This window comes from Quercus suber, unplaced genomic scaffold, assembly GCF_002906115.3.
Source record: "Quercus suber isolate HL8 unplaced genomic scaffold, Cork oak 2.0 scaffold_388, whole genome shotgun sequence".
Taxonomy (NCBI): Eukaryota; Viridiplantae; Streptophyta; class Magnoliopsida; order Fagales; family Fagaceae; genus Quercus; species Quercus suber.
The window spans coordinates 376,646-448,734 of record NW_027069840.1 but is presented as its reverse complement, the minus strand read 5'-3'; the positions used below and the strand labels follow the sequence as shown (position 1 = coordinate 448,734).

Sequence of the window (72,089 nt, the reverse complement as noted above, 5' to 3'; positions counted from 1 at the left end):
CTTAGGGTTATCAACATCTTGATAATAATTCAGGTGCAGATTCAAGAACTTAAAGATACACAAGCGGGGGTGCTTGTACTTGATTGAAGAGTCCAAGAAAGAAGGAGTCCATGGATTCGGAGCTTGCACGTGGTCGTGTCAGTAAGTTCTACTGGTGGATAGCATTAGGAAGTCAAGCGGGGAGCTTGTAGTCCTTCTGTATGAACTTCGATTCTTTCGCATAGTGGATTCAGGTTTACCTTGAGAATAGTTAGGTCAAATCCTCCCCAGGTTTTTACCGTGTGGTTTCCTGGGTCATCATATCTTGTGTTCATTTATTTTCTACTGCTTTATATCTTGATATGATTATTTGATTGCTTTAACCTAGAATTGCATAATTTGACTAAGTAACAACTTGGCTAATTAATCTAGACTAACCAATCTGGTTGTGTTTTAATGGGTCTAAATTTCCTACAATGACAATAAACAATTTTCCACTTATAAAGATCAGTAACAATAAAACGGTAGTTCGATGTGGAAAACATTAGTCATACAAAGACATAAGCTGCTAAACACTCGATGGGTGATTCCCATAGGGAACAATAATACTAACCTCAAAGAGGCAACACTGGCTCCATAGAGCAAACAATAACACTGCACCACACCACAATAGCACTACATCGGCTGAAGACCAACACTTAACCCTATGTTGGCAAAGGTTGCAGACTGTCTAGCTGACCGTTTGAAAACATTTTTTCTTTATTATAATATTGACAATACCAATCACATATCATATAACAAATACTTTCTCAAAAATATAGTTTTCAGTCACTCTTAACTTATACAATTTCAAAGCAATATACAAGAAATAATAAAATTTAGGTATGTAATAGCATTGACAATGGTATAAGTTTTTTGGAAACTTTACTTTTGCAATTATGTGTGTATATATATATATATATTTATTTATTTTTACCAAAAATATATATTAATATACACATCTTGAGAGACATCATGTTCTGAAGTCCACTTATCTCTAGTTGTTACACTAAGCTTCACCTCAGCTGTCTGAAACAATATCAACTAGAACCTAAATAACACCAAAGATAGGTCCATCAATACACAATTTCCCAATTAAAATCAGTTTTCACACTTAAATAGTTTTATCCTAGACAATACTGATATATTCAAAATTCCCCATATATTCACTTAATACTGCCAAACTTAACGATGGAGCTGGACAAGTTTTGAACATTGGTAGGCCCGCAACAATACATGAGATGGAATAGGCTTAAGCGTGGCCAGCCAATCTGAAAGAAACAAAACCAACATGGTCATATGCAGAAGCTAGAGTTATATCTTTTCGTTGGCAGACTAACCATACTTCTCTAGGTACTATATTTATCTATCAAAATTAAAAGCTACAAGGTACCCTTCCTGCCATATAGCTATTTACATCACTCCTAATCTAATATAATAAAAATACAGGACATCTTTTCCCTTAATGTAAGGATAGGTGGAGATTCATGAGACCAACGTCTCTTAGTTCCTTTACATGACACATGCCTATATGTACTTGCCTAGTCTAAATATGATAACAATCATAGGAGTCCTTTTTCCAATAATATAGTCATAGAAACCATACCTGTAGTCTCTACTCACATTCGCAGTGACGGAAGACAAAGTTCAGTAGTGTGATGCGGTTGAAGCAAAAATGCAGCCTTATAAGTATATGCACGTGTAGCTAAGAGGTAAAAGACTAGGGTTTTATTTATTTATTTATTTATTTAAGCATATCAAGCCCATATATTTACTTATGCCACCTCACTTGGGCTTTATATTCCATAGCATTTACTTATTTTTAATATCTTAGGCTCAAATAAATTAAATTCATTTAATTGTGGGCCTCACTTTTAATTTACGCATAATAATTAAATTGGTGTAAAAAATAATTGGTGTTACAATTTTCAGCTAGCATTCGTCCTCATATTACAGAAGAGCAAGAAGAGTTTATTCACCAGGTAACAGAAATCCTGTTGGGCGAGCGAAAGTGTTGGGATCTTATCACACTCGACACTTTGCATGCTTATTGTGGGGGCCCTAAGCCAACATTAAAAGCTCACAGATTAGACGAATACTCTCATCATCGTAAGTAGATTTTTTACCAATCCGTCACTTTTGACGCAGATGATAAGATGAAGACATTAAGACGATGTTCGTCGACTTTTCTAATGTACGTCTATTGTTTTTTGCAGAAATGGAGGCTGCTAAACAAAGGGTGAGGGCATCCACTGCCCACGAAAAGGAAGAAGAAAGGAAAGCTAAAGGGAAGGATGGGGCGTCCTGGTCAGCCTCCAAGGCCATTTCTAAGGGTTCAGCCAAAAGTAAGGCTGACAAGAAGGGTGACTGTCCCCCTAAAAAGATAGCCGTCACTCCTGGGGTTGCGCATCCTAATAAGAAGTCAACCCCTAAGTCTAGCTGTGGCGTAGGGGATGACTTTTTCTGGTCCTGTCATTGAGGGGCCCCATTGCTTGCTCACTCATAAGGATTATGCTGTCGAGGAAGTAAAGTCCCTTATAAAGTCGACGGACATAGATCCTTGTACTCAGCTAGGGACGGAGGACTTGGGGGTGTCAAATTTTTCTAATCTTACCTGGGTAAGCTCACTTCCTTGGCTGGCTTTATCTCATCTTTTTCTTGTTCATGGACTAACGACTGTATCCTTTTTTAGGCCTTGGTACGTGTTAAGGCGCTTCAGGACCGATGTCTGGCCAAGGAGGGTGTCGTCATTTGGGTTAGGAAGCACAATACTAACTTAATGGACCAGTAGGAGCAGTATAAGGAGGCCTTCCATACCTTGAACCTTGAGTTAAAGGAGACAAGGGAGAAGTTGGAAGAAGTAGGTTGTCAGAAGGCAAAGCTAGAGGAAGAGCTGACGACCTTGCACCAGTAGGTGGAGAAAGTTGGGACTGACACTGTTCAGGAATTCAAGGCGTCGCAATCATTCATTGATTCCTGTGCTGAATATTATGGCACTAGTTTTGACGATTGCTCAAGCAAGTCACGTTAGCCTTCCCAGAGTTAGACCTATCCGGGATTTCTATGGATGATCCTATATCGACGACACCTGCGCGACATCGTCGTTGATGAAGATGACGATTTCACAGAGTTGGACCCTCCTCTCAAAGATGATGGTGTCATTTTAGCTCATCCTACTACAAATCCTCCCGTCTCTACTTCCAATCCATCCATCAAGCTCTTATACATAAAGGACCATCCTATTCAGAAAAAAGATGCCGAGACCCTTAATGACGCTCTTGCTGCCTAGGCTTAGACTTAGTTTATTTTTGTGACTGGTGTATTTTCTTTCTAATTTTCAAACAATGTTTAAATGCCCTAATGTTTCTTGGGCTTTATTTGTTGACTTTATTTTATATACAATATCTTATGTCCGTTGTCTTTAACATCGTCTAGTTTTCTACTAGTTGATACTTGTATACTTGTTTGCTATTTTCATGTCAAATACGAACCCGTCTGCCTTACACGATAGTCTTATCCACCTAAGGATGTCTACTTGGTAGACTTCGTTTCTATTTTACTGAGCCCGTCAGCTTAGTTAGGTTTGTCAACTTTCATGATTTATTATGGACCTGTCTATTTTATAGCCTCGTCAACTTTCAAGGACGTCTGACTTGGGAAACTTATCTACTATTAAGCAATGGTATTTTCATGAAGTCGTTAGCTTCAATGGCCTTTTCTACTTTAATAAGTAATGGATTCTTTTACTTTGTGAACCAACGAACCCATCCACTTTATGGACTTTAGTTTGTCTCTTTTGTGGACTCTTTATTGAACTTGTCTACTTTATGTACATAATAAATTCGTTCACTTTATAGACTTGATAATATTTCATCCTTTTGGGATGAAGTTGTCCGTTTTATGGACTTTAATAAATCCGTCCACTTTATGGACAGTAATAATAAGCTCGTCCACTTTGTGGACTTGGTAATATTTCATCCCTCTAGGGTGAAGTCATCCACTTTAGGGACAATAATAATAAGCTTGTCCACTTTGTGGACTTGGTACTATTTCATCCGTCTAGGATGGAGTTGTCCACTTTAGGGACAATAATAGTAAGCTCGTCCACTTTGTGGACGATACTATTTCATCCTCCTGGGATAAAGTTGTCTACTTTATGGACACTTTTCTGTAGATGAACTTTAGCTATATTTGAATAAACTCCTCTTATTATGATAAACCATGCATCCGTAGAAAAAGTAGTTCTCTAAAAGAAGAAGACCTACACTTTGGGCTCCAAAAGAGTTATTGTAGCAAAACTAAAATAAATAGAAAAACTAAGTATAACTGAATTTAATTAAGGTAATCTAAAAACAAAAGGGGGCTACTCTTCATGCCATCCTCTCTACTGGTAGTACTTTCGTAGATGCTCAGCGTTCCATGGATGGTGTAGTTTCTGTCTGTCCAATGTCTCTAGGTGGTAGGTGTCTTTCCTCTGCCATGAAGTGACTTGGTAGGGTCCTTCCCAGTTGGGGCTGAGCGTCCCTTGGGCAAGGTCTTTAGTGGCACCCATAACCTTCCTTAGAACAAGATCTCCAATCTAAAAATCTCTGTGCCGGACTCGGGAGTTGNATAAGATGAAGACATTAAGACGATGTTCGTCGACTTTTCTAATGTACGTCTATTGTTTTTTGCAGAAATGGAGGCTGCTAAACAAAGGGTGAGGGCATCCACTGCCCACGAAAAGGAAGAAGAAAGGAAAGCTAAAGGAAGGATGGGGCGTCCTGGTCAGCCTCCAAGGCCATTTCTAAGGGTTCAGCCAAAAGTAAGGCTGACAAGAAGGGTGACTGTCCCCTAAAAAGATAGCCGTCACTCCTGGGGTTGCGCATCCTAATAAGAAGTCAACCCCTAAGTCTAGCTGTGGCGTAGGGGATGACTTTTTCTGGTCCTGTCATTGAGGGGCCCCATTGCTTGCTCACTCATAAGGATTATGCTGTCGAGGAAGTAAAGTCCCTTATAAAGTCGACGGACATAGATCCTTGTACTCAGCTAGGGACGGAGGACTTGGGGGTGTCAAATTTTCTAATCTTACCTGGGTAAGCTCACTTCCTTGGCTGTATGGGGGGGGGGGGGCACAGGCCCCTTCTTCTTATGCATAGTTCTGTCCCTGGATTTTTGGATGAAGCTTCTTACGTTCTTCTCCGTAATGGTGGCTAAAGCTTTAGCTTCCACCCATTTTGTGAAGTAATCTATGCCCACTATTAGGAACTTTGACTATCGCACCGCTGTTGGGAACGACCCCATGATGTTTAACCCCTACTGAGTAAATGGCCACGGAACTGTCATAGGGGTCAACTCTTCGAGCGGCTGTCTGATGACATCGCTGAATGCTTGACACTTGTTGCAGGCTTTGACATAATTCTGGGCATCCTTCTACATGGTGGGCCAGTAGTACCTTGCTCGAATCAACTTGTGTGCCAATGATTGTGACCTTGAGTGATTTTTGCAGATCCCTTCGGGGACTTCTCTTATGATGTAGTCCACTTCTTCAGGACCCAAACATCTTAGGTACGGGTGGGAGAAGCCTCTCTTATATAAGACGTCATTCATCAAGATGAATCTCGCTGCTCGGACCTTCAGCTTTCTTGTGACCTCCCTTCCGTCTTGTAAGATGCCATTTTTCAAGTAAGAGACTAACGGTGTGGTCCAATTGCTTTTAGAACCTATCTCCTGCACATCGACATAATCTATTAGTGGAGAAAGCTGAACAAAAGAGAGTACATTGTCAAGGGTAGTTATATGTTCGGCTAAAGCGGCTTTGGCAAGGCGGTCGACTTGCTCATTTTCTGCTCTGAGGATTTGGATAATTTGGCTTTTAGCACGTCTACCCTTCTCCTTACTTGGTCCAGATATATCTTCATTCTTTCGCCTCAGTATTTGTAATCCCCATTTATTTGGTTAGTGACAACCTAAGAGTCGTAGTAAATGACCACGCTTGCAGCTCCTGTTGCTTCGGCGAGATCAAGCCTTGCCACTAAAGCTTCGTACTCCGCTTCATTGTTGGTGGTAGGGAAATCGAGGCAGACCATACATTCGATCTAGTCTCCTTCAAGAGAGAGAAGAATAACACCTACAACCCCAGCCTACCTGTTGGTTGACCCATCTATATGTATTCTCCACTACGGACATTCATCTGCCCCTTGTCTTCCCCGTTGGTGAATTTTGCTATGAAGTCGGCGATGACTTGCCCCTTGATGGCAATGCTAGGTGGTACTGAATGTCAAACTCACTCAATTCTATCACCCATAGCACCAATCGACTAGTAGCTTCGGGGTTGCTCATCGCCCACCGTAAAGGCTTGTTGGTTAGGACGATTACTGTGTCGGCTTGGAAGTATGGCTTGAGTTTACGGGCTGCCGTAACTAAAGCGAATGAGCTTTTCCATGGGTGGGTACATTTCCTCTGCACCACGAAATGCCCGGTTGGCATAGTATATGGGCTTTTGAACCTTGTTTTTTCTTTGACCAAGGCCATGCTGGCAGCTACCGGGGAGATAGCTAAATACAATAATAGCTCTTCCCCTGGTTGCTAAGGACTTAGCAGCGGTGGGGAAGAGAGGTAGGCCTTTAGCTCCTTAACTGCTTGCTGACATTCGGTAGTCTACTCGAAAGATTTCTTTAGCGTGCGAAAGAAGGGTAAACATTTATCTGTCGCCCTTGACACGAATCTGTTCAGAATAGCTACTTTACCGTTTAAACTCTGCACTTTTTTCACGTTCTTCTGGAGGGCCATCTCTACTATGGTTGTGATCTTGTCTGGGTTGGCCTTGATACCTCTTTGAGACACCATAAAGCCTAGGAATTTTCCCACCGTAACTCTAAATGCACATTTACTCAGATTAAGCTTCATGTTGTAGGAGCAAAGGGTACCGAATATTTCCTCGAGATCCTTCAAGTGGTCTTCTTTTCTTTGGCTTTTTACTAACATGTCATCGACATAGACTTGAACATTTATTCTGATTTAGTTCGCAAACGTCTTGTTCATTAGCCTTTGATACGTTGCGCCCGCATTCTTAAGGCCGAATGACATTACTTTGTAATAAAAAAGGCCTTGGTTAGTAGCAAATGAATTTTTCTCTTAATCAGCTTCATCCATTCAAATCTTATTATACCTTGAAAAGGCGTCTATAAAGCTCAATGCTAGTACTGAGCTGTAGAGTCTACTAGTACGTCGACTCAAGGAAGAGGGTAGCTATCCTTGGGGCATGCTTTGTTCAGATCCGTAAATTCTACACACATTCTCCATTTCCCGTTGGCTTTCTTGACCACCAGTACGTTTGCTAGCCAATAGGGATAGAATACTTCCCTGATGAAGCCTGTCTTTTGTAACTTGCTAACTTCTTTTGCTATTGCTCGGTCTTGTTCTTGGGTGAACACTCGCTTCTTCTGTCGGATGGGTGGAAAAGAAGGCAACACATTCAGCCTGTGTACCATGATTGACGGGTCAATTCTTGGCATGTCTTCGTGACTCCAGGCAAACACATGTTGATTCTCTTTGAGGAAGGCTACAAGTGCTAGGCAAACTGTTGGGTTGGTGAGAGTGCCGATCCTCGTGGTTTTGTCTAATCTAGAGCTATTGAGGGGTATTTCTTTGAGCCTCTCTACGAGTTCTGCTTCCATCCACTATTCCTCTATGCTCATAGTCTGTAGATGGTCATCCATCTCCAACATCGCAATATAGCATTCACGTGCGGCTACCTAATCTCCTCGCAATTCTCCTATTCCATACTCAGTGGGGAATTTGATTATTAGGTGGTAGGTCGAAGTTACGGCCTTCCATGAGTTAAGGGTTAGTCGTCCTATGATGGCATTGTAGGCAGGGGAGCAATCGACAATAAGGAATGTAACATCCTTAATGATTTGCTGTGGATAATCCCTAATCGTTACAAGCAATATGATCATGCTAAGGGGTTATACTTTTGTTCCTCCAAACCCAACAAGTGGAGCGTTGGTTGGAACTAGACGTTCTTTGTCGATCCACATCTGTTGGAACGCTGGGTAGTAGAGAATGTTTGCAGAATTTCCATTGCCAACCAAAACTCGGTATGTGTTATAGTCTCCTACTCGGATGCTAATGACGAGCGCGTCGTCATACGGGTCGTAAAGATGTCGAGCATCTTCTTTTGAGAAACCAATAATTGGGTTATCAACCCGTGGCATCTTCGGGACGATGCCTGCTAACTGATTCTAAGGTAAGTCTTTCAGGCCTTTTTGGACAAGGCGGTGGTCGCCCTTCCCACAATCATCCTTATGTCTCCTAGTGGTGGTTTGGGACGCTCGTAGTCTTGTTAGGGGGCTTGTTCTTGAGAAGGCAGATTTGTTCTCTCCCTGCTAACAAACTTTTGTAATTTCCCTTGCCTGATAAGGGCTTCAATCTGCTGTTTTAAGTCATAGTAGTTAGCCATGTCATGACCGTGATTACAGTGGAAATGGCAGTATTTGTCTCTAGACTGTTTGTTGGGATCTCCCTTCAGCTTTTCGGGTAAGGTTAAGGCTCCTTCGTCCTTGATTTGCATTAGGACTTGGTCGATTGGGGCGGTTAGCAGAGTAAAACTTGTGAACCTCCACGTAAGGGGCTTAGAATGCCTATCATCCCTCTGTTCTCCAATTCTTGCCATCTTCCGCCCTCTGTCTTGTCGCGTATCTTCCTGTCTCTCTCTCTTCTTAGGCTTTTCCTCACGAGCCAGCAACGCGTCTTCAACATTCATGTACTTGGTGGCCCTGTAAAGTACATCCGACATGGCTTTCAAGTCGTTCTTATATAAAGAAAAAAAAACTTACACTTCCGCAATCCGTTTGTGAAGGTTGCTATAAGTATTTTGTCATTAGCTTCATCAATCGAGAGCACTTCCTTGTTAAAGCGGGCTATGTAAGATCTCAGCGTCGTTCTCTCATTGCTTAATACTCATCAAGCATGTAGTAGACTTCTTATACCTATGCCCCTCAATAAAGTGCGAGGTGAACTGGGCATTTAGCTCCTTGAAAGTACTGATGGAGTTAGGCATTAGCCAGCTGAACCAAATTCTTGTAGGATCCTTCAACGTTGTAGGTAAGGCTCTACACATGATTTTGTCTGCTACTCCTTGAAGGTGCATCAATGTCTTGAAAGTCTTTAGGTGATCAAGAGGGTCTTTGGCTTCGTTGTAGCTTTCTATATGCGGCATACGAAACTTCTACGGTAAGGGGAAGGAGTTGATAGATGTGGTAAAAGGTGAATCGGTTTGGTGGACCAGATCATTGAGGTCACTGGACACCTGTCCTTTGAGGGCGTTCATCATAAGGTCCATTCGTTCCTTCATCTTCTGCATCTTTACAACAATGTGGGGTAGAGCCACATTAGTGACGGATGGACGGCTCATGCCTTGTCGCTCTGGTCTACTTGGGGTGTTACTACCTTCCGGCCCCTCTCGGTCTCTTCACTCGGCACTGGTACCTTCTTGGTCCTCCTTTTAAGTGCAGTGCCCTGAATTCTTTTGGCGCAGTTGCTCTTCTAAATCATTGTTTTGCTTAGTTAAGCGTTCCATAGCTACAGTGAGAGTCTGCACTTGTCTCTCGAGTGCAGTTGGGTGTGGTTCGTCTCCTTGAACATTGTAGGTGGTCGCCATCGAGCGAGTAAGTACCATGCAACTCTTTGTCCGGGAAGCAATAGTATGGCTTACAATTCACGAAGCGCTTTCCCACAAACGGTGCCAACTGATGATGCCAAAAAATAAACAGTAAGCCACATGGTTCTCACATGCTCGAAACGGCATCTGCACAATGCAAAAAGGAGAAGACCTTACAGAGAGCACCCGTGTGGTGCTAGCCAAATACCCTCTGAAGGTCAAGTTAAAACTTTTCACAACTCTAGAGTGCCAGAGCTAGGATGAATTATGTGTACCTTGGTTTGTGAGGGTATCGGGGCTTTTATAGTAATAGTGGGTTAACATTTCTTCCTTGGATTAGAAGTCTTTTCCTTATAGGAATCCTTATAAGCGTATATTGTGGAATCCTTTTCTTGTAGGAGACTAACACTAAGCGTGGGGTACAAGACATTTCCTTATATATTCATGTGTAGTGGTCAAGTCAAGATTATGTCAGAACCGTCAGCTTTAGTGGTGTCAACTTTCCATCCTCCCTTCATTGACCTCGTTAGCTTAAAGTCGTAGACTTCCTACTGCCTTGTTGATGGACACAAGCAAAGCTGACGGGTTGGTCTGGAACGTCATTCTATGCCTTCCCTTTGGTGAGCGTATACTAAAAATTTTATCCTTATCAATAGATATATATATATATATATATATTTGTTTGAATCGGTGCTATTATGCTTTCTGGTAAAGTTATTTATAATCTATTGATTATGTTAATGATAGTATTAATGTATTATGTTTCCCAATTGAAATCCTTTAATGGAATTTTTTCCTAATGGTATTAGGATTTTATTTTCAAGGGTTTCTAGAATTATTAATATTCTTGATCTTAATCTTGAAACCCCTTAATGTTTGATCTATAAATCTTCAATTATAAAATCAAAAGGTGTTTTTGATGGAGAATAATAAAACCTTTGTTTTAAAATTTCTAGTGGGAGAGAGATTCAAGGGTTGAATCTCACAGCCTCCATTGCTGGTTTATAGTAGTGTGATTAGGCACCTGACCTTGGCGTATATGCCTTGCTCTCTACGGATGGTGTTTAATTCATGGTATTACAGATTAAATTTCTTAATGATGGATGATATGTTTTTTTACATTGAGAATGACTACGCTACCAGGGAGTTACTTGGTGACTCACATAGAGTCTAGACAATGGCGTACACTAGACAAAGTTTAATGTTAACCTCCCTACAGAGCTATGTCATTATTACTTAAAGGCTAAAGGGAAAACGGCATATTATTAGTGTTTGGTAAGAGTTATCAAGATAGCACTAGTAATGAGAATAGGTCTCAATCAATCATAATATTTATTATTTACTTGCTACCAAAGAATTTTAAATATGGGATTAGGTTGTCATTGCATATTTTTTTATATTATGGTTCTGTTAAGGTTCCATACTATGTGCTTATATGCTAAATTGATAATGTATAGTTTACTTATTGTATCCATGTTTATTATTTTCAGATTTAATCATGGCACCTTTTAGCCCACTTATTGCTATTCTTAACCAAAACAAGCTGACTGGACCTAACTATGTTGACTGGAAAAGGAATTTAGACATTGTTCTTATTACTGAAGAGCACAAATTTGGGCTTAGTGAACCATGCCAAGACTTTCCTGCATTAGATGCTTCTTTTGAGGAGTGGCAACGATATTATCATTAGCGAAAATCTTATGAGGTGGGTAAGTGCTAATCCTAGCATCTATTTCAAATGTTCTACAACATCAAATGCAGGATGTGGAACTAGCTTCAGACATAATTTTTAGTTTGAAGGAGATGTTTGGTGAGCAAGGTCGTTTTGCTAGGCAAGATACTATGATGCTTCTTCTGAATACCAAGATGGCTCAAGGGACTCTAGTTAGAGAACATTCCTTAAAATGATCTCTTATCTAAATACATTGGAGGTTTTAGGTGCCGACATTGATGGAGAATCCTAAATGGATATGATACTCCAATCCCTGCCAAAGTCATTCAAAGAATTCAGACTTAATTATAATATGAACAAAAAGATTTGTACTTTGTCTAAACTGATGAATGAATTTTTGGCAGTGGAAGGCATCCTTGTGAAAGCCGATATTGATATTCTAAGCCTAAGTCGAAAGGCAAGGGTGGTTGGAAGAAGAAGAATTTCACAAACAACAAGGTAAGCAAGTTACCTTAGGAGTTTCCAATAAGGGAAAGAAGAAAGCAAAGGACCACATCAAAGGAAAATGTTTCCATTGTGGTGAGAAAGGTCATTGGAAGAGGAACTGTCCAAAATTCTTAGCTGCCAAGAACAAAGTTATGATAAGATCATTCCTTCTTGAAACTTTTTTAGTACAAAATCCCACAGATTCCTGGTGTGTGGATTCAAGATGTACTAATCATATCTACAATGTTCTGTAAGGGTTCTAGGAGACCAGAAGGCTGAATGAAGGGGAAATGTTTCTTACTTTGACTGATGGGAGCAAAATTCCAGTTGTAGCATTTGAGGTGTATAATTTGTGCTTTAGTTCTAAGGTTTTAATATTAGAAGACTATTTAAATGTAACTAATGTTCATAGGAATTTGATTTCTACAACTTATTTAGGTAGACTTGGCTATTGTGTTATCTTCAAAGATAGTGTTGTAATTAAGAAGACAAAGTGTTTATCTGTTCTGGCAAGATTGTTGATGGTCTTTATATTTTAACTCCTGGTAAGCATGAATTGTACAATTCTGAATTAGATGGTAATTCACATGTAAAATCATTAAAGAGAAAGTTTCCTTCTACTAGTGATGCATATCTTTAGCATTTGCGTTTGGGTCATATTAATCCAAATAGGATTCAAAGACTGGTGAAAGATGGGTTTATAGAAAAATTGGACTTTGATGAATTCCTAGTTTACTAATCTTGTTTGGAAGGTAAAATGATAAAAAGACCTTTCAATGCAAAAGGGTGTAGAGCCAATGAACTACTAGAGCTAGTACATTCAGTTGTATGTGGTCCCATGTCAACCCAAGCAAGAAGAGGATATGAGTATTTCATTACTTTTACAAATGATTGGTCTAGATTTGTTTATGTGTACCTGATGAAACAGAAGTCTGAAATTTTTGAAAAGTTCAAAGAGTTTAAGGCTGAAGTAGAAAATCAATTAGGTAAACACATAAAGGCCATTCGATCTGATTGTGATGGTGAATACTTTCTTGGGGATTTTAAGGATTACTTAACTGAAAATGGGATTATATCCCAATTGACTACACATACAACTCCCTAACAAAATGGTATGGCAGAATGAAGGAATAGGACTCTTTTAGAAATGGTAAGGTCCATGATGAGTTATTCAACTTTGCCTATTTCATTTTGGGGATATGCCTTAGGAATAGCAATGCACCTCTTAAATTTAGTTTCATCAAAATCTGTTCCCAAAACACTCATGGAATTGTCGAGTGGGCATAAGCCTAGTATGAGATACCTCCACATTTGGGGTTGTCCAAGACATATGCTGAAAGGGAAGCTTGATAAATTGGAACCAAAATTAGTAGTGTGTTTGTTTGTAGGTTATCCAAAAGGAACTAGGGGTTATTTTTTTTATAGTCGTAATGATAACAAAGTGTTTGTTAGTACCAATACCAAATTTTTGGAAAATGACTATACGAATAATTTTACTCCTAGAAGTAGAGTTATCTTGACTAAAATGAATGAACCTGTAATCGATCAATCAATGGATGAAACTAGGGATGATGTGGTTGTATTAGATTCACCACATGACACTACTCATGAGATGACTAGTACACTAGAACCTCGTCGTAGTAGGAGGAGTATTAGGCCACCCGTAAGATTTACACTTCTAGGAGAAACTTTTGAAACTATTTCAGAAGGGCCTAAATTTGATCCTTACACTTATGAAGAGGCAATAAAAGATATAGATGCATATCATTGGGTCAAAGCTATGAAATCTAAATTGGATTCTATGTATTCCAATCAAGTTTGGGATCTTGTAGAGGCACCTAATGGCATTAAACTTGTTGTTTGCAAATGGGTCTACAAGAGGAAGAGAGGGGTAGATGGAAAGGTTGAAACCTTCAAGGAAAGACTAGTAGCGAAAGGGTATACACAAAAGGAAGGCATTGATTATGAAGAAACTTTTTCGCCAGTAACCATGCTTAAATCTATCAGAATTCTCTTATCCATTCCTGCTCATTTTAATTTTGAAATTTGGCAAATGGATGTCAAGATTGCTTTTCTAAATGGGAATCTTGAAGAATAAATTTATATAAAGCAACTAGAAGGATTCATAGCAAAGAACCAAGAGCATATGGAATGCAAATGGAAAAGGTCCATTTATAGACTTAAGCAAGCATCTAGGTCATGGAACATTGGGTTTGATCAAGCAATAAAATCATTTGGTTTTGAACAAAATCTTGATGAACCATGTGTGTGCAAGAGATATCAAGACAATGTAGTAATTTTCATAGTGCTTTATGTTGATGACATCCTACTCATTGGGAATAATGTAGGGCTAATGTCATCAGTCAAGATTTGGTTGTCAAGCCAATTTGATATGAAGGACTTGGGTGACGCAAGCTATATCCTAGGGATCAAGCTTTGGCAAGATCAAAAGAATAGGATGTTAGGCTTATCTCAAGCTAAATATATAGATAAGATTCTAGCAAGGTTTAGCATGCAAAACTCCAAGAAAGGATTACTTCCTTTCAGGCATAGAGTTCCTTTGTCTGATGACCAAAGGCCCAAGACTTCTGAAGAGGAAAGGATGATGAGACAAATTCCCTACGCTTCAGCAATGGGAAGTCTCATGTATGCCATCCTATGTACTAGGCCAAATATTTGTTATTCAGTTGGCATGGTTAGCCGATATCAATTAAATCTAGGACCAAAACATTGGGAGGCTGTAAAGCATATTCTCAAGTATCTAAGGAGAATGAAGGATTATATGCTTGTTTACTATTGTGAGGATTTGATACCTATTGGCTACATAGATTTTGATTTTCAATCAGATCTTCATTTTAGAAAGTCCAATTCAGGTTATGTGTTCCTTGGGAGGTAGAGCCATTAGTTGGTGGAATGTTAAACAATCTTGTATTGCTAATACCACCATGGAAGTTGAATATGTTGCTGCTTGTGAAGTAGCAAAGGACATTTTTTGGCTCAAGAAATTCAATTCTTATCTTGGTGTTATGGGAATGGAACAAGTTCCAATCACATCGTTTTGTGACAATAGTGGAGCAATTGCAAAATCCAAGGATCCAAGGAATCGCAAGAAAGGAAAGCACATAGAAAGAAAGTATCATATTATTCGAGACATTTTGACTGAAAGAGATGTGGTTGTAGCAAAGATTGATGGTGCAAATAATCTAGCAGATCCCTTTACTAAAGCCATGCCCCAGAGGACCTCTTAGTTACACCTAGAGGGAATGGGAGTTAGATTGGTACGCAATAGTCTTTAAGGGCAAGTGGGAGATTGTTAGGATTGGTGCCCTAAAATCCTATTGTATGATGCTATGTTCATATTATGTGTGACATTATGCTATAAATAATGAAGTTGTTTTATTATCTAAAATAATGATAGCATGAATATTTGGACATTATCATATAGTCCTTGAGATGCATAGTATGTCAACTAAGTTGGTTTGTCTTGATCATGGAAGTGGAGACTTCTAGTTGATATGTTGATATTTCTTAAGTGTATAAGACATATTAAACTAGACTGTTGTGAGATTAATTATTCTATTAATAACTATCAACTGAATAATAAATCTCACAACTTTAATTTACATAAACTCTCAATCCTGAGAGGGTAGTGAACCTGATTATGAAATGTGGGTTGCTTTGATATATCAAGAGTGAGATCTAATCTAACGGTCAAAACCTCAGTATGTTGGGCAGCCACATATAGTGCTAAAGGAACACATATTCTCAAGATGGAATTCATAGTCTCTTTGTAGAGATATAAAATATTCCCCTAAGATAAGTTCAATGAGTTTAGTTATTCAAAGTGTTAGACCTAACCACTTTAGTAAAGAGTTACGAAAGTTGATATTTTATGAAATTTGATTTCAGAAATATATATGAATAACTTAAAGGATTTAACTGGGTATTCAAGGATCAAGAGGTAGTAATTTTCAAAGTAGCAGTTATATATAATGACTTTGTATTACTACAAATATTTTCATGAAGGGGTTAATTTTTTAGATAATAAAGTCTTGGGATTTAATTTTATTAATAAAGCTTAGAGTGCAATTATATCTATGGGCTTGTCAAGAGTTGACAGATAAGCCCGAAACCCATTGGTGCTAGAACTTTATTTGTCCCTTTGGTCCCATCCCAAGCTACACACTAAAACCCAAATGGGCTGGCCCAAAAGGCTAGCCCAATTAGATAATCAGTTGTTTATTTAATAAAAGTTATTAAATAAAGTAACTGCTTTTGACAGTTAAAAAAAAAAAAAAAAAAAACGTACGTACGATTGAAAGAGAAAAATACATTTTTCTCTAAATTCATTCTCTATTGAACAAGTGCATACATAATTGATTGAGAGACCACACATCGTGGGCATATGTGAAATTGGGGTGAAGATTGAAGGTCTTCCCAAGTTCGAACTTTTTTTGTTTTGAATTTTACTGCATCAAGGTACGCCTTTTTATTCATTGTTTCTAAAATTCTAGATATTCCATATTATCTCACATGAATGAAGTAGATCCTTGTGTTGCTTCTGCTATGGGTTTTTGTATGAGATGCATAACCAATTTTTCCAACAATAGTACCAAAAAAGTTTTATAGTTATATATATATATATATAGCAAAAAAATAGTTCATTTATATATATATATATATAAAAGGTAGGACATCACATGGTAGTCATTTATTACAATTTTAGTTGTATTTATATATAGTTATAAAGATATATTAAGGTTCTCAGACCCAGACCAGACCGTACGATCCGACTCAGTTAACCGTGAACTTCTCACTATTGCAGTTCTTTTAGCTCTAAGAACCTCTTTATGCGAAAAAAGTATGAAACTATTCGAACCGTGGTCAGATCGTACGGTTCTTAGAACCATGACCGATTTTTGCGATTCAGACAGTTTCTTTTTGTTTCAGCTTTTCCAATAAATTTTGGCCAGTACACCGATATGAAGTTATGAACAGATCTAGAAGAAGTGAAAAGGAAATGAAAGAACACGACGAAGAACTAAGATCAGAAGGAGATCTGATACTTTTTGGAGATGCTTAAGCTTCACTAATTCACAATCTTCAAATTTGCTGGAAAGAGAGATAGAGAGCTCAAGACAGAAGAACAAAAAGGAGAATGACTAAATAATGAAATATGGCTTCAGCATCCAAAGGGAAAGAAGGAGAAGTGGTCAAGTGGGGTAGTAGGTGGGGTCGGTGGGAGAATTTATTGGAGTTGCCACGTTTTGCTTTACTAGTTGTTGAAGTTTTTAACTTTTTTTTTTTTTTGCTTTTTATTTTAAAGAAAGTAATTGATTCTTATATTCCTAGTGTGCCACGTTGTAGATATGCAATACAAATATCATCCGTTCATCACTTTAAAAATAAGAAAAATTAATGCATTCATAATTTCATAAGTGCCACATTGTGAACATGCAACACAATTACACAAATGCCATTTTATATATATTTTTATTCTAATTATTATATTATTAGATATTATCACAAGTTTAACTAATCAACATAAAAATACTAGGATTTGATATTTTTGAAAGTTATGATATAAAAAATACATTTGAAAGATAGATCTCTTTTTTTTCTATAAAGGAATAATAGATCTCTACATTTAACTGCACTATTTTAGTTAATTTTTTTAATATTTGTACTAATTTAATATATTTATTTATATTTTAAATAATTATTAAATTAATTATGACTTAATTACGGTTCAATCTCGATTCGAACTTGATCCGACCTCAAAAACCTTGAACCTCTCCCTTTTTTGGTTTATTAAACATTCCAAGTCTAAAAACCATAAGATATATTCAAAATATGCCTAAAATATATGAAGTGCACCTAAAATAGTAGTAAATGACTACCATGTGGTGTCCTAATTTTAAAAACAATTGTAGTATCCTCATTTCTCGGGTTATGTTATTATCCATTTAATTATTAGCTTTCTATCACAATCTTTGATGTTATGTAAACATCGATTGGATTTAAGAAAGGGTTTTAAATTTGAGTAGAGTACGAGAACAAATTGGGAAAACTTCGTGCAAGCAAATTTTGATACAGAATCAACCCACTGGGCCACTAGCCACCCTACGTACCCTAGTAATAGTGGCCCTTATCTTACTTGAAAAATTATACTCGTATCAAATTAGTATTCTCCGTGGATAAGTTTTTATGAAACTAACGTCTACAAATCCAGGATTTTAAATTAAAAAAAAAAAAAAAAAAAAAAAACTCCCAAAGGCAATTAATCCACAAATTAAGAAAATGGCTACAGTCCTTACGCATTTACGTGCACAGGAAGGAGAGAGGTACATCTCTGCTACAAAGTAAATCATCAATTTAATCATAAAAACAAGAAAGTGCCTTTGCTAAAGTGTAGCTCCATCTTAGATGACTTACACGTTAGGGTTTCTCTAAGAGCAGTACTGTGAAAGGTGGCCATTAAAACGGCTTTAATGGTATGTGTGGTCCATATGGACCATATCAATGGAAGAAGATGCATAAATCCTGTTGAGTACAATAGCTTATACCTTTTTCTTCTTCTTCTTCTTCTTCTTCTTCATCCTTTTTTTTAAAAAAAAAAAAGAAAAAAAAAAAAAAAAAGAAACAAAGACCTTAGATTAAAAAAAAAAAAAGAAGCTAAATTAGCCTGAAGTATTGAAACATATTGTAGTGGAACATCCTCTATTCACACAGTCAAAGGAACATATGAGGCTAGGAAGACTTCAGCACAAGTTAACGCCTTTATAAGCATTGCCGAATCACCTTCCAGAATATCTTTAGAAACACCAACCTATTGGGCAAAAACAAGAGCCTGCACAGCAACTAAGGCTTCAACTTCACTAGCATGAGAGGCTTGGGGCAGTAGCTTGGAGCATGAAGCAATAACCAAACCTGAGCTATCTCTGATCACAACACCAATCCCAGACTTGTTTTCAGCAGAGAAAGTGGCTCCATCGAAGTTAATCTTCATCCAATCACTCCAGAGATGTCACCAAGTATCACGAATATGAGGCTGACGGCCTGGAGGACTGGGAATAATGGCTAAGAGCTCATTACACCGATCTGACGAAAGCTGAGCCAGCTAATGAAGCACACAAGCAGGTTGGAGAAGCCAGACCTGATTCCTCTACGTCCAGATCGACCAAACCGTCATTGCGTAAAGCTCCACATTTTTTCCTTGATCCAAAGTCCACAAATTGTTCTTGGCTACAAAAATTCCATGAACCCATATCTGACCAAATTCCATATTACTGCTGTGCTCTCTCCTGGGTAGTTAATGATATCAAAGTCATGGATGGTAGATGTATGAGTTTTATTTCTTTGCAAATAAGAAGTTACTAGGAACTCATATTACTATATAGCCACAACTTGCTCCTTGATAGCGTTGGTCAGCCTCACACTCGTTGGCAAACCATAGCGTCACGTTGGTCAGCCCGTTTTGTTAGCTGACGAACTGGCATTGTTTGGGTGGTCCCGCAATGAAGTTTCCCAAGGAGGTGGTCCCGATAGCAAGGATATCAGTGGTTAGTAATTGTTCCGCCAGTAATTATTAATTGCTTAGAAGTAGAATGAATATATTTAGTCGCTCATCATCTATTGCTAGGACACACTTAGGTCAGGCACACACTAATTTGAACATCGAAAATGATAAGATAGTCAATTCGGAGGAATATAGCATGCAAGATATAGACAAAAATTTGTTAGAATGGAATAAATGGAATATACCAACAGAAAAAACTAATAAAATCTACAAACAAACTTCTTTTTCTAAATTATCCTTCTTGACATCTTATACTATAAAAACTGTGGAAAGAACTTACTCTTTATTCAATGAATATGAAACAATTCAGTTATTCTCAATAGACTCAATCGATAGACATAAAGAAAAATATGCATTTTTACATGTTGGTTTGGTTCAAGTAACCATTAAACCATTAACAAGAGAAGCCTTAAATGCAAGTATTTTACTTTGTTTAAGAGATGACAGACATTTAAGATTANGGCCTCAAGTTTCCATTTTCAGGAAGGGTTATATCTTTCCACTGTATTCATTCGGGGTACACGAAGTCTACTGTTTGCTGTTGAGGCTTGAAGAAGGAGAGTATGGCCTTTTGCGAGGGTTCAACCATAGATTGGGGATTTATAGTGGTTTTCATGAGTTTATAATAAATCCTATAAATAATAGCTAAAGGTTCTGAGCCTTCTTTCATATAATAACCATTTGTCTTATTATTCAAAGTTAAAGCATCCATAATATTTCTGTCAGTTAAGCTTAAAGCAAAATTAGGATAACAATTAAAATATACTGATCCATTATGTAGGCTAGTTTCCATCATTCCTAGGAGTGAATCATTAAATCTTAAATGTCTGTCACCTTTTAAACAAAGTAAAATACTTGCATTTAAAGCTTCTCTTGTTAATGGTTTTACAGCTACCTGTACTAAACCAACATGTAAAAATGCATATTTTTCTTTATGTCTGTCGATTGAGTCTATTGAAAATAACTGAATTGTTTCATATTGATTAAATAAAGAGTAAGTTCTTTCCATAGTTTTTATAGTGTAATCTGTCAAAAAGGATAATTTAGAAAAAGTAGTCTGTCCGTAGATTTTATCAATTCTTTCTGTTGGTATATTCCATTTATTCCATTCTAACAGATTTTTGTCTATATCTTGCATGCTATATTCCTCCGAATTGACTATCTTATCATTTTCCATGTTCAAATTAGTGTGTGCCTGTCCTAAGTGTGTCCTAGCAACAGATGATGAGCGACTAAATATATTCATTCTACTTCTAAGCAATTAATAATTATTGGCGGAACTTATTACTAACCATTGATATCTTTGCTATCGGGACCACCTCCTCGGGAAACTCCATTGCGGGACCACTCAAACAACGCCAGTTCGTTGGCTAACAAAATGGGCTAACCAACGCGAATACTAAGGTTTGCCAACTAGTGCGAGGTTGACCAACGCTATCAAGGAGCAAGTAGTGGTTATACAGTAATATGAGTTCCTAGTAACTTCTTAATTGCGAAGAAATAAAGCTTATACATCTACCAGCCATGGCTGTGATACCATTAACTACCCAGGAGAGAGCACAGCAGTAATATGGAAGCATAAACAATGATAAAATAGATGATAAAGAAGAAAATAGCAAAATAGATATATTCAAAAATAAGTTAAAACAGAGTATGGAATATGAAAACAGAAACTATAAAATTTTACTTGAAAATACTTCTATCTTTGATTAAACTGAAAACTGCTACCTTGATACAAACTTTGAAAATAAACCCCTTTATTTATCCCTAATGAAATACCTCCTCACCTTAGAGTACCTTTGAAGAGGCCTAAGACAGAAAAAACTGATAATTTACTTAATGAAATAAATAAAAAACTAGATTTAATGAAACTAGAATCATTAAAGAACATGGAGCCATTAAAAAAATAAGAATATTATAACGTTAGGACGGACTGACTCTTCAGAGGATGAAGAATCAGAAGATAATCAATTGACAGATTTGACAGACTTATTGGATGTAGAAAATCTAGAATCACAATTTGTAGACGAATTACAGATTAATAAATTAACTTTAGCATCTTCATCGCAAGATCGCAAAAAAGGAAGAATTGAAGAATTATATCCTAAAAAGAATTGGTATCCTAAACCTACTCCCCCTGATCTACAATTTGAAGAAAGACATACTTATGTTAATTCATCTTACTCCCCAGATTTAATTTGTGAATGGAATATTGATGGAATGTCAGAATATGAAATAATAAACCTTTTACATGAAACGACTTTGCTTACTAATGTTTATAAAAATCATGGAAAACAGGATCACCAAATAGCTCATTTAATTGTCACTGGTTTTATTGGCCAATTGAAAGGCTGGTGGGATCATTATTTAAATAATGATGACAGAAATGAAATATTAATAGCAGTTAAAAGAGAAACAGATGGAAGTGTTATTATGACAGATAGACATCCTTCATAAGATGCAGTTAATACTTTAATTTTTCTTTAAAGACAGATATAATATACAAAAGAATTACTGATCAATTAACAGACCCTATACTACATCATAAAATAAAATCATCCAGACAACAAATTTAGGCAGAAATTTGTTCTAATCTCCCCACTGCCTTTTGGCATAGGCGTCAACATATAGTACAATTACCTTATGAAAAAGACTTCAATGAAAGACAGATACCTACTAAGGCTAGACCAATACAGATGAATAATGAATTACTAGAACACTGTAAAAAAGAAATTGAAGATCTTTTAAATAAGGGTTTAATTAGAAAAAGCAAGTCTCCTTGGAGCTAAGCTGCTTTTTATGTTAACAAACAGGCAGAATTGGAACGAGGAGTTCCAAGATTAGTTATAAATTATAAACCTTTAAATACAGCATTACAATGGATAAGATATCCTATTCCTAATAAGAAAGATTTACTTGACAGACTTCATGAAGCAACCATATTTTCTAAATTTGATATGTAATCTTGTAACTCTTCAGACAATGTTTATTTTCAAAGTTTGTATCAAAGTAGCAGTTTTCAGTTTAATCAAAGACAGAAGTATTTTCAAGTAAGATTTTATAGTTTTTGTTTTCATATTCCATACTCTGTTTTAACTTATTTTTTGAATATATCTATTTTGCTATTTTCTTCTTTATCATCTATTTTATCATTGTTTATGCTTTCTTGTTACTGCTGTGTTTGTTTTCAAGTTTAATCAAAGACAGAAGTATTTTCAAGTAAGATTTATAGTTTCTGTTTTCATATTCTATACTCTGTTTTAACTTATTTTGAATATATCTGTTTTGCTATTTTCTTCTTTATCATCTATTTTATCATTGTTTATGCTTCCATATTACTGTTGATCCTGGGTAGTTAATGGTATCAGAGCTATGGATGGTAGATGTATGAGTTTTATTTCTTTGCAATTAAGAAGTTACTAGGAACTCATATTACTGTATAGCCACTACTTGCTCCTTGATAGTGGTGGTTAGCCTTGCACTCATTGGCAAACCATAGTATTCATGTTGGTCAGCCCGTTTTGTTAGCCGACGAACTGGCGTTGTTTGGGTGGTCCCGCAATGGAGTTTCCTGAGGAGCTGGTCCCGATAGCAAGGATATCAGTGGTTAGTAATAAGTTCCGCTAGTAATTATTAATTGCATAGAAAGAGGACAAATACACTTATCAGCTCATCATCTGTTTGCTTGTTCACACTTAGGTTAGGCACACACTAATTTGAAACATGGACTATGATGATATAGATTATGATGAAAGTTATAGCATAAGAGATATAGACAATAATTGGTCAAACAGTAATATGGATTATGAAGCAGATTCTGATTCTGACAGTGATATGGATGACTATAATTATAATTATAATAATAATGCAAAAAATTGGAGTCTATTAACAGGAGATAAAATCAACCGACAGACTAATAGACACAATAATAGCTTCTTAGACATAATTAATAAAAAATTAGAATCCTTAAAAAATGATGAAAGATCTACGATATTTACTAAAGTAGAAAGAAAGAATGATAGCTTTTTGGACCTCTATGAAAAAATGAAAGTTTTAAATTCACCTTTAGAAAATGGAAAAGAATTTGAACCCCATTATAGATCATCTTCAAAAAGTGTGATAGATAACAGGTATAATAGACAAAAGGATAATTCGACACGTACTGATATATCAATAAGTATGATAGATAATTCAAAAGCAACTGACAAAGCTATATCTATAATATATAAAGACAAAGAAAAAGATGAACTAAAGAAAGAAACTAGTCAGATAGAAATTATGCATGAAGAAAGTAAAAGACAAAAGACTAATAACATGAAAGATGGCCCTGCTCATGAAAGAATAACACGTATGGAAGATAAAGAAATGTTTAAAAAAGGGATGGTAAAAGAGATGATAGAAAGGATGGAAAGACAGAATAGTGAAGAACTATGTAGAAAGTTAAAGACAAAATAAGATGTAGGTAAAGTTATAAGAAAGGACATGCTAAAACCAAAAGAAAATAGTACTCTTGAAGAATCTCTACGTAGGAAACTAGATATAAAGGATAAGATAGAAAAAGTCAATAATAGTCCAAAAGAAGTGGTGGAAAAGCAAAAAGAAGAAGCTAGTTCAGCACAAATTATATGTAAGAAGCTAGAAATAGAAAGACACAAAGAAAGACAAAATAGCATAATAGAAGAGGTTATACATACAAAGCTGGAGCAAAAAGAAGAAATAAAAAGAGATGGAGAAATAGTCAACAAAAGTAGGAAAAATAAAAATAATAGTTTAAAAGAGGTAATTGATGAAAGACTTAAACTAATCGAGAGATCTATGGCAAATAATAGTTTGGCAGAATTAACTAAAAAGATAGAAATTTTAAATTTACCTTTAGATGCAGACAAGGAAAACGAATGGTTACAGGTTTTACTAATTCTACGTCATCTTTTTTTCTTTTTTATCTTTTCTTGCTTGTCTTTTTCTTTTTTGGCTTTTTCTTGTTTTCTACATTCTATAGCATGGTGTCCATATTTCTTACATCTAATACAGGCAATAGGTACGTCTATAGATTCTTTCAGACTTAGTAAATAGTCTTTTTTGTCTTGATTAGGTAGATTATCTATTAATTTCATTATGATATCCTTTTGTTTCCTTTTCCTTTTATTAACTTTAAGTGGGTTGGTTGATTTTAGTTCTTCCTTTTTTTTTTACTTGATCTATCTCTTTTTGGCTAACATTAAATATTTTCATTAATTTATTTAGTGTATCTTTTTAAAATTCTAACACATTGATTTGTTTAGCAATTTTATTCTGTCTAGCACATTGTTTTTTAGTATGTCCATCTTTTTTGCATTTATGGCAAATAATATGTCTAGTATGTCTGTCAACATATTAACTACCTAGGAGAGAGCACAGCAGTGATATGGAAGCATAAACAATGATAAAATAGATGATACAGAAGAAAATAGCAAAACAGATATATTCAAAATAAGTTAAAACAGAGTATGGAATATGAAAACAGAAACTATAAAATCTTACTTGAAAATACTTCTGTCTTTGGTTAAACTTGAAAACAAATTGTCTTTGATACAAGCTTGAAAATAAAACACTGTCTGAAGAGTTACAAGATTACAAAGTAAAATCTGTAAAGGGTTACAAGGTTATATTTGTCTGAAAGGGAAGGGTTACAAGATTACAGGAGAAAGGATTACAAAAGTCTTTCTGAGAAAAGGAGAGAGCTATCTTGGACCTAAGCTTTAAACTTGGAATTGGATTTGAAATTTAAACCTGTCTTTTGTCTTTGGAGTCTATCCTTTTATAGATGAAGTAAACCGTAGTAAGCCTTCAAAAGTAACCTGAGTTGGGTGAAGTGAACTTAAGTTAATCTGTCGGTAGAATCTTCAAAAGTAACTTGAGTTAAGTAAAGTAAACTCAAGTTAATCTGTTGGTCGAATCTTGAATAGTAACTTAAAATTTGTTTTGTCTTTTTCTGAACTCCTTTTGTGCATGCTGATGAATAGCAACATATATCTTTCTGTCAGGAGGCATGCTAGTGAATAGTGATCTGTTTGCTATGCCTGGTGAATAGTAATCTGTCTTTAGTGAATAGTGATCTATCGTTATTGTCTGTCTGGAAAAACCCTTCTGTCTGTCTTGTTAATCTGTATCTGCGTAGTTATCATAATCTAGCGGATCGGTGTTGTCCTCATACTGCTCATGCTCATGGAGCACTCCGTAATCATTGCATAAAGCGCAATATGAAATAAGAAGGAAAACAGGAACACGATCCTTTGCTGTCATCAGTCTGGGATCCTTAACAATCCTTCATTTCCTAATAAGCCTTCTTGCTGAAGGTCTTGGATCATATACAGCTATCCTGTCAGTGTAGCCATATAAGTGAAAATCTCTGTCTAAATCTTTCTGTATTTCATAAATCTTGTTACACTTGAAATTAGACCATTCTTGAGCCAGAGCACTTGGATCATCCAGTGATAAATAAGTATCTCCTGAATACTAGTTGTATTCAGGGATAAAACCCCAATCATAAATAATAACCAAAATATGTGTTGGCTGAGATTCCATATAATAGCTAGTGTCCCAAACTGAAAGTGTAGTCCAGATTTCCATCTTCATATAATTAAGTCCTCCAATCTGTGCTGCTGCTTCTTGGATGACTTTGGGGGAATCTGAATTGCAGAAGTTATAACTAATTTGCTAATAAACCCTGCTTGTAGCATTTCAGATAACCATAAAGGATCACTGATTACTGGATCCTCTGACTCTGTATTGATAAGTAATCCTGGATAGGGATCATATCTGTCTCCTGTTCTTTCATAAACTCTGTCTGCATCTCCAAAACTCTCATACCATGTAGCTTTATGAGATAACCATGCATCACCTGTCATGTCTCCTGTTCTGATGAATGCTGTAGAGACTAATATTTTAAAAAGATGCATCCATCTGTCATAAGAACTTGTTATAGCTTTATGAGTTAATATATTCTGTTGAATTTCAGGGAGTAAAGTTCTAATAGCAAGTCTCGTATTTTGCTGAATCTTAGGGTGGAGCTTTGAAAAGCTTGTTCCCAAAAGATAGCTTTTTAGAGACTGTGATTCTATCTTTGTGGAGCTTAAATCTCCATCCTCCTTGCTAGGGAGTTGACAACCGAGAGCTTCAATAAATGCCCCGGTGCTAACAAGATGTAATTCCAAAGCCTGAAGGGTCTTTTGGAATAAAGGTTTCTGTTTGAGGGTAAAAGCTGCCTGTAAATTATCAAGAAGTAGTTTAATATGAGGAGGGAGGTCTGTAAATTCTCCGTCTTGAAACATAAGATCAATGCGGAGCACTTTTTGCAGAGTTACACTATTTTCACCACATGAATACATTGCTTCTGCTTGCAACGTATCCTGAAGGGATATTGTCTCTAACGAGATGCCTTCCTGCCCATCTGTAATCCTTACTGAAGGCATTCGAAAATGTTTAGGCACTACTAGTGCCTTGCCCTTTCCTTTCCTATCTGCCTGGGAAGTTCTGTTACTCATATTAGTCTACAAATGGAGTTGGGGAAAAGGATTATGTCTTGAAAAATTATTTTGAGAATAAACATTTTCATGCAAGGTTTCTTTCAAACTTATTTTTAAAATCCTTTCACTAGTGGCTTTATGTGAAATTTCTTTTAAAGTACTTTATAAGAAAATCATTTTTAAAATTCAAAGTATATATAGTAAAACAAACTTTTTTCTGTACACTTTTGTGCCCTTGCTGAGTAGTAATAATATTAGAGCAGACATACTGGAATTTGTCAAAGTGAGTAGAATTCAAAATATTTTCAAAATCTGTCATGATTCTATCCGTGCTATCCATGTATCTATATATCGCATTTTGTGGGAATATATGAAATACAGTTTCTCCATAAAGTCTTTTATCAATTACTAAAATAGTCTGGGGAAAATCTATAAGAGACTTATAGATTATGTCTGTTAAGAAGTTAAATCTATCTTTACTCAAGAAATTATCACAATTAATATCTTCTTTAATGATTAATAAAGGGGAATCTGTCAAGACTTCTTTTATTAAAATATTTGTTACATGAGTATTCGAGATTACTACAAAGGGTGCATGAATGCTATCTATTATAATTTTATTTGGTACATCTGTCAAATTATCTGTTTGTTCAGTCCAATCATATTGACTTATAAGCATAGTTCTATCTTTTTTCTTGGATTCTTTTTCATATAGAGTAGTTGGACTATTATTTGGATTATATGTTGGTATCTATGTAGAAGAGCAACAGGGAAATAAGAACAAATCTTTGTCTCTAGACGAATCTCTATCTTTATGTCTTGTTTATCCTTTTTTATGTCCTTTTCTATCAACTGGTGAACAAGTGATATTTCTGTCTCTAAAAATGACAAACTTCTTTTAGTTCTATAGATTCCTTTTTTATTAGTGTCCTGTAAGATAGTGACCTTATAGGGAAAACTAATTTCTTTTGGAATAAAAGGTAGGATGGAAGGAAAAGGTACGTTAGTTAAATTAGGTTTAATTTCCTTTTCTGTTTCCATAAAATAATTTAAAATAACTTTGGAAGAAAGATCACATATCTCATTAGGTAATTTATGATTAATTAATCTAGTAGCTGCCTGAATTAATCTTTCCTGTATACAATTCAAGTCAGTACCTGAGTCTATTAAAGCAATTTTTGTCAAAGAAAATTCTTTATTAATTACTAAAGTGATTTCTGTATGCCAGTTTTGAAAGATTACTCTGTTAATTAAACTAAAGAAATTCTGTCTATTGCAATTATCTTTTTCTAATAAAGGGGTTTTTATCATGGGTCTAGGAAATTCTTTCAAGTTCATTATTTCTTCAAAATTCTGTTTGTTTATATCTACGAATTATCTTCTCTAATATTTTTAATTTCTTGTTTTATTGTTTTTGCTTCTGTCATTAAGTCTTGTATGGTTACAGGTTTTACTGATTCTACGTCATCTTTTTTCTTTTTTGGCTTTTTCTTATTTTCTACATTCTGTAACATGGTGTCCATATTTCTTACATCTAATACAGGCAATAGGTATGTCTATAGATTCTTTCAGACTTAGTAAATAGCCTTTTTTGTCCTGATTAGGTAGATTATCTATTAATTTCATTATGATATCCTTTTGTTTCCTTTTCCTTTTATTAACTTTAAGTGGGTTGGTTGATTTTAGTTCTTCCTTTTTCTTTACTTGATCTATCTCTTTTTGGCTAACATTAAATATTTTCATTAATTCATTTAGTGTATCTTTTTCAAATTCTAACATACTGATTTGTTTAGCAATTTTATTCTGTCTAGCACATTGTTTTTTAATATGTCCATCTTTTTCGCATTTATGGCAAATAATATGTCTAGTATGTCTGTCAGCATTCTCATTATCTGATACTTCAGTATTATTTAAAACTGCTATTTCTTTTTCCTTGTCTATATCTAAAGGTAAATTTAAAATTTCTATCTTTTTAGTTAATTTTGCCAAACTGTTATTTGCCATAGATCTCTCGATTAGTTTTAGTCTTTCATCAATTACCTCTTTTAAACTATTATTTTTATTTTTCCTACTTTTGTTAACTATTTCTCTATCTCTTTTTATTTCTTCTTTTTGCTCTAGCTTTGTACATATAACCTCTTCTATTATTCTATTTTGTCTTTCTATGTCTCTTTCTATTTCTAGCTTCTTACATATAATTTGTGCTGAACTAGCTTCTTCTTTTTGCTTTTCCACCACTTCTTTTGGACTATTATTGACTTTTTCTATCTTATCATTTATATCTAGTTTCCTACGTAGAGATTCTTCAAGATTACTATTTTCTTTTGGTTTTAGCATGTCCTTTCTTATAACTTTCCCTACATCTTTTTTTGTCTTTAACTTTCTGCATAGTTCTTCACTATTCTGTCTTTCCATCCTTTCTATCATCTCTTTTACCATCCCTTTTTTAAACATTTCTTTATCTTCCATACGTGTTATTCTTTCATGAGCAGGGCCATCTTTTATGTTATTAGTCTTTTGTCTTTTACTTTCTTCATGCATAATTCCTATCTGACTAGTTTCTTTCTTTAGTTCATCTTTTTCTTTGTCTTTATATATCATAGATATAGCCCTGTCAGTTGCTTTTGAATTATCTATCATACTGATTGATATATTAGTACATGTCAAATTATCCTTTTGCCTATTATACCAGTTATCTATCACACTTTTTGAAGATGATCTATAATGGGGTTCAAATTCTTTTCCATTTTCTAAAGGGGAATTTAAAACTTTCATTTTTTCATAGAGGTCCAAAATGCTATCATTCTTTCTTTCTACTTTAGTAAATATCGTAGATCTTTCATCATTTTTTAAGGATTCTAATTTTTTTATTAATTATGTCTAAGAAGCTATTATTGTGTCTCTTAGTCTGTCGGTTGATTTTATCTCCTGTTAATAGGCTCCAATTTTTTGCATTATTATTATAATTATAGTCATCCATATCACTGTCAGAATCAGAATCTGTTTCATAATCCATATTATTGTTTGACCAATTATTGTCTATATCTCTTATGCTATAACCTTCATCATCATCTATATCATCATAGTCCATGTTTCAAATTAGTGTATGCCTAACCTAAGTGTGAACAAGCAAACAGACGATGAGCTGTTAAATGTATTTGTTCTCTTTCTAAGCAATTAATAATTACTGGGCGGAACTTATTACTAACCACTGATATCCTTGCTATCGGGACCACATTCTCTGGAAACTCCATTGCGGGACCACCCAAACAACGCCAATTCGTCGGCTAACAAAACGGGCTGACCAACGCTATCACGGAGCAAGTAGTGGCTATACCGTAATATGAGTTCCTAGTAACTTTTTAATTGCAAAGAACAACACGTATGGAAGATAAAGAAATGTTCATAATACTTAGAGGGTATTAATCCTTCTTGTATACAATTTGATGATGCTGTAAAAATGTGACCTCCAAAATCGTCCATATGGTTCGTCCTAGGAAAAAGAACGAAGGAAGGGCGCAACAATATTACCTCGTCCGTACCCATCAAGCCTTGTCTATCATAAATTGGGTGGGGATGGATGAGGCCTCATCCGTCCCAAAGGGCGGACGAGGCAAGCATAGTTTATGTCAAGGAACGTCCGTCCTTAATTAAGGACGGACGAGCCAAATGTTTTGAACTTAAACTTGGACCTTACCTATGAACCGAAACCTCCATTGTTTGTGATAAAGCACCGGTTCAGATAAAGTAACTTCCATGGAAGTTATGGAAGTTACCCCCGACTTTGGTGAATTCCTCGACAATAGGAACGGTTGTCAGAGCAAATAACCGTTCCATGTGCACTATATAAACGCTTCTCTACGTAGAGGTAAGGGATGGGGGATTTCTTTTACAGAAGAAGAAGAAAGTCTTAGAAATATTTTTCTCTCTATTCCAGCCCACTAACTTCATCATCGGAGGACCATAGACCGGCCTCCACCGGTCTTTTCTCTGATTAAATTTGGTTTTACAGGACTTAACCTTCAAGATTGTTGAAGCCCGAAGATTTTCAACTCACTGATTTTCCAGGATTATCAGTTGGCGCCGTCTGTGGGAAAGAATATTTGTCGCTCTTGAACTTGTTTAGTTCTGCGATTTCTTTCTCTCGTGAAGGGTTGAAATGGTTTGGACTAGATCAAGGGCAACTAGCCCAGGCCTTCAACAGAGTAGAGACGCATCAAGTAATCCTCATCGCGATCGCCAATCTGCATCGGATATGCAGGCCCCGTCTGTCCAACATATGCACTCTATGGCGGCTGTGATGGCGGAGTTTACTCGCCAGAATCAGGACCTACGGAGAGAGGTTAATTTAAGAAGGCAGACACATCGAGAGCATGAAGAAGAAGGGCAAACTCAGAGTCAAGAGGGCAGAGAGAACTTTCAACATGGGAGTCAATCAAGGGATACCACTTCGCGAAGGGCACCCGACTTGAAGAAAGAGATGGCTCAGATGAAGAAGGCCATGGACGAAATGAAGGAGAATATGAGGAGGGCGAACCCAGTAGAGGATTTGGTTCATAGAACTGACTCTCCCTTTACGGCCTCCATCAATGGCCATCCCCTGCCACCGAAGTTTAAAATGCCTTCTTTAGATTCATACGATGGGAATCGAGATCCTTTTGACCACATTGCCACCTTCAAGACCACTATGCATCTTCAAGGAGTTCCAGATGAAATAATGTGTAAAGCCTTCCCTACCACTCTCAAGGGTCCAGCTAGAGTATGGTTTAGCAAATTACCCCCAAATTCAGTAAGTTCTTTTGAAGAATTAAGCAAGTTGTTTGTCAAAAACTTCATAGGGGGTCAGCGTCACAGACGTTCTACTTCCAGTCTGTTAAGGATAGAACAGGGGAAAAATGAGAGTTTGCGATCATTTATCACCCGATTCAATAGGGAAGCCTTGACAGTAGACGAGATGGACGACAAATTGCTGTTAGCAGCCTTCCACAACGGAGTCCATTCAAATTTGTTCATCCACAAACTCTATGAGCAAGAGCCACAAACCATGGCGGAGCTCGTCCATTCAGCTTAAAACATCATGAACGCGGAAGATGCGATTATAGCTAAGAAAAGAAAGAGGACAGAGAAAATGGAGGCAAATCGCCACCCAGAACACAGCCCTCGTCCAAAGAAGGGTCGGACGGACGACAGAAGAGACCGGGATAAGAAGACAGGACCATCGGCACGCAACCAGCAATATACCCCGTTGAACATGCCACTTGAATAGGTCCTTATGCAAGTCAAGGACGAGCCTTCCCTGAAGTGGCCAGAGAAATTGAAGGGAGATCCCAACAAGCGCAACAGGAACAAGTACTGTCGCTTTCATAAAGACCATGGCCATGACACAGATGAGTGGTTTGATCTGAAGCAGCAAATTGAGAATCTCATAAGGCAAGGGAAGTTGATAAATTTCCTTGGACGAGATCACAAGGATGAGAAGTTAAAAGGAAAAGTACAGGAGTCATCACGACAACCACTGGGCCAGATAAAAGTTATCATTGGGGGAAGTTTAGCAGAACGGTCATCCAAGACGAAGAAAGCATACTTGAAGGAAGTGCAAAGCGTCCAACTTTCAAGACGATCGCCAAGAGCGAAGTCCATGGACGAACAACCGATTACTTTCACGGATGAGGAAGCTGAGAGAATCCATCATCCACATGACGACGCTATTGTCATCGCCCTACTCATTGCTGATTACACAACTAGAAGAGTGTTGATAGACAATGGAAGTTCAGCGGACATTCTGTATTACCCAGCCTTTCAGCAGATGAGGATCGGACGAGATCAGCTCCGTCCAGTGCACCCACCTCTAGTAGGTTTTGGAGGAATAAAGGTACAGCCTGTAGGTACTGTTACATTACCAGTGGTGGTAGGAGCATATCCACGACAGTTGACTACCAATGTGAATTTCCTAGTAGTAGATTGCTCGTCATCTTACAATGCAATAATTGGAAGGCCAACCCTAAACAGGTGGAAGGCAGTTACTTCTACTTACCACCTGTCAGTCAAATTTCTGACGGAACATGGGATAGGCCACGTACAGGGAGATTAATTAGCAGCAAGGGAGTGTTACCTAGCCATGCTGGCTACGGACGAGCAAATTCAAGCAATGAATATTGAAGAAAGGAAAGTCGTGGCAGAACCTATAGAAGCGTTGGAAGATATTCCCTTAGATGAAAATAACCCTGAGAGGTGTACCAGGGTAGGAGCAGATCTGGAAGCGAAGATTAAGAAGGACCTTATTTATTTTTTTGAAGAGAAACAGAGATGTGTTTGCTTGGAGTCACGAAGACAATGCCAGGTATAAATCCTAATGTCATTACCCACCGTCTGAGTGTACGCCCTTCCTCTAAGCCAGTGCGACAAAAGAAGAGGGTTCGCCCCTGAGAGAGATAATGCTGTTAAGGAGGAAGTTCAGAAGTTAATTAAGGCAAAGTTTATTTGAGAGGTATGCTATCCTGACTGGTTAGCCAATGTGGTCATGGTCAAGAAGGCGAACGGCAAATGGAGAATGTGCGTTGATTTCACTGACTTAAACAAGGCTTGTCCCAAGGACAGTTACCTGTTGCCGCGTATTGATCAGTTGGTAGATTCCACCGCAGGCCACAAGTTGCTTAGTTTCCTTGATGCTTTCTCTGGTTATAATCAAATTAGGATGGATGAAGTGGACCAAGAGAAGACGTCCTTTATCACTAGTCAGGGACTGTTTTGTTATGAAGTAATGCCTTTCGATTTAAAGAATGTTGGGGCAACATACCAATGACTAGTCAATCACATGTTTCGTCCACAGATCAGGCGGAATATGGAAGTATACATAAATGATATGTTGGTAAAAACTCAGGACGAGGAGAGGCATTTAGTCGATTTGCAGGAAACATTTGACACACTAAGGCAGTATCATATGAAGTTGAACCCTAACAAATGTGCTTTTGGAGTATCATCGGGAAAATTCCTAGGATTTATGGTTTCCTACAGAGGAATCGAAGCAAACCCTGACAAAATTCAAGCAATATTGGATATGAAGCCTCTGAGCAATGTTAAAGAAGTTCATTCCCTCATCGGACGAGTTGCCGCCCTCAATAGGTTTGTTTCTAAAGCTACTGACAAATGTTTATCATTTTTTAAGGTTCTTAAAAAAGCATTTGAATGGACCGACGAGTGTCAGAAAGCTTTTGAAGATTTGAAGATATATCTCACCAAAGCCCCGTTATTGAGCCCGTCTGTGTACGGAGAAGAATTGTACTTATATTTGGCAATCACCCCACACGCAGTGAGTTCAGCACTAGTGAGGGAAGAGGGCAAGGTACAAAGAACTGTGTACTATACCAGCAAAGCATTGAGGGGAGCAGAGGGACGGTACCCATTAATGGAGAAGTTGGCTTTTGTGTTGATAACAGCCTCCAGAAAGCTAAGGCATTATTTTCAAGCTCATGTTATCAACGTCATGACAGATCACCCACTCAAGAAGGCAATGAACAAGTTAGAGGCTGCAGGACATTTGATCCAATGGGCCATCGAGCTCAGTGAGTTTGACATAAAGTACCAACCAAGGCATGCCATAAAAGCTCAAGCTCTGGCAAATTTCATTGTTGAGTTTACCTTAAGTTGTGATGATGAAGGTGAAGTGGAAAATAGCAAGTGGATCGTCCATGTGGATGGCTCGTCTACACTGCACGCAGGCGGAATAGGTGTGGTTTTGCAATCTCCAGAGGGGGACAAACTAAAGCACAAAGTTCGTTTGCAGTACCAGACAACTAATAATGAAGTTGAGTACGAAGCTCTTCTCAAAGGATTGGAATTGGCCAAATCTGTAGAAGTGAAGTCACTCCTCGTCTTGGGAGATTCTCAGTTGATCATAGGCCAAGTGAATGGAATGTTTGAGGCTAAAGAAGAATGATGAGAAAGTATCTAAACAGAGTGATGCGCCTTATAAAAAAGTTTGAAGAAGTTAGCTTCGTTCAAGTCCTAAGGGAGGAGAACATGGAAGCTAATGCCTTGGTGAAAGAAGCCTCATCGAGCGAAGCCGTAGACAAGTTTGATGAAATTCAGTATATGCCGAGTATAGACATCCCAGAAGTACAACAGATGGAAAATAGAGCAAATTGGATGGTTCCAATTGTGTCGTACTTAAAAGACGGACGACTCCCAGAAGAAAAAGACAAAGCTAGAAAGCTAAGGGCAAGGGCGGCCAGGTACGTTCTTATGGACGAGATTCTCTACCGAAGAGGTTTTTCCCAGCCTTATCTCAGGTGTTTGGCCCCAGATGAAGCAAACTACATATTGAGAGAAATTCATGAAGGAGCATGTGGCAATCACTCAGGCGCCAGGTCGCTCGTCCACAAAGTCGTCCGTGCGGGAAATTATTGGCCAAATATGCAAGTTGACGCTAAGGCTTACGTCAAAATCTGCGATCAATGCCAAAGGTTTAGCAACATCCCCAGGCAACCATCAGAGTATTTGACTCCAATGACGGCCCCGTGGCCTTTTGCGCAATGAGGACTGGACATTCTGGGACCATTTCCACTGGGTATAAGGCAAATGAAATTCCTTGTGGTTGGTATTGATTATTTTACCAAGTGTGTAGAAGCAGAACCTTTGGCTAACATCACACAGCAAAATGTCAAGAATTTCGTGTGGAAAAATATTGTGTGCAGATTTGGAGTACCTAGGGTGCTGGTATCGGACAACGGATGACAATTTGACAATGCAAATTTCAAATATTTTTGCATACACTTTGGAATTCAAAATCACTACTCCTCACCAGCCCACCCGTAAGCTAATGGCCAGGCAGAAGTTGCAAACCGATCCTTGTTAAAAATAATCAAGACTCGGCTTTAGGGGGCTAAGGGAGTATGGCCAGATGAGCTTCCAGGTGTTCTGTGACATATAGAACGATAGTGAGAACTCCTACGGGAGAAACTCCTTTTAAGCTAGCATATGGAACTGAAGCAGTTATACCCGCGGAAGTGCATGTGGCCAATCATAGGGTGACAACCTACCAGGACGAAGCTAATGAGGAACAACTACGTTTGAACCTCGATTTAATAGACGAGGTAAGGACGGACGCTGAGTAGAGGATGGCAAGGTATAAAAACATTATGGCTAGGCGGTATGATGCAATGGTAAAGCCAAGGCGATTCAACATAGGGGACCTCGTCCTAAAAAGGGTTTCCTTAGCAACAAAGAACCCAGCTCATGGGAAGTTGGGACCAAATTGGGAAGGCCCTTACAGAGTCGTCAACTGCAAAAGACAAGGAACCTATTACTTAGAAGCCCTTGATGGGAGGAAGTTGGAGCATCCTTGGAATGTGGAGCACTTGAGGAAGTACTATCAGTAGAATGCCAGCCTGGGGGAGCATGACTTTGGACGAGCTCAGCAATTAAAAACTTTATTATTTTATTATTTGGTGTGGCTTTATTATTATGTTAAATTTATGGACGGCGTTATAGTTTTATGTTTAAATAAAGGCATTGGCCTCTAAGGTGCCTGCCTCGTCTATGAACAATACTTATGTTATGAACAATATTCGTGGAATGTACATAATGTTGTGTAATTCACTGATTCCCATACTACGTTTGTTTGAATTTACCCTTGAAAAGTTTGAAAAACATAAGTTGAGACAATTCTCTAAATGCAGAGATACAATGACAAGCTTTCCTAAGGGAAAAACATCAAGGCATGCTCGTCCAAATCAGAGGATGAAGCAAAGCCAGTGCTTAAAGCTAATTGCGATAAAGCCCAAAACATACTCATCCATACTACGGACGAAGTAAAGCACAATACATATCTGATTCATGGGCGAGAATGCATAGATGAGTGCATATTAAGCCATGGACGAAAGAAATGTATGGCTGTATTTCAATCCTGCTAAAGCCTTTGTTCAAACAATCCAGTCCATGGACGAGTAAAATGAAAAAGCCTTAAAACTTCATTAAGCATAAAAATCAGCCAAGTCCATGGACGAGGAAGGCTGGTTCTTATCATTTCTCAACAGGTCCTTAGACCAGTAATGTTGATTGTTACCATTTCACATAGATGAACTACGTTTGAAATTCTAATGAAAATGGTAGACAAATATATATGTAAAAGATGGACGAAGTTAAGCAAACAAAATAAATAAAACTCGTCCATACATATGCAACAAGAAAATAATATTCATTGAGTCAAGGGTGGATATCCAACGTTCAAAAAAAAAAAAAAATCCTTGCTAAATAAACTAAGATAATTGTTTAAAACCTCATCCTAAAACCTTGGACGAGGCGAATGTATTGAAATTACATAAGGTCACAAAATGGACCAAATAGAAATACATTGAAAATCTTTTAAGTAGAGGGAGCAACATTGGAGGCGTCCTGAGGAGGCAAGGTTGTAGCATCGTCTTCAACATTGATGTCATCGGAGCCAATCTGGACGAGAGAACTAGTGGCAGCAGCATTCAGGTTAAGTAGAATGGAACTGAAGTCTATGCTAGGGAACTTTTCCACAGCCTCCATTCTGAAATCTTCAAACCCTGCTGCGTAATTAGTGTCCAAAACATCAGTATACTGTTTGGACACTTTAAATTCAGCCACTGCGTCTTCCTTCGCGTTGGAGAGAAGAGCGCTATACTCGTCATTCTTCTTTTGCAGAGCCTCAAGACGAGCGTCCTTCTCTGCGGCACTGGTTTGCAGCTCCTCAACCAATGTCTTCAACTCTCTCACCTCGTCCGTAGTATTGGCAGCCACTTCAGCCCATTGCCTCGCCTCGACCTTCAACTCCTGGACCCTCGTCTCTAACAGGATCCTCGTCTTGTCCAACCCCGTGGCCTGCCTAGACGCCGCTATAAATTTTGACATGCCCTGTAAAAAAGAAACAACAAATAAAAGTTAAAAAAAAAAAATGAAAAAACAAAAAAGAAAGACGAGGAAGGAAAGTGAATCCTTAGTCAAGACGAGATATAAGTATTACCTTGAAAAGATCATGAACACCAGAGTGTTCAAAATCTTTAAGAGACATATCATAACAAACATTTATATCTTCGTCGGTCACAGCCTTCTTGAAACGTTCCCAGGCCAGGTCCTCATTCTCAATAATATTTTAGGGGACCGTTCGAGAAGGCTGAGACGGGGTTGACACAGTCTTGGACGGAGTGGTCTGGGACGGAGTGGTCTCAATTGGGGTGGACGAGTCCACATCAACTACATGTACTGGCTGTTGAGACGAGGGAGGAGTAGGCTTAACCACCTGGGATGAGCTAGGCTTGGCTTTCTTGCCTTGTCGACTGGGGAGATTCCCCAAATCCAGGTTCTTTGACAGTGTCTTTCTTTTCTCCCCAGTCGTAGGACGAGTTTGAATATCATTCTCAGGACGATCCCCCTCAGCAGCCACATCTTTTCCCTTGTTCCCTTTCATTGTTGCCATTCCTTAAAAAAAAAAAAAAAAAAAAAAAGCCACATCTTTTCCCTTGTTCCCTTTCATTGTTGCCATTCCTTAAAAAAAAAAAAAAAAAAAAAAAGGTAAAAACACCTTTAGAATTAAAACAAAGCAAGCAATGTGCAAGGACGTTTGGAACTTAAGACTTACTTTTCTTACTGTGACTTCGTGTGCAATTGCTTCGTCGGATGGATTAGGACCCAACCCCCACTTGGCAAGACGTCTAAGCGAAACCAAAGAATGGAAGTCTCTATCCACATGAAGACGAGCCCTGTGGATGCGGTCACAGAAAAATTTGCTTAAGGACGGTTGTTCAACAGCTGAAATGAAACAAGTAAACTTCTTTTAATTGATCATTAATATTAAAAAATAAAGGGAAAAATGAAAGGAAAAGGGGGAGCAACTTACCCTCAGGACGAAGGTTTCCTAGGTCCCCGGTATAACGACCAAACGAGTCCTGGCCAACGTCTACAGGATTCCCAACCCAGAAGCCGGAGACGAAGAAAAATTCCATCTTCCATTTTCTGTCAGACGAGGCCAGGACTTGATCAACCTACAATCTTTACCCCTGGCCGTGAATTGATGGAAGCTAGGGGATTGATGTATCTCTGAAGGTTTGTAACAATAAAGGAACTCGTCCACAGTAAGAGGACGGTCCTTTCCAAATACTTCACCCCATAAAATTTGCATTGAGATGATTAGTCTCCATGCATTTGGGTTGAATTGGCATATTCCTAAACCTAATCAACAACTCCCTAGTAAAGGCATTTAAAGGGAATCTTAAACCCCCCAAGAGGTAAGCCTCATAGACGCCAATCCCGAAGTGAGGGTTGCAACACCATTCTCCTCGGACGGGCAACCTAGGGTTAAACTCGTCTGGGATTTGGTACCACTCCCTAAGGTTTTTTAGTCTCTGCTCGTCCGTCCTAGAAGGGATATCTATTGCATAACTATATACAGTGACCTCTTCCTCGTCCAAAGGACCAGAACGAGGGGCAGTGGACGAGGTACCAGCTTGAGACCCTGAGGCCTTCCTAAGCTGTTCCTGTATAACTTCCATAGGAAGCCCAGGGATGCCAGAGACATACTCCTCGTCCGTGGCATTCCCCCCACTACTATCACTATTGCTACTAGAACTGTCATAGCTACTTTCATCATTATACTCATTTATAGCCTTATCTACACTATCACTAGACGAGGAAAGTACAATGTCTACCATCTTAACAGGAAAACTAAGGACGAGAAAAAGAGAAATACCTGTATCTAGGATGAAGGAAAGCTATAGACGCGAGAAGCTTCTAGACAAGTATCTAGGACGAGGAAGGACAAGGGGAGAAATTTTAGAAATGAAGAGGGTACCGGAGGTATTCCACTATTTATAGGGAACAAACTCAGGCATCTGAAGCGATGTAACCAAATCAGCAAGAGACACGTGGCATACTCCTCGGTTAGATCAATCGACGAGATTTTTCCACCAACGAATTCATGACACGTGGCACACCAATCTGCTACCAACACACGTCTTACATCTCTTTGGACGACCCAAGGACAAGGGGACAACTGATGATGCTGTAAAAATGTGACCTCCAAAATCGTCCATATGGTTCGTCCTAAGAAAAAGAACGAAGGAAGGGCGCAACAATATTACCTCGTCTGTACCCATCAAGCCTCGTCTGTCATAAATTGGGTGGGGACGGATGAGGCCTCATTCGTCCCAAAGGACGGACGAGGCAAGCATAGTTTATGTCAAGGCACGTCCGTCCTTAATTAAGGACGGACGAGCCAAATGTTTTGAACTTAAACTTGGACCTTACCTATGAACCGAAACCTCCATTGTTCGTGATAAAGCACCGGTTCAGATAAAGTAACTTTCATGGAAGTTATGGAAGTTACCCCAGACTTTGGTGAATTCCTCGACAATAGGAACGGTTATCAGAGCAAATAACCATTCCATGTGCACTATATAAACGCTTCTCTACGTAGAGGTAAGGGATGGGGGATTTCTTTTACAGAAGAAGAAGAAAGTCTTAGAAATATTTTTCTCTCTATTCCAGCCCACTAACTTCATCATTGGAGGACCATAGACCAGCCTCCACCGGTCTTTTCTCTGATTAAATTTGGTTTTACAGGACTTAACCTTCAAGATTGTTGAAGCCCGAAGATTTTCAACCCACTGATTTTCCAGGATTATCACAATTCATATTAGCACCTGAATCAACAAGGGCAATAATTGTCAATGAGAATTCTTTATCAACAACTAAGGTTATCTCAGTGTACCATTTCTGGAATATCATTCTGTCAATTATATTTAAAAATTCATCTTTATAATCATCTTTGTGAGAACTTTCACCATTATAAGTTTGTCTGTTAAGAAGAGAGGAATCTATCAGGGGTTTACTACAAAATTTAATTCTATCTTTTATGTTAATTACTTGTGCAGCTATCCGGTCAATCATGCCTTTTAAGATTAAATTTTCTGATTTTAATTCCTTTAGTTCATTTTTTAAATTGTTAATTTCTATTTGCAAATCTGTCACAGTTGTGGGTTTATTGGGTTTAAATCTATCAGTAATATCTGAAAAATTATAAGTTGACTTATAATCCTTTAAATCTGTTTCAAATGTGTCAACTTAGGTTAGGGATTCTTTTAATTTAGATAAATAATCCTTCCTAGACTGTGAATCCGAAAGTTTGTCTATTAAGTCCATTATTATATCTTCTTGTTTAGTTAAAACACTTATTTTTAATTTTCTTTTACAATAACAGTTGTCAGGATTATTACAATTACATAATTTAATTTTCCCATTATCTGAAGAAGTGTCTGTCGATGATGAGGTAATATCACAATTATCTATTTGATGAATTTCATTGTCTGTCTCATCACTATCAGTCTGTTCTAATATACTCATTAATTTACCTTTTATTTTTCCTAATAAGTCTAGTTTATTTATCTTTCTTTGAAAGTTACAGTATCTACTAGTGTGTCCTTTTTTCCCACATTTAAAGCAAATAATATCTTTATATCTTTCACTTTTCTTTCTTTTGGACTCTTCTTTCTTTTCTTTAGTTCTACCTCTATGATATCTTCTATTATTATTCTTCTATCTATCCGTATCTCTCTTTTCTTTTGTTCTTTTCCTAGATGGAGCAATCAATAGTTCAAAGACATATTGCTCACAAAAGGTTCCTAATTCTTTTTTAGCATACGTTTTTTCTCTTTCTATTTGATTTTTTAGCCTTAAATCATTACATAGCCATAAACCTGTTTTATTAATTGAAGATATTATGTCTCCATAAGTTAAGTTAGGATAGTCTATAGTTCCTTCATTATTGGCTATATCAAGTCTAACTTTCTGAGCAAAGAAATAAGGTAAACCAGCAATAAATTTCTCTTTCCAGTAGGATTGTTGACAATCATTCCTACTTAGAACTTTTGAAATAAAAACATCTTTATACCATCTAAAGTCTGAAAATTGTGGACATCTTAAATTGATTAAAACATCTGAAGCTCTTTCTTTATATTGGTTGGGATCTCCAACAAAATGTTTGGTTATGGTAAAAATTAAAGTATTAACTGCATCTTGTGAAGGCTGTCTATCTGTCATTATAACACTTCCATTTGTTTCTCTTTTAACTGTTGTTAATATTTCATTTCTGTTATCATTATTTAAATAATGATCACACCAACCTTTCAATTGGCCAGTAAAACCAGTGACAATTAAATGAGCTATTTGGTGATCCTGTTTTCCATGATTTTTATAAACATTAGTAAGCAAAGTCATTTCATGTAAAAGGTTTATTATTTCATATTCTGACATTCCATCAATATTCTATTCATAAATTAAATTTGGGGAGTAAGATGAATTAACATAAGTATGTCTTTCTTCAAATTGTAGATCAGGGGGAGTAGGTTTAGGATACCAATTCTTTTTAGGATATAATTCTTCAATTCTTCCTTTTTTGCGATCTTACGATGAAGATGCTAAAGTTAATTTATTAATCTGTAATTTGTCTATAAATTGTGATTCTAGATTTTCTACATCTAATAAGTCTGTCAAATCTGTCAATTGATTATCTTCTGATTCTTCATCCTCTAAAGAGTCAGTCCGTCCTAATGTTATAATATTCTTATTTTTTAATGGCTCCATGTCCTTTGTTGGCTCAAGTCTTGACCTCTAATTTTTAATCATTGGTACCAATATCCTTTTGTAAAAACCTGCCCCCATCACCATGAATAAGTACCCTTTATTCAAAATTTGTATTCTCTCTAGGTGAGTTTTTATTTCTTAATTATATTATTCTATTTAATAATATATGTTTACAATCCAATTTGACTTATCTTATTCAATTCTTCTTTGTTTTATATATATGTGGACGATCTTCCTGTTTGATCTTAATCAAAACCCAACCAAAATATATTGAACTAAAACTCAGGGATCAGGTTCTCAAAAACATACAAAGTCTCACCAGTTTTCTTGCTTGCTGTCTCTGTAATATTCTCTCTCATGTTGTTGCTGGTATAATGGTTGAAAGAATGATTTAAGAATTGGAATCCTTTGTATAGGCCAATAAGTGTTTGACAAAATGTCTCACTAAAATTAGAATCAGTGAAAATTAAAGGCTTGGTAAAAATTTTACATCTATAGCTATTATGTATGAAGAAACAATAAAAACATACAACATATCATTAAAAACATACATATCGTTAAATAATTTTATTCATTTAGAAATCTGAAATATGCCTTTTGATATTGCATAATGATAGAGGCAATCATTAAAGCTTGCTATATATCAAGTCTCTCTCAACCCTCTCTCTGAATCTCTGCCTCAAATTTATAATATCTAATACCATGCCCATCTTGCATAATCATATGTAATTGAGTTATATAACTTATGTTTTAGACCAAATTATATCTGTAGCCTTTTGTAATTTCCTGTAGTTGAATTCTTTTAAAATAGAGTTCCGAACATGTTTATATCTATAATTATTTATAGCTATGAATTGGTTTTCTCATGCACAACCTTTACCACTCTGATGCAATTGTAGTTCTTAGACTATATTGATCATATCATTTGAGTTTTGCATTTGCCTTTGACTTTGTTCTTCTACTTGCAATATCCTAGCTAAATATGGTCATTTTTGTTTCTCTATATTACTATAGTTCTTAGCATGTATGGATCATTCTTCTTCAATTGGTTTATAATCATTTAATGCTTTCATAATCTTTATATGCGGCAAGATATCAAGGCACATGATGGTCCAATTTTGGCAATGAAATTTAGTCTTGATGGGCAGTTTCTTGCAAGTGCTGGTGAAGATGGGATTGTGCGATTGTGGTAGGTGGTGAAGGATGAGAGATCTAATGAACTTGACATTCCAGAAATAGACCTATCCTGCTTATATTTCACAGTGAATCATCTCTCTGAATCGAAACCTCTCTTTGCTGATAAAGAGAAAATGTGTAAAGTGAGCAGCCCAAAGAAATCATCAGACATAGCATGCGTAATTTTTCCCCCAAAAGATTGTCTAATTGCAATTGCCATTGGCTTATGTGTAAATTAAATGTCTAGAACAAAGATAGATGTGGCAATAGTGTTTATTGAAATTCTTGGCACACGTGTAGTGATGCTGATTAGCAATTAATATGAATTTGTATGTTTTTATTGTTGCAAACTTAAATTTGGACTCTGGCTTTGAGTAGAGCCAAGTAAACATACAATGGTTGCAATTCTTTATAGATAGTTTTCCCTTTCTTTTTTTTTCTTTCTTTTAGATTTTTTCTTGATGGGCAAATCAACATTTATTGATTCCTTTAGTCTTTCCTTTTACCGTGAGGTTGATTAATTATTTTATTATTTAACTATCTCATGCCTTGCACGGGTTAGCGGTTGGTATACTATATAATAAAAGTTGAACTTAGAAGCCATGATTGCGCCAAGTAGCTTCACTAAATTGCAAAAAAAAAAAAAAAAATTTATATTTTTAAATTTTAAGAAAAGATATATTAAATTTTTCTTCTCCTATAATTTCTAAGTTAATAAAAATCTTAATTTGTTTACAATCCAAAATTTTCATCTAATCCATCTAATCCTTATTTTTTACAATATATTTGTTTTTATTAATTACTTTGGATAAAATAACAATAAGTGTTTTAAAAAAACGTGCAACCTAAGATAAGTATTTTCTAAAATTTCAAAAAGAGATTAAATTTAGTTGGTTGGTCTATTTAAAATATTATCAGCAAAGCATAAAATGAATAGGATAGAATTACCTAAAAAAAAGGACAGAATTTCAATAAATAAAAATACATAAAATAAAGCAATAAGATAGAATTAAAAAAAAAAAAGAAAAAAAAAAAAAGAAGAAGACAGAATTGAATACTATTGCATATCAACATACGTTCATTTTTTTAAGTTCCTTTTTTTTGGATAAATACACATTTTATGTCATTTTTTTCCTAATAATCAAGTAACAAAAGAAAGTAGTATTTGATTTACAACTACAACTACAACTACATTTGTGTCTATCTAAAATGTTTTTTTTTTTTTTTCTTCAGTTAAAAGGAAACTTCATTAAAGATTAGCTAGCCAAAATGGCCAAAGTAGCAGAATTAGCAGTTGTGAGTTTGCCATAGTACAAACCATACATATCCGAGTTTACAAAAGTGTTAACATCATCCGAAGGAGGATTATCAAATATAGCAAAATCCTCAAGTTGTGACACACCCCTTCTAGCCAAGGCATCAACACAGAAGTTTACTTCTCTAAAAACATGTCTCACCTTGCTCTGAGGAAAATTCATTAAGAGTAATCTGCAGTCAATAAGCAGAGGAGAGAAGGAGTTGTTAGTCTCTTGGTTAGAATGCAATATATCGACAATAGTTTTGGCATCGAGTTCTACTACAATATTTTGAATACCAAGCTGGGTTGCCAGGCTTAGCCCATCTCTAAGAGCCCAACATTCGGCCATCATACTCGTTGCAAGCCCTATAGAATGTGAAAATCCCTTCACCCATCTACTTGCACTATCTCTGATAACACCACCCTCACTAGCCTTTCCTGGATTCCTAAGCGACACCCCATCCGTATTAAGCTTTAGCCAATTCATAGGAGGTTTCAGCCATCTTATAGGAACTGTCACCTTTGAATTTTGGCTTTTGATTTTCCCCACTCCGTAAGAGTACTCCAAGACCTTATTGAAACATGACTTATGGAGAACAAGATTGAGAGGGGTATTGTCAAAACAAACCTTGTTCCTGTGCTTCCAAAGGAACCAGGCCGCAAAGGGAAACAGTATACTCAACGATATAGCAAAATGATGGACAGTGCTGCTTTGACAGTTTGCTTTGAACCAGTCAACTAGACTTGCATTGAAAGTATATCTGAGTATTGGGGGCACACGGATCTTGTCCCAGAACATGTGAGCAAAGTCGTAGTCCCTTAGAGTGTGAATTATTGTCTCCTCCTGATCATTACATACGGGGCATTGTGTGCAACAATTAGTACCCCTCGAAGCCAAAACTCCTCTTACCGAAATGCTATTGTGGTGGCAAAGCCACATGAAGTGCACAATTTTTGGGAGCATATCAATTTTCTAGATCTAGGATCCTTGAAAGGAGTTATCTGAAGGTTGTTCTGGGTTGGCTAAGCGATAAGCAGAGTTTGTGGAGAACTCACCATCCTTAGACTCAGACCAAATAATTGAATCTTCCCCCAGGTTAAAAATTTGAATAAGAGTCGCTTTAATACTATCTTTGATGGCTTGTGGGAGATCAAAGGAAATTAAATTCCAATTCCAAGCTTGATTTTGGATCAGATCAACCACCTTTAAGCTACTTTCTATAAGGGGCAGAGGCCCTTCAATAAGTTCCCTTAAGGTTTTTCCTTTCACCCACCTGCAAGCTACTTTCTTCCCCGGAAGAAGAGGATTAGATAATGTCCTAATTGCCCAAGAATTAATCTATGCTCTTGATAGGAAAAAGGGGAAGGAAGGGTTCATGGCCATTAAGGTTGACTTGGAAAAGTCCTATGACTGATTAGAATGGTGTTTCATTTACAAGCTTCTTCAAGCATTCCATTTTCCCCCCAATCTCACCAAACTTATTATGAGTTGTATCACATCGACAAGCATCTCTATCCTTGTTAATGGAAGCAAGTTGGAAACCTTCCAACCATCGCGTGGCATTAGACAAGGAGACCCCCTGTCTCCTTATATTTTTATCATGTGTATGGAATATTTAACTCATCTCATTGAAGGAAAATGCGTGGAAGGTAGCTGGTCCCCCTTAAAGGCATCTCAGGAGAATGTTGGTATCTATCACCACATGTTTGCAGACGATCTAATATTGTTTGCAAAGGTCAATGATAAAACTTGTGAAGCCATTTCAGAAGTCCTACAAACCTTCCGCTCGGAATCTGGGCAAAAAGTGAGCATGGAAAAGTCTAGGATTTACTTTGCTCCCAATGTAGGCCAGAGGATGAGAGAAAATGTTTGTGAGAGGCTTGGTATCCATGCCACCTCAAATTTTGGAAAGTACCTTGGATTCCCAATCCGATATAGAGGATCGGACAGAAACAGATTCAAGTTTGTTGTTGAAAGGGTTATGTCCAAATTAGATGGCTGGAAAGCTAACTTTCTGTCCTTTGCTGGCAGAACAGTCTTAGTAAAATCCATCATGTTCGCTATTCCAACATACATGATGCAGGGAGTAGCCCTTCCCTTGCACTTGTGTGAGAAATTGGATAGGGTTAACCGAAACTTACTTTGGGGTACGACAGATGAGAAAAGAAAGATCCATCTTGTTCATTGGAACAAGCTAATTAATCCAAGGAAGAAGGGGGTTTTGGAATTCAGGCATCAAGGGGGAAAAACATTGCATTGCTTGCAAAATTAAATTGGAGAATGTTCCAAGAGAAAGAAGCATTTTGGGCCAAAGTGATACTTAACAAATACTGTTCAGCTTCAAGGACAAGAGCACATGATCCTGACAGAATGGCTTCTTCCCCAAATTGGCAAGCTATTAAACTTAGGTTCTCTACTTTTGCTAAAGGCATAGAGTTGCACAGACTAATAGGCCTATATTGGGAAATGAGCTTCGGATTCTGACATTTAGGAATAAGGGTGATGAGGGTTTCATTCAAGTAAGTTGGAACTGAGCTATGTGTGAATATGTTCTTAATTTCTGCGTAAATAGAGTACTTGACATCATGCCAAAAGTGTTGGGAAAAGCCTGCATGAAGTTCGTCAAGGCCTGGAGCCTTGAAGGCCTTTAACGCCCATAATCCTTCCTCGATATCCTCCTCCGAGACCTCCCTGCTTAAGTTATCTTAATCCTCTTCCGAGAGAACTCGACAAGAGAAATTTGAGACATTAGACCTGAGCATAGACAAATCCATACCCGTGGAGTACAAGTCAAAGAAGCCCTTCTAAATGTAGTCCTTGATTTTGTCCTCCTCGAATATCCACTCCCCAACCATATCTCTGATGCCTCTAATTTTATTTTTGTGCCTACGGACAATTGTAGAAATGTGAAAAAAGGCAGTATTTCGATCTCCAAATGTGGCAGCATTCAACTTGGATTTTAGGGCTCAAAACTCCTCCTCCTGAAGCAAGATTGATGCATATTCTTCTATCTAAAATGTTATCAACAAAGCCTAAAATCAATAGGGTAGAATTACTTATATATAAAAAATGATAGAATTTAAATAAAAAAGAGAGATAAAAAATACGTGAAAGAAAAAATATAGAATTAAAAAAAAATTACATGAAACAAAAATACTTTTTTTTACTACGTTTCTTCTTCTTTTTTGTGGATAAATTTGTATCTTATGTCATCTTTTTCCTAATAATAAAGTTTAAAAAAATTAAGTATTTGGGTTTCACCTAAGCTCCTTCTTTTTGTTCATATCATCTTTTTCACAACATGAAATTCTCTCTTTATATACACACAGTTTTTTAGTATATTATTCTTTCTACTACGTACCTTACAATTATTTACTATATTCTTCCATTCTCCTCTCTACCCTATCCACAACCTTGTAGGTATTTTTTTTCATCAAATTGAATAGATTTTGTGTATTTGTTGCCTTTTTATTATATATTATATGATTTTTATCAACAAGTTTTATAAATAGGCTGAAATTATATGTTTGATCGCACTTTTTTTTTTAGAGAATACTAAGTATTTTTTAATACACACACACAGGGAGAGGGGAGAAAGTTTTTTAAAGAAACTTATAGTGGTGTATATCCCAAAATGGCCTAATTCTTGGATACACAACACATGTTTTAAACCTCTTTAACTCACACTCATTTTCCAATGTGGGATCACACCTTTAGTATATTTTTTTAGATGTCAATATAGCAAGCAATATATTTTTATTTTTTATTTTCTTATCACATGACTATTTGTTGTTGACATCAATATTTTATTGTACGGGGATTTAATTTGTTATGGTTTTTGTTTGGTACTTTGTTCCATGTAATCTATCTTCTTTAATTAAAAGAAACATTTGCTGTTAAACATGAAATTGGATACAAGAGAAAAAGAAGGATCTAAAAATATTCTTATATCCATCAGTCCAAATTCCTATGTAAGTCTATCTTTACTTAACTCTGTTTTCATTTTTTTTTTTAAGTTCAAAAATTTGGATATTTTTTCATTAATGAATCGGGATTTTGGCTTAATTTTGTTTTCAACTGTTTCAATTATTGAATTCGTTATTTTTTCATGTGTAATATTAATATCTGTGTTTTTTTATTTGAAAAAAAATAATATATGTGTTCTTAAAGGCTAAAATACAATACAATTACAAGCATTATTTTAAGTTAGGGTGTTATATTTATTTGTTAGTAAGTTAAAATGTTACATTAAGTTATGGTATTATATTTTTATTTATTATTAAGTTAGAATGTGTGATATAACTTATAACCATTTGAATAAAATCAACACTGAAGCAAATGATTTAAATATTAAAATAAGAAATAAAAATTAAATTTCTTTTAGGTATACAAGTACAATTTAATTTTTTGATCTTAAATTTTGAATTAATTCTTTTAGGATGATCCCCTCTTCATAAATAAATAGGAATTATTAAAAGAATTATAAATTTTTTTATTGATCATTGTAATTAGATATATTATATATAAGGACAAATATACAAAATTCAATTATTTTTTTATTTAAAAAAAATAGATTTTTTTAAATCTTTTACACACACACACACACACAGATTTCATTGATAATTGTTATACTATTTTTACAATTTACCATAGTTTTTAAAATATTTTATAATATTTGTTTTTGAAAAAAAAAGTCCAAACTTGAACTTACATAATATATACATCTTCCATGTAACTTTTTTTTTTCATTTTAATTGTTATTCAATTTAATTATATTATCAAAATATTTTTTATTAAGTCGTGCATTGTACGAGCATAATACTAGTATATATATATAAAACCGAAGTCTCTGAAACTCCTACAATTTTCTACGTCATCACTATTTTCTTTTAGATTCTTTTTATTTTTGGTTTTATATATTATATATTTATTATTTCTCTTCAACTTGTAATTATCTTATCAAGTGTTACAATAGTTTAGTTTAAGTAAAACTCTGTTAGATATATGTTTCAAGAGTTTGAAAATTCTACTTCAACTAAAATTCTATAACAAAAATTTCAACAAATTTACACCTCATTAATATTTTTTTAAAGTTTTATTTTTAAAAATCTTTAGAGTTTCTTCCTTTCTTGCATAAGAACCCTGTACGGCATCAACACAAACATAAACCTTTTTTTTTTTCTCGCATACAAATCTCCATTTACAGCACCAATACAAATATTAAACCTCATTAGTATCTTTGCGTCCCACTCCTCGATGAAGGTTGATTTTCCACTCCCTCTTTGTTTCTTGGAATTGATATATAGATTGCTTTTCTTTTCTTTTCTTTTTTGATGAGAATTGCATATGCAAGAGTGTTCCTGTATAGGGTTTTTTTTTTTTTTTTTTGGTGGTTTTTAGATTGGTGGCAATCAGTAAAGAGAGAGAGCAAACTAAGTTAAAGAGCAACATTGTGACTACTCATATTCAACAGTTGGGAACATTTTATCCAGCAAAGCCTAAACATCAAGTTTAGTACGTTGATTTATTGTATTTTATCCAATACAAATTTTGCACCTGATCTTTTTATTGTAGAACTTTATAATTTATAATTTAAAAAGAAGAAGCATGAAGCAAGAAGATGAACTTCCTAAATTTGGTGGTGAGTCACTACTTCTGTTTATGAAATCAATATTTTGTGTTCATTATGCTGTAGGAAATCATGATTAAAAGTGAACACGTTTAGCATCTGAATTTAAAATATTTTATTCCATTTTGTAGAATTCAATAGGTGCGTTTGAAAGATTGAATTAATCTTAATTAAGTTTTCAATATCTTTTCATTATCCTCTCCTTATATCAATTTCAAATTCCAATCATGTTTTGACCTATGAAGCACGGGTGCGTTTTGGGATTCGGGTGCGGGTGCGGGTGCGGGTGCGGGACTTAGCAATTTTTGAAAAAGGTGGGTGCGGGTGTGGCGGGACTCGGCGATTAAAAAATTATTAAAAATATTTTTATTTATATTTTTAATATATTGCTAAGCATACTTTTTCACATTATATATACATATACCAAATTTAAGAGCAATAATAGATAATAACTAAAACATGATGTTCAAAAATTAAATACAACCCACAAGATTGAAACTAAAAGTCTAAAACATTCCATGATGTTCGGAAATTAGAATACAACTCACAAGTTTGAAACTAAAACAAAATAAAAGATAATAAACAAGACAATCAAACACCAACATCATCATCCTCAAGATCAATTGCTTCACTTCGAACTTCACTTTCACTAGTAGTAGCACTAGTGCTAGCATTCCCAATAACCACGGCCTCCAACTCTGGCTCATCTAGTGTAAGGGCTGCATTCTCAAGAATTCTTGCTCCTCCATGTATGTCGCTCTCATTCCAAGAGTCTCCAGCAATATCCCACATCTTTGTTGTTGTATGTACGTACTCCTCATTGCGCCTTGACAAGAGTCAAAGATTAGAATGCACATATACCAAATCCTCAGTTGCAGGAGCCATTTTGTTTCTTTTTAAGGAATGAATGAATTTGTATGTGCTTCAATTCCTCTCAGCGCATGAGGATGAACAAGGTTGTCCAAGAAGTTTAAGGGCAAGGGTTTGAAGAGTTGGAAATGCGGAGCCATGGTATTACCACCAAATCAAAGGTTGTAAGGTCCACCTATCTATCAAGGCTTCTGGTGAAGGAAACCTCCCTCCTGAAAATGTAGCAAACTCATACTTCACCACCGGCTTTAATTCATTCTCATCTTGAAAGTATCGATCTAAACACTTGCTACTTTCCATAGAAATTTCATGATCCCGATGTGGAGGGATGAGTTTTGGATTCTCCAAAAGCCATTCAATGGAGTAATACCTGGTTAAAGATTAAAAAACAAATATGGATGAAACATGGGGTTTACTAGAAGGGTGAACTAAGGAAAATAGAAAATAAATGTACTTACTTAGGAGTTAAGGAATGAGCCAAGCAATGTAGTGGCGTAACAATTTTTAGTCCATCGATCAATGAGTATATCATACACCACACCCCAAAATGAGCTATACTGATATTCTTCTAAGTTTTCGTGTCGATATATTACTGTCTTCACCTTCTCTATCATTGAATCCCACATCTCATACACAAGATGAAGACAAGGCTTATCTGTGTCGGCCATTCGTAGCATATCATAAATGGGTGCTGTGAATTCAAGGATATAATCAATATTATCCCACCAAAGATCACTTAGAATCATATCTTTCACCTTTTTAGCTTTTCCAACATCATCCTCCCTATAAGAAGCCCATTGGTCACTAATAGCCATGGATGAAGGCATCTTTTTATCAACTTCAACCTTTTCAGCATTACAACAACCGAAGCAAATCTAGTATCAGCAACTTGGAGCAATTTTAATGGACAAAATTCATTAAACATTGCCAATCTCATTGAATGGTTCATGATAAAAATACATATGAAGGATGCATCATCAGCAATACGTGTAATCCAACTACATTCCTCATATTTAACTTCATTCTTTTCAGTGTTTTTTGCTACACAAATATTCTTCAAAGCTAGATTGAGAGTGTGGACAACACAAGGTGTCCAAAATATTTTAGGATACTCACCTTCAATAAGAGCTCCAGCAGACTTCATCTCACTAGCATTATCAGTGATGACTTGGACAACTTTTTCATGTCCAATCTCTTTTATAGCATCCTTCAACACCCCAGCAATATAATGTTTGTCTTTGAACTCACCTGACCCATCAATTGCCTTTATAAACACTAGACCCCCATCTGATACAGCCATAATATTAATAAAAGGTCTCCTTTGTGGATCTGACCATCTATCAGAAACTATACTTACACCATTTTCAAGCCAAGAGTCCTTAATTGGTTTCAAAAGTCTTTCAACATGAGCTCTTTCTTTTTGCAAAAGTGTTGTTCTCAAGGCATTGTATCCAGGAGGAACATAACCCCGGAATGCTATGGGTACTAGCATATGCATAGGAACTACGATAATATGGGTTCCTTGCAAAGTTAAAGGAAAGCCCACCGATGTAAAACATCCTAGCAATTTTGCTATCCAAATCATGTCTAGCATTATTTTGGAATGCTTTCTCCAAAGTAGAATTCATTAACTTTCTCCTCTTACCATCACTCGAATTTGTACTATCACTCCCTTCATGTCTTCGAAATGGGGAAATAGGTGCAGGCCCACAACCTGGGGGAGGTGGGGGTAAGGGAATTTGACTTCTCTGTTCCCTCTCTAACTTATCATTCTCAACTTAGTCATGCATTCGCTGCATTTCCAGCCTATGGCTTGGTGTCACATTAAGGCATGCTCTAATTCCTTTGCCAAATTTTTTTAATAAATGAGCCTTAACCCTAGAATAGGATCCCATAAAAACTACACCACAATAGTTGCACTTAAAGTATGTGTTTCCACTTGATTTAACAGAAGCACCAGGTGGTTTTTCTACTTTAGTCACATACTGCCAAAGAGGAGATTCATCATTTGGCACTTCTTGATTAGATGAAGGTGAAGTTTCTGTGTTAGTAACTTCCTCCATTGCAAATTCAATAGATTCAATTTAACCTAAATAATAACTATTAACTAAATAAATTAATAATAAATCAAACCCAAGTTCACAGAACACAAATCACAAATCACAAATCAAACTAATTGTCTAACTAACAAATCACAAATCAAACTATTAACTAACAAATTTAACCTACAAATAAACTATTAACTAAATAAATTAATAATAAATAAAACCTAAGTTCACAAAACACAAAACACAAATCACAAATCACAAATCAAACTAACAAATCACAAATCAAACTATTAACTAACAAATAATAACAAACAACTTTAACCTACAAATAATAACTATTAACTAACAAATCACAAATCAAACTAAGATTGAATACGGTACCTGAGTTGAGAATGTGTGAGTGAGAACTGAAGTTTGAATGGCTGTGTGGCTGAGTGGCTGTGTTTAGACTCTAAAGTGGCTGGGATGCACGGACTGAGTGATTCAGTGAAGTTGAGCACACCCAGAGAGCACAGAGAAGAGAGAGACGAGTGACGGAGTGAGAGAGAGAGTTTGGAGTCTTTGGACGAAGTGAGAGTGCATGAGAGTGTTTTAGGTTTTAGGTTAAGTTCAAACGGTGCTTTTGCACCTTCTTTTTTTATTAATTTCAGCTTGAACCAGCCATATCAGCGGTTTCAGCCGATATGGCCCGAGTCGGCCCGAGTCAGCCCGATTTGAGCCACGACGGCGCGAGTCGGCTTTGCCACGTGGCAGGACGAGGCCCGACGCAGCACAAACGCGCACTCAGCAGCGTCCCTCCCGCCTCGCCGTGTCGGGCAACGTCCGACGCAGGTGTGGCGCCTCTGGCACCGCACCCGTGCATCCCAGGTTTTGACAAATCAAAGAGGTGATACTAAATTCCAATATTGCCACCAAATTCATAATCAACTTATTGGTGTTTGCTTTTATGAATAATCATTGAATTAGTTATTATTCGTACTATATTGGATGTTTTAAACTAATACTAATTATGTCTACTAGACATTATATTAAATTGTATATATTTAGAATGAGTGAATTATCTTGATTGTCTTTTGTTTTGATATTTGGGTCTCTTTGTTTCCTTCCAATTTCTATTTTTGTTGGTCCTAAAATCTAATTGAAATGTTTGATTTAGCCAATAGCCATAACAAACTCCAACCAATTCTTTTTTAGTTTAAAAGTTTCACCTAATTAGTGGCTAATCGACAAAGAATGAGAAACACTGAAGGGAGGTACAAACGCAGCACAAGACTACAAGAGAGCTTGGTGGGCTTCAACTTCTAGAGTTTCTGCCTCTCTATCGAGGTAAATTGATGTTATTTAGGAATGGAATATCATTTGAGTTATTAAGAGAATAATAATTTTATTTTTTACTTTGACATCAAAATCAATATAAATTTTACATATTTATGTTAAATAATACCGTGCATTGCACAGGTTAGTGACTAGTTTTTAGTTTAAAAGTTTCACCTAATTAGTGGCTAATCGACAAAAAATGAGAAAAACACTGAAGGGAGGTACAAAAGCAGCACAAGACTACAAGAGAGCTTGGTGGGCTTCAACTTCTAGAGTTTCTGCCTCTCTATCGAGGTAAATTGATGTTATTTAGAAATGGAATATCATTTGAGTTATTAAGAGAATAATAATTTTATTTTTTACTTTGACATCAAAATCAATATAAATTTTACATATTTATGTTAAATAATACCGTGCATTGCACAGGTTAGTGACTAGTTTTTAGTACAAACTTGAATGAAAATTAAACAAAGAAATATTATTTATAGTTGAAGACTTGAAATCAAGAGGATTGTTCCAGCGTCCTGATTGGTGATCAGACCATCTCATGTCAACATTTTCAACCTCCAAACCTTCAATGTGTTCCATGATGATCCCAGCAGTGCTGTGATTAACAAGTCCCTGACATCCTGGTCTATAATCTATCAATCCACCAGAATAACTTGTCCATCTTCTGTAAGTCAGGTTCACATTTATGAATCTCAAATTGTTTAGTAACCCATGTCTAGAACCTGATAAGAATACACCATTTTCAGAATTTGCAGTGATGTTAATAAAAACTACATTTGAGATCGAACCCTCCTTTGCACTAGAGTCTCTTGGGCATGTTGTCACATATATAGGCTCCGCTCTTCCCCACCATGAAGGATCATAGTATCTTGTGCTTATGTTTATGTTTGAGAAGGTAATGTCACTTACATTTCCTGCACAAGGTGAATGCTTTTTTTTCTTTTTTAAGGAAAAAAAGGTCTAAAAGCAAAATTGAGCTTAATTTTGCAATCATTCAAGAAAAATTCTCAATAAAACAAGAAAAGCAAGATGAGTATTACCTCCATCACGTATTTGAAATCCCAGCCCTCTATGAGACTGTACAATTGTGATATTGTCAAAAATTAGACCCTTGAAATCAAATGAACTAGCACTACCAAGTTTGATTGCTGAAGATTTTGTTCGAATCCAACAGTTTGTCACAGTCAAGTTATAAAGGGGGCCAGTGTATGTCTTTGGACAGATAGCATCATCTCCTGTATCAATGTGACACCTTGTAATGACTGTATTATTTGAATCCTCAATATCAATCCCATCATTGTTAGGTGTGTTGAAGTTTCCATAAATCGAAACATCATGAATTGATGTGCTTTCACACCGTACTATGTGCAAGCTGTTCATAAGAAACATGGCTATAAATAAGAGTGTTACAATATAAAAATATAGCAATTGACAAATTTATGTGATGTGAGTCTATTTTACTTGGAGAGGATCATAACTGTTTGCACCAAATTGATTATTTTTTTGCAAGTGCTAACTTTCTGTGCATTGTTATGAAAAGGTTTCAATTTGAATAAGAAAATGAAAATGAAGAAACACTTCATTTGTTTTGGAATAGTTTTTCTATATCTATAATTATCGCAGCAATACACAAACAGAAATATCAAATTTTTTCTTTTTTCTTTTTTCTTTTAGGTAAGTAGAAATCTCTACTATTTAAAAGAGAGGGAGAAAAAAAGACTTTATTCTAGTTTCCCATTACACATTTTGTAACAAAAAATTATTCAAAAGGGAATTTATTCACAACCAGACAATAAACAACTATCTATATATATATATACACACACCATTAAAGTTATATGTATACAGGTTTGATTAAGGAATTCTACAGGAAGGCATTCATTCATAATATGCTGGAAAACTGAAGGTAAAGTGTTACCTTAAACTATGAGAGGTCATTTGTAATATTCACCCTAAACCATAAATTTGTACAAGTACAATCAACCCTATTATTTGAGATTATTTTGCAATACCCCCCAAATCAATATCTAAATTAACAATCTCGTTAAATATGTGTGTATATATATATATATATATATCAATTTCTTAGGTTGAAATGCTATTTAATCTATGAAAAAATATATATATGAACTCAAAAACTATATAGAAAGAAAACACACAAGAAGTACAAAAACAATGTGGGCGGTGGAAGAAATATTGAAAAGTCAGAGGATAAAAATGCGACAAACATCACATCTTCCACCATACGATACGTATAAACTACCAATCCTAGAAGAATAGCTAACTTTGAACAGCAACAAAATCATTAAAAGGAAGAGGGAAAGCTAAAGTATAATAAGGGTATGGCAAAAGCGTATACGCACCACCAATAAGCTGGTTCTGTGAGTGTGATATTCCAAACCCTAACATTTTTACAATCAAGGAAACCGACAAGCCTGGGTCTACACTCATCTCCTAAACAAGCTCCGGTGGTGTTCCAACTCACCATCACATTCTTCCTCATATTAAACCTCTTCACAAAACCCAAACCGTGTCCATCCACCACGCCTCCGCCGGTGATCCCCACATCACTCGCGTTCTCCGCCACCACCACGTACCATTCCCGCGATTCTTTTGGGTAGTCCTCCATTTTTGTACCGCCCAACAATGTTGCGTTTTCTTTGATGTCCAATACGACGCCAGATTTGAGGAACAGGGTTTTGGTGAGGTAGGTTCCGGGAGGGAAGGTGACGTGGCATTGAGTGTGGTGGGAGGTGGGGCAGGCTTTGATAGCGGATTGGATGGCGACTGTGTCATAGTGGAGTCCGTCGCCAATGGCTCCGAAGTCAGCGACTGATAGTGAGTGAGGATATTTGGAAAGTGGGAGATGGGTTGTGGATGCAATGGCTGGGTGTGATTGATGGATTGAGATTAAGAGCAGGGTGAGGAGGAGGAGTTGAAGGAGTAATGGCCTTACTGGGATTGCCATTTTTTTGTTTGAACCATTTGATATTGAATCATTGTCTAATTTTTATAATAGTCTCATTCATTCGTGGATTTGGGTTTATCATAGTTTACTAATATGTCTTACTATTTTAAGGCTTAACTTATCTCTTACAACTCCTTTAGCTACAGTGATCCTAAAAGTAAGAAAATTATTGTGAAGTGAGACAAGATTAGTAATAGGATATATTTTATGCCAATCTAAAAATAAATAAATTTTATGAGAAATGCTAAGACCACAATACTTTCATAATATTTTCACAACAAATTTTTGAGAGCAAACTATTATTGTTGGGTAAAAAATTATGACAGTAGCAAGCCTAGATTATAACTCATAACACTCTGTCACCTCAAATTTGTTGTAAAATTGTTGCTTATATAACATTAATATTTTTATAATAACTAAAGAGTATGGTGCTAACTTGACAAATCAGCCCAACCTAAGTGACTACTTGGCATTGATAAGGTGAAAGTTTGGCCATCCTTGGGGAGATGTAAGCTCGGCCAGTCTAAGCTCCCCCACCCCTAAAGGAATATATAAAAATCTCCACGAGTACCCCAATTGATAACCAAATTTCTTGGAATCAATTCGCTTAGAGTATTAGCATTGGATGTTCTAAAAAAATGTTATTCTAACACACACACAAACTTACTTTAACTATTTTAGTATGATATTTAACAATACACCATACATCTCATCTTTTACTTTAACATATCACCCATTAAAATAACCTAAAATAGCACCTATATTCTATTTATTATTGTTTTTTAATTAAAAAAAAAAAAACCCCTTACCACCCCATAACCCACCACCATCACAAGTTCGCAACCCACCGAATTTATGCAAATCAAGATTTTAAAAAATCCACAACTTGCAAAAACACCAAAAGCCCACAATTCAATTGATGCAATTCACTTAATGCAAAAACCTAGCTGCCCCGCCTCCAACTTGATTGCTACAATTCACTTAATGCAAAAATCCACAACTCAAAAACACCAAAAATCCATAACCAATTGCTATGATTTGCTTAATATAAAAATCCACGAGTTGCAAACAACCAAAAAGTGATAGCACTGCCATTATAAAAGCACTATGCCAACGCAAAAACCTTTGATCTCAACGCCTTAATGTCATTGCCAATCAACTTCTTTATAAACGTCGTTGCCAATCTAAGAGAATTCAAGTTAGAGAAGGGGAGAGAGACAATGAGAAGAGAATATTTGAGAGAGAGAGAGAGAGAAGACAAGTGATATGATCTAGACGTAGAAAACAAGATGGGACCCAACAACTTGACTCAAACTTGTGGGAAAATACCTGACCCAAACCTAAATTTTTCGACCCAAAGTAAAAATGGGTGACTTGTGATTTGACCTTTTTCTTAGGTTAACCCAATCCGTATTTTAAAACTTTTTTTTTGTAAAAAAATAAAATAAATTAAGACAAGGTTGGTCTACTTGTTTGTTTTGGTTTTATAATGCAAAACTCAAGCTCAATTAACAGATATAATGTTATTGCCACTTGATTTAAAAAAAAAAAAAAAAAAAAAAGACATCAATTTTTTTAACATCATTCAAATATAATAGCCTAAAGAAAACAATTGAGACCTTTATCTAGTTGTATGCAAGAGAATCTAAAAGATGAATGATTTTGACTTCATCTCACTTGAATAACATGATTAATAAAAAAATTTAAATGTCAAATAACAAAGTAAATGCCAAAATAATCTGGTCTCAGTAGAAGTAAAAAAAAAAATTGAAATTATAAACATGTTTGAGAAGTATTTATAAGTGTGAAAAAAGTAAATCTGAAGTATATCAATGAAATGACTTAAATTATGGATACTTGGGACTATTTTTTAACAATCCATAGCCAAAATAAACAGATTTTCAAAATAAAAGATGATGTGTTCCTAGAGTGTATGTTTAGTAACAATGACATGATATTCATAAAAGAAATCATATATAAATAAGTAAATAATCAAACTTTGATCTATACTCCCAAATTGAAATAGAGTGTTAACCACAACACATCTAAAATTAAGCACAACTATTAGATTATGAAATTAGTTTTCAAAATTTTAAATCTCTTATATTTTTTTTTTTTTGTCAAATTAAATATTCATTAGGGCATTTGTAATTTCGTTCTCTATTTTGGGATATTGAAATTGTGTAGAAGTGAAACTTGTCTGTTTGTTTTAATTAGATTTTCAAATTGTAGTCTAAACTCCTTTGTGTTTGTGCTATTTTGTTCTGGTTAGCAATATTGTTATTTGTATAATTTTATAATTGTTGAAAAATATCAATTTGTTGAGCTAAGCTATTTTGTGATATAGGCGGTGAATTCAAAATAATGTATTTTACACCAAATAAATTTGTTGTATGACTTACCAAGCGGCAAATGCATTTTTTTATTATAATAATTAAAAAAAAAGGTGAAAAAATACGAGTTGACCTGGCATTTGACAATTGAACCATCCAATGGAAGGGATTTTTTAATCTTTGGTGTGCTAAATTCTAAAAATTTAGAATTTAGTATACCCAATGCTAGTGCTTTGTCTATTACTATTACTACTAGCTTGTAATCTCATTCATATGCATGGATACACTTAAAGATATACAATAAGAATATAAGATGCATAATATAATTCCTATATATATATATAATTTAAATATTATTGATAGCCATTTTCATATTTTGTTATAAGGATATTACTAGGTATAAATGTAAATTGTCTATATATATATATATATTATAATTATTGTGAAGCACCTTTTTTTTTTTTTTTACAATTCATTTAGTCTGAACTCTTTGGTTTTGTACTTAATAACTCACTTGGATGAATATAAGGTGCATAATATAATTCCTATATATATAATTTAAATATTATTGATAGCCATTTTTATATTTTGTTAACTCTTTAAAAAAATTTATAAGGATATTATTAGGTGGAAAATGTAAATTGTCTATTTTTTTTAAAATTATTGTGAAGCATTTTTTTTTTTTTTTACAATTCATTTATTTTGAACTCTTTAGTTTTTGTACTTAATAACTCATTTGGATGAATATTATAATGTGGTCCCACATTTGATTCTAAAATTAAGAAATAAAACTCTTTAAAAATAAATAGTTTATGACACATGACGCAAAATTAGAACTCTAATTTGAAATTCTAATTTGAGTTTCTTTCAGCTTCATCTATATATATATATATATATTACATGGACCCATTATTTTTTTTCACTACTTATAATCTGTCACTAATTATAGCAAAGTGTGTAAAAATATGTGGTATGAGAATTACTTTTCTTAAAATTTAAATAAATAAATAAATAAAAAATCTTCTATAGAGAGCTAGTTCCTAATTAGGCATCAAAGCATCGGTTTCATCTAGCCGTTAAAAATATACCCTCAAAACTTCTAAACGTTCACAACGGCTTTTTTTTTTCTTTTTTAAAATGGCCCCGTAGGGCGAAGAAAAAAAAAGTTCACAACAACAGTTAAGTGGTTGCTTGAATGTTCTGGTAGCAATGTGATTGACAAAAGAACACTTCAAATTATGTTCTTCACAAGTTCACAGAAGTCGGGACTTTTGTAAATAAAAAATAAAAGGTAAAAACACTATTTTGGTCCCTAAATTTTTGAGGTCATAGTCAATTCAGTACCTACATTTTGGTAGTTGTCAATTTGGTCATTGTTATTTTTAACTTGCAGTCAATTGGATTCTTGCTGTTAAATTACTAACAGAAAATGTCTGTGGCTAATGGATTACATAGTTGGCACACTTAAAGCTTACATGGCTAATAAAATATTTTAATTACTATTTAAAAATGTCACTCAACCTCATAAAAATTCATGTCAGGAAAAAAATTGAATTGCTAATTTAATATATATATATATATAAATGAATAAAAAAACTCAACTCAGCAATTTCCTTTTTCTTTCAATTTGTTAGATGCCAAACACATCTAAAATCACCATGAATGTGTTTGCTTAGATCAAACTTTTCTCAACAAGTACCCCAGCCACCATTGTCCAACCAATGGTATACCAACAAAAACAGCAAAACACCGTAGGGAGGTACAAAAACAGCACAAGACTATAAGAGAGCTTGGTGGGCTTCAACTTCTAGAGTTTTTGCCTCTCTATCAAGGTAAATTGATGTTATTTAGGAATGGAATATCATTTGAGTTATTGAGAGAATAATAATTTTATTTTTTACTTTGACATCAAAATCAATATAAATTTTACACATTTATGTTAAATAATACCGTGTGTGGGTGCCCGAGGACCAAGGATGAAGTTGAAGGGTTGCAGCATTGGTGTGGGAATGCCCCGGGCCATGGACCCAAGGAAGAAAGCCACCCGAAGAATGGAACAGATAAGTCAAAATACTCTATAGTGTTCTAAGTGGGAGCTGGACCTTGAAGAAAAAGGAAGTCAGTGGACATTAGGGAAGCTATTAGCCTGGTGTAGCCTGTTGCATCTGCATTAAATGGTGGGCAACAGCTTTATCAGCCGTTTTGATAAGGAAGTGACCTGAACAGTGTAAGTCATAGCTAAGTAGATTTCTTCCACCATTTTCTTCAGATGGTAAAAGCAACAAAAGTCAAAAAAGGATGGGGGTTAGCTGAGAATGGAGGGTTAAGATATGAGAGAAGTAGAAGTATATAAGGAAATGAGAGAGCATTGAAAAAGGGGATCAAGAAAAAAAGAGAATAAAAAAGAAGGAAGAACATTGAGAGAAAAGAGTGAATAGTATTACTTTTTACGCAAACTTAGTCTTCTCGAGAGAACTTATGAGAGCTTGGTGCTCGCTTATTTCTTAATACAGGCCTTATTTTTCCCTGCACTTGTCCTCGGGCAAAGCCCTTTGTCGTTGTTCGTTCCCTTCTCTTACAAATTTTATTGATTTGGGCCAGGGTTGAATTGCACAATCTACTACTCTAAGTGGGCTTGGGCCACTAAATTTTCTGGTCCTTACATCGTGCATTGCACATATTAGCAACTAGTTTATTATAAACTAGTCGCTAACGTTCGATGCAAGAAAAAACTATTGACTTTGAAAAAAAATGAAGAAATATTTAACTTTTATACTTTTCCATAGTTTAAAAGAGTTGCCTAACATTGAATGTTATTAAGTTGCAAGTGCATTGTTATCAAAACCTGCAAAATAATTTACAATTCTTAAATTAATAAAACAAAACTCCTAATAGTTATATACACACACTTAAAACTAATATAAACTACAAATATATAAACAAAGACCATGATACAAGGAAGACACACAAAATTTCAAATTTGAGTAGCAATATGACTTTCTTTTAGTAATAAATATATAGATAATTCAAAACATCGAATAATATCAAAATTATAATACTAATTCCATTATCTTTTATATTGAATCCAAAAAAATAATTAGTTAAAATTAATCCAAACAAGTAATTAATCAACTAAAAATCATAGCTTTAATAAGAAAACAAAAACTCACATGAACTTAAATAAAAAGCATTTAAGGCGAAAATTTAAGATCAATCTACTGAGACGCAAATACCAAAAATCTCAAGACTTAAAACTTTAAAATTTATAGAATCCCCAAATTCTACTTCAAAACCAAACCAAATTCAACAAATTTATATATAATATACCAAATAAAAATTTATCATTCCCTAGGCTGGAAGACATAGGTTGCAACTCTGATTTTCTCACAAAAATAGAGATGTTTTATCTGCCATGTATAACATAAAAAAAATAATTAGTATAATTTCAACCCAAAAACCAAACCCATGAAAACATTAATGTCAATATAAATATGGAGATTAGCCCAAATACTCAAAAGAAAAATCAATTCTAAACATGAATCTCTTTTCTTTCTTTCTTTTAGTCCTATTTTCAACGGGAGTCTCTCTTTTTTTTTTTTTTCTTTTTTTTTTCTTTTTTGAATCATATCAAAATTTTTGTTTTTATATAGATTATCAACATTTGAGTTTAAGTTTAAGTTGAACTTATTAGAGAGATAGAGTTTGACTTCTTGTTAAGTTTTGATTAAACAAAAATAATTTTGTATATAAAAAAAAAATGATAATGATGAGTTTGAGTTTAAATTGGACTTGTTAGAGAGATAGAGTTTCACTCTTTGTTAAGTTTAGACTAAATAAAAATAATTTTATTGAAAAAATACACTTTTGGTTTGCTTAGAGTTATTGAGTTTCACATTTTTGTGACATGGTTGTAGGATTTTTAAAATTTTAATTAATTTGTTTTTGGGATGAAAAAAAATTTTTTTTTTTTTTTTTTTAACGCTTGTTGTTGAGTTTTACGTTGATTTGCTTAGGGTTTTTGATATTCACATTTTATATGAAAGTGCTTGTTTCCTAGTACCAACCGTAGTAGGTAACATAAGGTAAAAGGACTCTCACTCGCATGAAAAATAATATAAGAATAAAAAAAAGGAATAATAATAAGTAAGGACTCTTTTTAATAAATAAAAGGGATAATTACAGTAAACCCACCTGAGGTTAGGCCCGTTTTCACTTTGCCTACTCGTGGTTCAAAACTTATCACTTTACCCGCCTGAGGTCCCTTTCGTTATCACTTTACCCACCTGAAGTCCCTTCCGTTAGAGATTTGTTACCCACCTCTCCCTTTGCCGTTAAAAGAACACATTTTTAGAGAAAAACAAACATAACACGAATCAAAAGTTAGGGTTTGATATTAAAAACAAATGTATATGAATGTAAGAAATAAAATTCCAAACAACTACAAATCAAATTATTTGAAATTAAAACAAGTACTACATCGGTGGTGGCTCTTTTGTACTTCAACGTGATCTTCCCCTTCCACAAACTCATCAACAACCCAATCACCTAGGTCTGAGAGAGGAGAAAAACGATTATGAACCACCCATGGATACCGACCAAGGATCGGCGACACCACTGTCAGACTCGAAGCCTCAATCTCCGCCATCGTCGAGCTACCCACCATAACACCGGTGGACCCAGAGTCACGATAGCCTCGTCCATGAGTAACCTCGGCATTGGAGACTAAGCCTAACGAGAAACCCACCTTAACAGAGCCGAGAACCACTGCATCGGAGTTACTACAAGCCGCTAAGGCTTTTCCGGCCACTGGGTGTCTAAGAACTCTTAACGGGATGGGTGCGAGAAGCCCCGATCATATTGCCGAGAAGCCCCTGTTCTGGGTTTGAAAATTTTTTGATCATGTGTTCTGGGTTGGGTCGCTGCTGCTGTTTGGTTGTTTGGCCGTTGGTGTTCTGGGTTGGGTCGTTGTTTGAAGAGTGAAGAGTGTTCATACCTCTTTTTTTATTTTGGTTTGGCCATTTATTTCACAACAGAGATCATTACACAGAACCATACCCTTGAACTCAACTCTAAAAACCCTCAAAGCTCTTTCAAAAAAATTCAAACCCTAACTTTTTGATTCGTGTTATGTTTGTTTTTCTCTAAAAATGTGTTCTTTTAACAGCAAAGGGAGAGGTGGGTAACAGATCTCTAACGGAAGGGACTTCAAGTGGGTAAAGTGATAACGGAAGGGACCTCATGTGGGTAAAGTGTTAAGTTTTGAACCACGGGTAGGCAAACTGAAAACGGGCCTAACCTCAGGTGGGTTTACTGTAATTATCCCTAAATAAAAAGAGGTCATTGTTAATTATCTTGATTGGTTGTTTTTATTTAAATATTGTTCTGACGAGGAAAATTGTGAGAATTTCAAAGACTTCAGCTATATATATAAATAAATAAAAGCATAAAAGTCAAAGGATCTAGCTCAAGATTGGTTAACAGTGACCGTTTGAGTGAATATCTGGATAACATGTCAGGGGATTGAAGGGTTCTTTGGTCATTTTGGTTCAAGGTGGTGTGACAAGGCATATCTCGTTGGTTAGTTAGGTAAGTTTACAGGGAAAAAATTGGAAACTAACACCAAGCCTCAAACAATTTCATTAGTTAGCAACGTTTTCAAACTATTTAGAAAACTAACATCTCAAGTCTAAAAGACTCAATTTTGCTCTTTGAAAACAAGTCATAAAGCCTCAAGTTTTATGATTTTTTCACGTGGAACTCGAGTCTTTAAGACTTAAGTTCCATAATAAAATTGACAAAGAAGAACAACACAACAAAGAAGGTAGAGATCGATGAACAAAAAAGAAGCAAATGCAGATGCAGATCAAAAAAGAAGAAGCGGATGAGGATCAAAAAATAAGAAGAAGGCAAATCAAAAACAACAAACCCTAACCCCTAACAGAAATAACAAACCTAAAGAGATCAAAAAACAAAGAACCCACACCCTTGACTCCACCCACAAACCCAAATCTCCCTAACCACCCTTCGGCTTGGACTGAATCCAGGTGATGACAACTAGCCCAAATTGAACTCAAGTTGCGAAAGCTCCAAGCGGCGGTGGCAAGGGCTCAAGTAAAGGATTTGTTGCAGAGCTTTTCTTCTTCCTCAGGCATTTGGTTTTCCTTTGTCTCTTTTTTCTTTAAATGTGCAAAGCACGAACTTGAGTGTTTCATACCCGAGTTCCACGGATAGCAATTGTGTCTATAAGACTCAAGTTCAAAGAGCAAAATCGAGTCTAAGAAACTCAAAATGCTAGTTTGGAAACGTTGCTAACTAACGAGATTGTTTGGAGCTTGGTGTTATTTTCCAATTTTTCCCAGTTTATAGTTATGTTTACTTGAGCTAATGTAAACAATGAAGCAAATATATCTACTTAATTAATCGACAAATATTCTTTCACATGGTTCATAAAAAAAAAATTGTGAAGTTGTAGGTGTGTGAGAATCAAAACCTTTAATTAATTATTGTTTAGAGGTTCATGATTTTAGTGGTGTTGTATAATATTCATAGAGGGAATTTAGTGTTCAAATTAACCCTCCCCACTTGTTGGGAGAGAAAAGAACAATTGTTGGAAATGCAAATTTTAAAAACAACAATTGTGGGTAGAAGTAAGGAAGTAAATTAATTAAACAGGCGACTTTAAGAATAAAATACTGATTTGCAAATTGATGGTTTCTTATAACTTTGTTCACTATGTATGTTTTATGGAGAGGTCAAATGAAATAATGTTAGAGTTTTAGGATATAATTTATTAATAAAACATAGAATTCAATTATATTTTCATAGTGATACTTGTTGTATAAAATTATGAGATTGACACAATCAATATTTAATTTAAATTTAAATCTTTGATTTTTATGTCAAATCTCTATTATAAATATATGGATTCCATTGAAATGTGCAATGAAGAAAATTGCTTGACATATGATGACCTTTTTTTTTTTTTTTTTTGGATAAACGACGTATGATGACTTGAGATTAGTAGTAATATACTAATATATAAAAGAATACTTTATACACAATTGAGATTCTTTTTCGCTAAAGAAAAAAAATGATAGGTGGCTCTGCTGTGTGAAAGATCTTGTCTCAACAATCAGTATGACCATAATAACATCTATTCTTCTTCTTTTCCAGCCTGTATACTATTTTTTTCTCATCAACATTAAAATTTCTATCTTTATCTCAAAAGAAGAAAAAAAATATATTTGGCAGGACTTAAGATCCTGAAGACTCGCAAGCTTGGAGGTCATCAAAACATAGTGCAGACTGCAGAGTCTTCATCTCCTTATAAATTAAAATCCTACCTTTTTCAGCTAATTCTGGCACAAGATAGTTGAGAAAAAACTAGTTTTATGTTTTAGATATTAATTTTAATTAACTACTAAATTATATTGACTTGGACTTTTAGTGATGTAGTATAGACACATAAATATGATCATTCAGCACGTGAATAAATGGGTAATGAGGCACTCAACCCAAACAAAAAACCAGGGTAATGAGGTATTTCATTCTAATCAACTATTCAATATGATTCAGTTGAGGCTGTCAGAACTGTAATTACTGTTCAGATTAGCAATGTCACTATGTCAGCATCAACCAATTGAGCCTACATCAACCTATATAGCCAATTACCTATAGATGATGGTAGCATTATTGAATTATTAACCTGGTAGAAATAAATGTAGTGGAATGAAATGTATAGAATATAAAAAAAAAAATGGAAAGAAATTGAAATGAATTATAGAGAGATATCAAAGAAAATACAAGTATGAGGAATACCGTATTTTGGCTGAAGAAATCTTTGCAATTTCTCATAAAGATGAAATTTCAGCACAGAATCAACACACACACACACACACACACAAAAACAGCACAATTTAGACCCCGTTTTTTTTAAGGAAGAACATGTCATTGTTTAAAAGGTTGTTCAGCATGGTACTATAAGAGGAAGCCAGAAACTTGAGGTCCCCCTCACCCTCAGATACACAGCACTCCCTGGAACACTGCTAGTTGCGTAAATCTGGGACTGCGGACTGCCAAAAAAAACAAAATCATGAGCTTCTAAGTTCTTGGTAAAAAAACAAATGGGAAATATCTTCATGTTATATTCAATTAACAAACAAAAAATCTTTAAGCCGCCAACTGCAACAAAAGACTCATCATCCCTGCATATGAACATATTATAGTTTAGTGATCAAGCCAGCCTCACAAATAATACTGAAGAGGAAAAATATAGGTAAACGGATCCCAGTGAAGTGGGCCAGACGATTCCTCATCCATGGGCTGAAGAAGGACGGACCCATTGTGTGCAAGACCTGTTGAGGACGGATTCATCATGAATGGACACAACATAGACAGGTTAATTGGCCGCGTTTCAGACAGAAACCCTAGATGGGAATATTTGCGGCGCACACCATAGAGTCTTAAGGTAAATAGAATCCTAACGCAGAGAGGATTCCGGAAGTTGTGCGCATTAATGAAGATCTTCTCTATAAGGAAAAGATTTGTCCATCACATTTAGGACTTCTCAAGAGGATTCCTGTAAGGAAGGACTTCGACTCGAAGGGAAAGAGGTCAACCTTCGACTACTATAAAAGCCCCAATACCCTTACAAATCAAGGTATGCATAATTAATCCTCTTTACACTACAACAAAATGTATTTTTAGCGACGAAAATTAGTGAGGAAATATTTTTCGTCGCTAAAAATACAGCTTTAGCGACGAAATATGAATTTCGTCACTAAAAGTGAAAAAAATTATTACATTTAGCGACGAAAAATAAATTTCGTCGCTATTGTGAACTAAAAAATAGGCGCCAGTGGAGGGAAATTTTGGCGCAATTTTAATTAAGCTATAGTGACGAAATATTTCGTCACTAAAAGTTGAAATTTTTAGTGACGAAATATATTTTTTTTTTTTTTTTTGGATAAACGACGTATGATGACTTGAGATTAGTAGTAATATACTAATATATAAAAGAATACTTTATACACAATTGAGATTCTTTTTCGCTAAAGAAAAAAAATGATAGGTGGCTCTGCTGTGTGAAAGATCTTGTCTCAACAATCAGTATGACCATAATAACATCTATTCTTCTTCTTTTCCAGCCTGTATACTATCTTTTTCTCATCAACATTAAAATTTCTATCTTTATCTCAAAAGAAGAAAAAAAAAATATTTAGCAGGACTTAAGATCCTGAAGACTCGCAAGCTTGGAGGTCATCAAAACATAGTGCAGACTGCAGAGTCTTCATCTCCTTATAAATTGAAATCCTACCTTTTCAGCTAATTCTGGCACAAGATAGTTGAGAAAAAACTAGTTTTATGTTTTAGATATTAATTTTAATTAACTACTAAATTATATTGACTTGGACTTTTAGTGATGTAGTATAGACACATAAATATGATCATTCAGCACGTGAATAAATGGGTAATGAGGCACTCAACCCAAACAAAAAACCAGGGTAATGAGGTATTTCATTCTAATCAACTATTCAATATGATTCAGTTGAGGCTGTCAGAACTGTAATTACTGTTCAGATTAGCAATGTCACTATGTCAGCATCAACCAATTGAGCCTACATCAACCTATATAGCCAATTACCTATAGATGATGGTAGCATTATTGAATTATTAACCTGGTAGAAATAAATGTAGTGGAATGAAATGTATAGAATATAAAAAAAAATGGAAAGAAATTGAAATGAATTATAGAGAGATATCAAAGAAAATACAAGTATGAGGAATACCGTATTTTGGCTGAAGAAATCTTTGCAATTTCTCATAAAGATGAAATCTCAGCACAGAATCAACAAACACACACACACACACACACACACACACAAAAACAGCACAATTTAGACCCCGTTTTTTTTAAGGAAGAACATGTCATTGTTTAAAAGGTTGTTCAGCATGGTACTATAAGAGGAAGCCAGAAACTTGAGGTCCCCCTCACCCTCAGATACACAGCACTCCCTGGAACACTGCTAGTTGCGTAAATCTGGGACTGCGGACTGCCAAAAAAAACAAAATCATGAGCTTCTAAGTTCTTGGTAAAAAAACAAATGTGAAATATCTTCATGTTATATTCAATTAACAAACAAAAAATCTTTAAGTCGCCAACTGCAACAAAAGACTCATCATCCCTGCATATGAACATATTATAGTTTAGTGATCAAGCCAGCCTCACAAATAATACTGAAGAGGAAAAATATAGGTAAACGGATCCCGATGAAGTGGGCCCAGACGATTCCTCATCCATGGGCTGAAGAAGGACGGGCCCATTGTGTGCAAGACCTATTGAGGACGGATCCATCATGAATGGACACAACATAGACAGGTTAATTGGCCACGTTTCAGACAGAAACCCTAGATGGGAATACTTGCGGCGCACACCATAGAGTCTTAAGGTAAATAGAATCCTAGCGCAAAGAGGATTCCGGAAGTTGTGCGCATTAATGAAGATCTTCTCTATAAGGAAAAGACTTGTCCATCACATTTAGGACTTCTCAAGAGGATTCCTGTAAGGAAGGACTTCGACTCGAAGGGAAAGAGGTCAACCTTCGACTACTATAAAAGCCCCAATACCCTTACAAATCGAGGTACGCATAATTAATTATCTTTAGCACTCTGGAGTTGTAAGAGATTCTAACTTGATCTTCGGAGGGTATTTGGCTGGCACCACACCGATGTTCTCTGTGAAGGTCTTTCTTTTTCTTACTGTGCAGGTGTTGTTCCGAGTGTGCAAGTACCACGTGGCTCACTAGTGACTTTTTTCAGCTTCATCAAATACAATAACATCAATCCATCAAAAAAAAAACAACTCACAAGTAGGGGTTGTTTTTCTTCACTTTTTTATCTGATCCATCTATAAAGTTCACAGCATCCCCTACAGCAGTGTTCATAATAACAATATGATCTTCTAGAAAAAAAATAGAGATATTAAAACTTACATGAAAAGAAATTTTTTTTCCGGTTTTTAAGATTTTATTGGAACAAGCAGCTTTCACCTAAACCAGAAAATAATTTAGTTAAAAGCATAGGCCTCATGTTAAAGAGTATGAGTTTATGACATGTGGTGCATTTCTTGAAGTTCTGTTTATTTAAGATTCTAAATCAACAAAGTTTGTATTTATATCAAAGTTTTTTTTTTTTTTTTTTTTGAGAAGGCTTTATATCAAAGTATTAGTTCATTAAATTAGACAATAGAGTAAATGCATATATTAATTATCTATAGATGTGCATTAATTATTTATATCAAATGAATTTATATGATTATTTTTATAAACTCTATATAAGATAATTTTTAGTTGGAATAATAATAATAAATTTAGAATATTACTTTCTTATTCATGTTTAGTTGCGTTGACAACAATTGACACAAAAGCCATAAAAAATTAAATATTTATGAATTCACTAAAATAAATCTTAGTTCTTTAAATTTCATAACTCCTTCAATCACACGTAATATGTGTGTGTGTGTGTGTGTGTGTGTGTGTAATAGAATAAATATATTTATTTTGTTATAGAATAATGAAATTTTAATATAATTTTTCTAAGATTTATATGAGAAACAATTGAAACACTATATCATGCAACAATTGAAGCAATGTCCAATAGAAAGGGGAAAAAATTAGTAACACATAATCATGAATGTAAAAAAAAAAAAAAAATGAAGGATATATGCATTTTTTTTATTAGGCATGAAACATGCTTATCTATTAACCACTATATCATGCAATTTTTAATTTGTGAACACACATATATATAATGTGATTTCTATTTTGTTTATAAGATAACTAAATATTACAATTTTTTACAAGGAAATTTATACAAAATTATTTTATCCATCGATAGTTGGGGGGTTTCAATCATGAATATCTCTATAGGAAATTGAGGT

The 72,089-nt window shown here is 35.5% G+C and overlaps 5 protein-coding genes across 5 annotated transcripts; 3 read left to right on the top strand and 2 right to left on the bottom strand.

Annotated features, from left to right (window-relative positions):
• The first annotated feature begins 23,121 nt into the window (after positions 1-23,121).
• On the top strand, positions 23,122-23,853 carry LOC136062170 (uncharacterized). Its single transcript, XM_065760943.1, has one exon. The coding sequence runs from the start codon at positions 23,122-23,124 to the stop codon at positions 23,851-23,853; it is 732 nt and encodes a 243-aa protein (XP_065617015.1).
• A 7,209-nt stretch (positions 23,854-31,062) lies between these two features.
• LOC136062169 (uncharacterized) lies at positions 31,063-31,974 on the top strand. The gene has a single exon (XM_065760942.1). It carries the CDS (start codon positions 31,063-31,065, stop codon positions 31,972-31,974), a length of 912 nt encoding a protein of 303 aa, XP_065617014.1.
• A 201-nt stretch (positions 31,975-32,175) lies between these two features.
• LOC136062168 (uncharacterized) lies at positions 32,176-32,994 on the top strand. The gene has a single exon (XM_065760941.1). The coding sequence runs from the start codon at positions 32,176-32,178 to the stop codon at positions 32,992-32,994; it is 819 nt and encodes a 272-aa protein (XP_065617013.1).
• Positions 32,995-51,197: 18,203 nt separating this feature from the next.
• LOC111988682 (uncharacterized) lies at positions 51,198-52,968 on the bottom strand. Its single transcript, XM_065760940.1, has 4 exons — positions 52,405-52,968; positions 52,011-52,321; positions 51,652-51,846; positions 51,198-51,432 (listed from the first exon to the last, which is right to left on the bottom strand). The coding sequence occupies exons 1-4, from the start codon at positions 52,966-52,968 to the stop codon at positions 51,198-51,200; spliced, it is 1,305 nt and encodes a 434-aa protein (XP_065617012.1).
• Positions 52,969-55,257: 2,289 nt separating this feature from the next.
• LOC136062177 (uncharacterized) lies at positions 55,258-57,851 on the bottom strand. The gene is made up of 3 exons (XM_065760954.1): positions 57,214-57,851; positions 55,891-56,222; positions 55,258-55,764 (listed from the first exon to the last, which is right to left on the bottom strand). Exons 1-3 carry the CDS (start codon positions 57,816-57,818, stop codon positions 55,283-55,285), a joined length of 1,419 nt encoding a protein of 472 aa, XP_065617026.1. The 5' UTR covers positions 57,819-57,851; the 3' UTR covers positions 55,258-55,282.
• Positions 57,852-72,089: the final 14,238 nt, after the last annotated feature.

Bases quoted from the DNA above. Each gene is read 5' to 3' on its own strand.
- LOC136062170 (XM_065760943.1), top strand. From the start codon at position 23,122: ATGGACTATGATGATATAGATTATGATGAAAGTTATAGCATAAGAGAT.
- LOC136062169 (XM_065760942.1), top strand. From the start codon at position 31,063: ATGGTTTGGACTAGATCAAGGGCAACTAGCCCAGGCCTTCAACAGAGT.
- LOC136062168 (XM_065760941.1), top strand. From the start codon at position 32,176: ATGCAAGTCAAGGACGAGCCTTCCCTGAAGTGGCCAGAGAAATTGAAG.
- LOC111988682 (XM_065760940.1), bottom strand. From the start codon at position 52,968: ATGCTAGTACCCATAGCATTCCGGGGTTATGTTCCTCCTGGATACAAT. The intron at 52,322-52,404 runs GCAATGTTTAAT...AATGCTGAAAAG, and splicing joins TGAACCATTCAATGAGATTG to GTTGAAGTTGATAAAAAGAT. The intron at 51,847-52,010 runs GTATGATATACT...ATCTTTAACCAG, and splicing joins AGCTCATTTTGGGGTGTGGT to GTATTACTCCATTGAATGGC.
- LOC136062177 (XM_065760954.1), bottom strand. From the start codon at position 57,818: ATGGCAATCCCAGTAAGGCCATTACTCCTTCAACTCCTCCTCCTCACC. The intron at 56,223-57,213 runs GTGCGTATACGC...TCTTATGAACAG, and splicing joins ACAGAACCAGCTTATTGGTG to CTTGCACATAGTACGGTGTG. The intron at 55,765-55,890 runs GTAATACTCATC...CACCTTGTGCAG, and splicing joins ATTTCAAATACGTGATGGAG to GAAATGTAAGTGACATTACC.